Source organism: Schistocerca serialis, unplaced genomic scaffold, assembly GCF_023864345.2.
Source record: "Schistocerca serialis cubense isolate TAMUIC-IGC-003099 unplaced genomic scaffold, iqSchSeri2.2 HiC_scaffold_1393, whole genome shotgun sequence".
Lineage (NCBI taxonomy): Eukaryota > Metazoa > Arthropoda > Insecta > Orthoptera > Acrididae > Schistocerca > Schistocerca serialis.
In genome coordinates, this window is record NW_026047617.1 from 12,607,280 (window position 1) to 12,679,368 (window position 72,089).

The following is a 72,089-nucleotide window of genomic DNA, read 5'->3' on the forward strand; positions in this document are numbered from 1 at the left end:
TGTGCCTATTGTATTTAATTCCGATGCAATTTCTGTGCTTCATCGTCAATAAGAAGGTCCAAGGGATACAGTAAATCTGAAGGGAAGCATCGGAATCTATAACTAGTGTCACAGGAATGGATCAAAACATAGACAGTAAGAAGAGACAGTCTTCTTGTACTTAAGTCGGCATTGTGCCTTTTCTATTTAATTCCGATGCAATTTCTGTGTTTCATCGTCAATAAGAAGGTCCAAGGGATCCAGTAAACCTGGAGTGAAGCATCGGAATCTATAACTAGTGTCACAGGAATGGTTCATAACATAGACAGTAAGAAGAGTCAGTCTCCTTGTACTTAAGTCGACATTGTGCCTTTTCTATTTAATTCCGATGCAATTTCTGTGTTTCTTCGTCAATAAGAAGGTCCAAGGGTACAGTAAACCTCAAGTGAAGCATCGGAATCTATAACTAGTGTCACACGAATGGTTCAAAACATAGTCAGTAGGAAGAGTCGGTCCTCATGTACTTAAGTCGGCATTGTGCCTTTTGTATTTAATTCCGATGCAATTTCTGTGTTTCATCGTCAATACGAAGGTAGAAGGGGTACAGTAAACGTGAAGTGAAGCATCGTAATCTATAACTAGTGACACAGGAATGGTTGAAAACATAGACAGTAGGAAGAGTCAGTCTTCTTGTACTTAAGTCGGCATTGTGCCTATTGTATTTAATTCCGATGCAATTTCTGTGTTTCATCGTCAATAAGAAGGTCCAAGGGATACTGTAAATCTGAAGGGAAGCATCGGAATCTATAACTAGTGTCACAGGAATGGATCAAAACATAGACAGTGAGAAGAGACAGTCTTCTTGTACTTAAGTCGGCATTGTCCCTTTTCTATTTAATTCCGATGCTATTTCTGTGTTTCATGGTCAATAAGAAGGTCCAAGGGATCCAGTAAACCTGGAGTGAAGCATCGGAAACTATAACTAGTGTCACAGGAATGGTTCATAAATAGACAGTAAGAAGAGTCAGTCTCCTTGTACTTAAGTCGACATTGTGCCTTTTCTATTTAATTCCGACGCAATTTCTGTGTTTCTTCATCAATAAGAAGGTCCAAGGGATACAGTAAACCTCAAGTGAAGCATCGGAATCTATAACTAGTGTCACACGAATGGTTCAAAACATAGTCAGTAGGAAGAGTCGGTCTTCATGTACTTAAGTCGGCATTGTGCCTTTTGTATTTAATTCCGATGCAATTTCTGTGTTTCATCGTCAATAAGAAGGTCCAAGGGATACAGTAAACGTGAAGTGAAGCATCGTAATCTATAACTAGTGTCACAGGAATGGTTGAAAACATAGACCGTAGGAAGAGTCAGTCTTCTTGTACTTATGTCGGCATTGTGCCTTTTGTATTTAATTCCGATGCAATTTCTGTGTTTCATCGTCAATAAGAAGGTGCAAGGGATACAGTAAATCTGAAGGGAAGCATCGGAATCTATAACTAGTGTCACAGGAATGGTTCAAAACATAGACAGTAAGAAGAGTCAGTCTTCTTGTACTTAAGTCGGCATAGTGCCTTTTGTATTTAATTCCGATGCAATTTCCGTGTTTCATCGTCAATAAATTGGTCAGAGGGATACAGTAAACCTGAAGTGAAGCATCGCAATCTATTACTAGTGTCACAGGAATGGTTCAAAACATAGTCACTAAGAAGAGTCAGTATTTTTGTACTTAAGTCGGCATTGTGCCTTTTGTGTTTAATTCCGATGCAATTTCTGAGTTTCAGCGTCAATAACAAGGTCCAAGGTATACAGTAAACCTGAAGTGAAGCTTCGGAATCTATAACTAGTGTCACAGGAATGGTTCAAAAAATAGACAGTAAGATGAGTCAGTCTCCTTGTACTTAAGTCGACATTGTGCCTTTTCCATTTAATTCCGATGCAATTTCTGTGTTTCATCGTCAATAAGAAGGTCAGAGGGATACAATAAACCTGAAGTGAAGCATCGGAATCTATAACTAGTGTCATAGGAATGGTTCAAAACATAGTCCGTAAGAACAGTCAGTCTTCTTGTCCTTAAGTCGGCATTGTGCCTTTTGTATTTAATTCCGATGCAATTTCTGTGTTTCATCGTCAATAACAAGGTCCAAGGGATACAGTAAACCTGGAGAGTAGGATCGGAATCTATAACTAGTGTCACAGGAAAGATTCAAAACATAGACAGTATGAAGAGTCAGTCATCATGTACTTAAGTCGGCATTGTGCCTTTTGTATTAAATTCCGATGCAATTTCTGTGTTTCATCGTCAATAAGATGGTCCAAGGGATACAGGTAAACCTCAAGTGAAGCATCGGAATCTATAACTAGTGTCACAGGAATGGTTCAAAACTTAGTCAGTAGGAAGAGTCGGTCTTCATGTACTTAAGTCGGCATTGTGCCTTTTGTATTTAATTCCGCTGCAATTTCTGTGTTTCATCGTCATTAAGAAGGTCCAAGGGATACAGTAAACGTGAAGTGAAGCATCGGAATCTATAACTAGTGTCACAGGAATGGTTCAAAACATAGACAGTAGGAAGAGTCAGTCTTCTTGTACTTAAGTCGGCATTGTGCCTTTTGTATTTAATTCCGATGCAATTTCTGTGTTTCATCGTCAATAAGAAGGTCCAAGGGATACAGTAAACCTGAAGTGAAGCATCGGAATCTATAAGTAGTGTCACAGGAATGGTTGAAAACATAGACAGTAGGAAGAGTCAGTCTTCTTGTACTTAAATCGGCATTGTGCCTATTGTATTTAATTCCGATGCAATTTCTGTGCTTCATCGTCAATAAGGAGGTCCAAGGGATACAGTAAATCTGAAGGGAAGCATCGGAATCTATAACTAGTGTCATAGGAATGGATCAAAACATAGACAGTAAGAAGAGACAGTCTTCTTGTACTTAAGTCGGCATTGTGCCTTTTCTATTTAATTCCGATGCAATTTCTGTGTTTCATCGTCAATAAGAATGTCCAAGGGATCCAGTAAACCTGGAGTGAAGCATCGGAATCTATAACTAGTGTCACAGGAATGGTTCATAACATAGACAGTAAGAAGAGTCAGTCTCCTTGTACTTAAGTCGACATTGTGCCTATTCTATTTAATTCCGATGCAATTTCTGTGTTTCTTCGTCAATAAGAAAGTGCAAGGGATACAGTAAACCTCAAGTGAAGCATCGGGATCTATAACTAATGTCACACGAATGGTTCAAAACATAGTCAGTAGGAAGAGTCGGTCTTCAATTACTTAAGTCGGCATTGTGCTATTTGTATTTAATTCCGATGCAATTTCTGTGTTTCATCGTCAATAAGAAGGTCCAAGGGATACAGTAAACGTGAAGTGAAGCATCGTAATCTATGACTAGTGTCACAGGAATGGTTGAAAACATAGACAGTAGGAAGAGTCAGTTTTCTTGTACTTAAGTCGGCATTGTGCCTTTTGTATTTAATTCCGATGCAATTTCTGTGTTTCATCGTCAATAAGAAGGTCCAAGGGATACAGTACACCTAGAGTGTAGCATCGGAATCTATAACTAGTGTCACAGGAATGGTTCAAAACATAGACAGTAAGAAGAGTCAGTCATCTTGTACTTAAGTCGGCATTGTGCCTTTTGTATTAAATTCCGATGCAATTTCTGTGTTTCATCGTTAATAAGAAGGTCCAAGGGATACAGTAAACCTCAAGTGAAGCATCGGAATGTATAACTAGTATCACAGGAATGGTTCAAAACATAGTCAGTAGGAAGAGTCGGTCTTCATGTACTTAAGTCGGCATTGTGCCTTTTGTATTTAATTCCGATGCAATTTCTGTGTTTCATCGTCAATACGAAGGTCCAAGGGATACATTAAACGTGAATTGAAGCATCGTAATCTATAACTAGTGTCACAGGAATGGTTGAAAACATAGACAGTAGGAAGAGTCAGTCTTCTTGTACTTAAGTCGGCATTGTGCCTTTTGTATTTAATTCCGATGCAATTTCTGTGTTTCATCGTCAATAAGAAGGTCCAGGGGATAAAGTAAATCTGAAGGGAATCATCGGAATCTATAACTAGTGTCACAGGAATGGTTCAAAACATAGACAGTAAGAAGAGTCAGTATTTTTGTACTTAAGTCGGCATTGTGCCTTTTGTGTTTAATTCCGATGCAATTTCTGTGTTTCAGCGTCAATAACAAGGTCCAAGGGATACAGTAAACCTGAAGTGAAGCATCGGAATCAATAACTAGTGTCACAGGAATGGTTCAAATCATAGACAGTAAGATGAGTCAGTCACCCTGTACTTAAGTCGACATTGTGCCTTTTCTATTTAATTCCGATGCAATTTCTGTGTTTCATCGTCAATAACAAGGTCAGATGGATACAATAAACCTGGAGTGAAGCATCGGAATCTATAACTAGTGTCACAGGAATGGTTCAAAACATAGGCAGTAAGTACAGTCGGTCTTCTTGTCCTTAAGTCGGCATTGTGCCTTTTGTATTTAATTCCGATGCAATTTCTGTGTTCCATCGTCAATAAGAAGTTCCAAGGGATACAGTAAACCTGGAGTGTGGCATCGGAATCTATAAATAGTGTCACAGGAATGGTTCAAACATAGACAGTAAGAAGAGTCAGTCATCATGTACTTAAGTCGGCATTGTGCCATTTGTATTAACTTCCGATGCAATTTCTGTGATTTATCGACAATACGAAGGCTCATAGGATACAGTAAACCTTAAGTGAAGCATCGGATTCTGTAACTAGTTTCACAGAAATGGTTCAAAGCATATACAGTAGGAAGAGTCAGTCTTCTTGTACTTAAGTCGGCATTGTGCCTCTTGTATTTCATTCCGATGCTATTTCTGTGTTTCATCGTCAATAAGAAGGTCCAAGGGAAACAGTAATACTGAAGTGAAGCATCGGAATCTATAACTAGTGTCACAGGAATGGTTCAAAACATAGTCAGTAAGAAGAGTCAGTCTTCTTGTCCTTAAGTCGGCATTGTGCCTTTTGTATCTAATTCCGATGCAATTTCTGTGTTTCATGGTCAATAACAAGGTCAGAGGGATACAGTAAACCTGAAGTGAACCATCGGAATCTATAACTAGTGTCACAGGAATGGTTCACAACATAGAGAGTAGGACGAGTCAGTCTTCTTGTAAATAAGGCGGCATTGATCCTTTTGTATTTAATTCCGATGCAATTTCTGTGTTTCATCGTCAATAAGAAGGTCCAAGGTATACAGTAAACCTGAAGTGAAGCATCGGAATCTATACCTAGTGTCACAGGAATGGTTCAAAACATAGTCAGTAAGAAGAGTCAGTCTTCTTGTACTTAAGTCGGCATTGTGCCTTTTCTATTTAATTCCGATGCAATTACTGTGTTTCAGCGTCAATAAGAAGGTCCAAGGGATCCAGTAAACCTGGAGTGAAGCATCGGAATCTATAACTAGTGTCACAGGAATGGTTCATAACATAGACAGTAAGACGAGTCAGTCTCCTTGTACTTAAGTCGGCATTGTGCCTTTTCTATTTAATTCCGATGCAATTTCTGTGTTTCTTCGTCAATAAGAAGGTCAGAGGGATACAGTATGCCTGGAGTGAGGCTTCGGAATCTATAACTAGTGTCACAGGAATGGTTCAAAACATAGACAGTAAGATCAGTCAGTCTGCTTGTCCTTATGTTGGCATTGTGCCTTTTGTATTTAATTCCGATGCAATTTCTGTGTTTCATCGTTAATAAGAAGGTCCAAGGGATACAGTAAACCTGGAGTGCAGCAACGGAATCTATAACTAGTGTCACAGGAATGGTTCAAAGCATAGACGGTAAGAAGAGTCAGTCTTCGTGTACTTAAGTCGGCATTTTGCCTTTTTTATTTACTTCCGATGCAATATCTGTGTTTCATCGTCAATAATAAGGTCCAAGGGATACAGTAAACCTGAAGTGAGCATCGGAATCAATAACTAGTGTCACAGGAATGGTTCAAAACATAGTAAGTAAGAAGAGTCAGACTTCTAGTCCTTAAGTCGGCATTGTGCCTTTTGTATTTAATGCCGATGCAATTTCTGAGTTTCATCGTCAATAAGAAGGTCCAAGGGATACAGTAAACGTGATGTGAAGCATCGTAATCTATAACTAGTGTCACAGGAATGGTTGAAAACATAGACAGTAGGAAGAGTCAGTCTTCTTGTACTTAAGTCGGCATTGTGCCTATTGTATTTAATTCCGATGCAATTTCTGTGTTTCATCGTCAATAAGAAGGTCCAAGGGATACAGTAAATCTGAAGGGAAGCATCGGAATCTATAACTAATGTCACAGGAATGGATCAAAACGTAGACAGTAAGAAGAGTCAGTCTTCTTGTACTTAAGTCGGCATTGTGCCTTTTCTATTTAATTCCGATGCAATATCTGTGTTTCATCGTCAATAAGAAGGTCCAAGGGATCCAGTAAACCTGGAGTGAAGCATCGGAATCTATAACTAGTGTCACAGGAATGGTTCATAGCATAGACAGTAAGAAGATTCAGTCTCCTTGTACTTAAGTCGACATTGTGAATTTTCTACATAATTCCGATGCAATTTCTGTGTTTCTTCGTCAATAAGAAGGTCCAAGGGATACAGTAAACCTCAAGTGAAGCATCGGAATCTATAACTAGTGTCAAACGAATGGTTCAAAACATAGTCAGTAGGAAGAGTCTGTCTTCATGTACTTAAGTCGGCATTGTGCCTTTTGTATTTAATTCCGATGCAATTTCAGTGTTTCATCGTTAATAAGAAGGTCCAAGGGATACAGTAAACGTGAAGTGAAGCATCGTAATCTATAACTAGTGTCACAGGAATGGTTGAAAACATAGACAGTAGGAAGAGTCAGTCTTCTTGTACTTAAGTCGGCATTGTGCCTTTTGTATTTAATTCCGATGCAATTTCCGTGTTTCATCGTCAATAAGATGGTCAGAGGGATACAGTAAACCTCAAGTGAAGCATCGTAATCTATTACTAGTGTCACAGGAATGGTTCCAAACATAGACAGTAGGAAGAGTCAGTCTTCTTGTACTTAAGTCGGCATTGTGCCCCTTGTATTTCATTCCGATGCAATTTCTCTGTTTTATCGTCAATAAAAAGGTCCAAGGGAAACAGTAATACTGAAGTGAAGCCTCGGAATCTATAACTAGTGTCACAGGACTGGTTCCAAACATAGTCAGTAAGAAGAGTCAGTCTTCATGTCCTTAAGTCGGCATTGTGCCTTTTGTATTTAATTCCGATGCAATTTCTGTGTTTCATCGGCAATAAGGTCAGAGGGATACAGTAAACCTGAAGTGAAGTATCGGAATCTATAACTAGTGTCACAGGAATTGTTCAAAACATAGACAGCAGGAAGAGTCAGTCTTCTTGTACTTAAGTCGGCATTGTGCCTTTAGTATCTAATTCCGATGCAATTTCTGTGTTTCTTCGTCAATAAGAATGTCAGAGGGATACAGTAAACCTGAAGTGAACCATCGGAATCCAAAACTAGTGTCACAGGAATGGTTCAAAACATAGAGAGTAGGACGAGTCAGTCTTCTTGTACATAAGGCGGCATTGTTCCTTTTGTATTTAATTCCGATGCAATTTCTGTGTTTCATCGTCAATACGAAGGTCCAAGGTAACAGTAAACCTGAAGTGAAGCATCGGAATCTATAACTAGTGTCACAGGAATGGTTCAAAACATAGTCAGTAAGAAGAGTCAGTCTTCTTGTACTTAAGTCGGCATTGTGCCTTTTCTATTTAATTCCGATGCAATTTCTGTGTTTCATCGTCAATAAGAAGGTCCAAGGGATCCAGTAAACCTGGAGTGAACCATCGGAATCCAAAACTAGTGTCACAGGAATGGTTCAATACATAGAGAGTAGGACGAGTCAGTCTTCTTGTACATAAGGCGGCATTGTTCCTTTTCTATTTAATTCCGATGCAATTTCTGTGTTTCTTCGTCAATAAGAAGGTCAGAGGGATACAGTATACCTGGAGTGTAGCTTCGGAATCTATAACTAGTGTCACAGGAATGGTTCAAAACATAGACAGTAAGATCAGTCAGTCTTCTTGTCCTTAACTCGGAATTTAGCCTTTTGTATTTAATTCCGATGCAATATCTGTGTTTCATCGTCAATAAGAAGGTCCAAGGGATACAGTAAACCTGGAGTGTAGCAACGGAATCAATAACTAGTGTCACAGGAATGGTTCAAAACATAGTAAGTAAGAAGAGTCAGTCTTCTAGTCCTTAAGTCGGCATTGTGCCTTTTGTATTTAATTCCGATGCAATTTCTGTGTGTCATCGTCAATAAGTAGGTCCAAGGGATACAGTAAACCTGAAGTGAAGCTTCGGAATCTATAACTAGTGTCACAGGAATGGTTCAAAACATAGACAGTAAGAAGGGTCAGTCATCTTGTACTTAAGTAGGCATTGTGGCGTTTCTGTTTAATTCCGATGCAATTTTTGTGTTTCCTCGTCAATAAGAAGGTCAGAGGGATACAGTGAACCTGAAGTTAAGCACTGGGATCTATAAATAGTGTCACAGGAATGGTTCAAAACATAGTCAGTAAGAGGAGTCAGTCTTCTTGTACTTAAGTCGGCATTGTGCCTTTTGTATTTAATTCCGATGCAATTTCTGTGTTTCATCGTCAATAAGAAGGTCCAAGGGATACAGTAAATCTGAAGGGAAGCATCGGAATCTATAACTAGTGTCACAGGAATGGTTCAAAACATAGACAGTAAGAAGAGTCAGTCTTCTTGTACTTAAGTCGGCATAGTGCCTTTTGTATTTAATTCCGATGCAATTTCCGTGTTTCATCGTCAATAAGATGGTCAGAGGGATACAGTAAACCTGAAGTGAAGCATCGCAATCTATAACTAGTGTCACAGGAATGGTTCAAAACATAGTCAGTAAGAAGAGCCAGTATATTTGTACTTAAGTCGGCATTGTGCCTTTTGTGTTTAATTCCGATGCAATTTCTGTGTTTCAACGTTAATAACAAGGTCCAAGGGATACAGTAAACCTGAAGTGAAGCATCGGAATCTATAACTAGTGTCACAGGAATGGTTCAAAACATAGACAGTAAGATGAGTCAGTCTCCTTGTACTTAAGTCGACATTGTGCCTAATCTATTTAATTCCGATGCAATTTCAGTGTTTCATCGTCAATAAGATGGTCAGAGGGATACAATAAACCTGAGATGAAGCATCAGAATCTATAACTAGTGTCACAGGAATGGTTCAAAACATAGTCAGTAAGAACAGTCAGTCTTCTTGTCCTTAAGACGGGATTGTGCTTTTTGTATTTAATTCCGATGCAATTTCTGTGTTTCATCATCAATAAGAAGGTCCAAGATATACAGTGAAATTGGAGTGTAGCATCGGCATCTATAACTAGTGTCACAGGAATGGTTCAAAACATAGACAGTAAGAAGAGTCAGTCATCATGTACTTAAGTCGGCATTGTGCCTTTTGTATTAAATTCCGATGTAATTTCTGTGTTTCATCGTCAATAAGAAGGTCCAAGGGATACAGTAAACGTCAAGTGAAGCATCGGAATCTATAACTAGTGTCACAGGAATGGTTCAAAACATAGACAGTAGGAAGAGTCAGTCTTCTTGTACTTAAGTCGGCATAGTGCCTTTTGTATTTAATTCCGATGCAATTTCTGTGCTTCATCGTCAATAAGATGGTCAGAGGGATACAGTAAACCTGATGTGAAGCATCGGAATCTATAACTAGTGTCACAGGAATGGTTCAAAATATAGTCAGTAAGAAGAGTCAGTCTTCTTGTCCTTAAGTCGGCATTGTGCCTTTTGTATTTAATTCCGATGCAATTTCTGTGTTTCATCGGCAATAAGAAGGTCCAACTGATACAGTAAACCTGGAGTGAAGCATCGGAATCTATAACTAGTGTCACAGGAATGGTTCAAAACATAGACAGTAGGAAGAGTCAGTCTTCTTGTACTTAAGTCGGCATTGTGCCTCTTGTATTTCATTCCGATGCAATTTCTGTGTTTTATCGACAATAAGAAGGTCCAAGGGAAACAGTAATACTGAAGTGAAGCCTCGGAAAATATAACTAGTGTCACAGGAATGGTTCCAAACATAGTCAGTAAGAAGAGTCAGTCTTCATGTCCTTAAGTCGGCATTGTGCCTTTTGTATTTAATTCCGATGCAATTTCTGTGTTTCATCGGCAATAAGGTCAGAGGGATACAGTAAACCTGAAGTGAAGTATCGGAATCTATAACTAGTGTCACAGGAATTGTTCAAAACATAGACAGTAGGAAGAGTCAGTCTTCTTGTACTTAAGTCGGCATTGTGCCTTTTGTATCTAATTCCGATGCAATTTCTGTGTTTCTTCGTCAATAAGAATGTCAGAGGGATACAGTAAACCTGAAGTGAAGCATCGCAATCTATAACTAGTGTCACAGGAATGGTTCAAAGCATAATCAGTAAGAAGAGTCAGTATTTTTGTACTTAAGTCGGCATTGTGCCTTTTGTAATTAATTCCGATGCAATTTCTGTGTTTCATCGTCAATAAGAAGGTCAGAGGGATACAATAAACCTGAGATGAAGCATCGGAATCTATAACTAGTGTCACAGGAATGCTTCAAAACATAGTCAGTAAGAAGAGTCAGTCTTCTAGTCCTTAAGTCGGCATTGTGCCTTTTGTATTCAATTCCGATGCAATTTCTGTGTTTCACTGTCAATAAGAAGGTCCAAGGGATACAGTAAACCTGGAGTGTAGCAACGGAATCTATAACTAGTGTCACAGTAATGGTTCAAAACTTAGACGGTAAGAAGAGTCAGTCTTCGTGTACTTAAGTCGGCATTTTGCCTTTTTTATTTACTTCCGATGCAATTTCTGTGGTTCATCGTCAATAATAAGGTCCAAGGGATACAGTAAACCTGAAGTGAAGCATCGGAATCAATAACTAGTGTCACAGGCATGGTTCAAAACATAGTAAGTAAGAAGAGTCAGTCTTCTAGTCCTTAAGTCGGCATTGTGCCTTTTGTATTTAATTCCGATGCAATTTCTGTGTTTCATCGTCAATAAGAAGGTCCAAGGGATACAGTATACGTGAAGTGAAGCATCGTAATCTATAACTAGTGTCACAGGAATACTTGAAAACATAGACAGTAGGAAGAGTCAGTCTTCTTGTACTTAAGTCGGCATTGTGCCTATTGTATTTAATTCCGATGCAATTTCTGTGTTTCATCGTCAATAAGACGGACCAAGCGATACAGTAAATCTGAAGGGAAGCATCGGAATCTATAACTAGTGTCACAGGAATGGATCAAAACATAGACAGTAAGAAGAGTCAGTCTTCTTGTACTTAAGTCGGCATTGTCCCTTTTCTATTTAATTCCGATGCAACTTCTGTGTTTCATCGTCAATAAGAAGGTCCAAGGGATACAGTAAACCTGGAGTGAAGCATCAGAATCTGTAACTAGTGTCACAGGAATGGTTCATAACATAGACAGTAAGGAGAGTCAGTCTCCTTGTACTTAGGTCGACATTGTGCCTTTTCTACATAATTCCGATGCAATTTCTTTGTTTCTTCGTCAATAAGAAGGTCCAAGGGATACAGTAAACCTGGAGTGTAGCATCGGAATCTATAACTAGTGTCACAGGAATGGTTCAAAACATAGACAGTAAGAAGAGTCAGTCATCATGTACTTAAGTCGGCATTGTGCCTTTTGTTTTAAATTCCGATGCAATTTCTGTGTTTCATCGTCAATAAGAAGGTCCAAGGGATACAGTAAACCTCAAGTGAAGCATCGGAATCTATAACTAGTGTCACAGGAATGGTTCAAAACTTAGTCAGTAGGAAGAGTCGGTCTTCATGTACTTAAGTCGGCATTGTGCCTTTTGTATTTAATTCCGATGCTATTTCTGTGTTTCATCGTCATTAAGAAGGTCCAAGGGATACAGTAAACGAGAAGTGAATCATCGGAATCTATAACTAGTGTCACAGGAATGGTTCAAAACATAGACAGTAGGAAGAGTCAGTCTTCTTGTACTTAAGTCGGCATTGTGCCTTTTGTATTTAATTCCGATGCAATTTCTGTGTTTCATCGTCAATAAGAAGGTCAGAGTGATACAGTAAACCTGAAGTGAAGCATCGCAATCTATAACTAGTGTCACAGGAATGGTTCAGAGCATAATCAGTAAGAAGAGTCAGTATTTTTGTACTTAAGTCGGCATTGTGCCTTTTGTAATTAATTCCGATGCAATTTCTGTGTTTCATCGTCAATAAGAAGATCAGAGGGATACAGGAAACCTGAAGTGATGCATCGGAATCTATAACTAGTATCACAGGAAAGGTTCAAATCACTGACTGTAGGAAGAGTCAGTCTTCTTGTACTTAAGTCGGCATGGTGCCTTTTGTACTTAATTTCGATGGAATTTCTGTGTTTCATCGTCAATAAGAAGCTCCAAGGGATACAGTAAACCTGAAGTGAAGCATCGGAATCAATAACTAGTGTCACAGGAATGGTTCAAAACATAGACAGTAAGAAGAGTCAGTCTTCTTGTACTTAATGCGGTATTGTGCCTTTTGTATTTAATTCTGAGGCAATTTCTATGATTCATCGTCAATAAGAAGGTCCAAGGAATACAGTAAACCTGAAGTGATGCATCAGATTCATAACTAGTGTCACAGGAATGGTTCAAAATATAGACAGTAAGAAGAGTCAGTCTTCTTGTACTTAAGTCAGCATTGTGCCTTTTCTATTTAATTCCGATGCAATTTCTGGGTTTCATCGTAATAAGAAGGTCCAAGGGATACAGTAAACCTGAAGTGTAGCATCGGAATCTATAACTAGAGTCACAGGAATGGTTCAAAACTTAGTCAGTGGGAAGAGTCGGTCTCCATGTACTTAAGTCAGCACTGTGCCTTTTGTATTTAATTCCGATGCAATTTCTGTGTTTCATCGTCAATAAGAAGGTGCAAGGGATATAGTAAACGTGACGTGAAGCATCGGAATCTATAACTAGTGTCACAGGAATGGTTCAAAACATAGACAGTAGGAAGAGTCAGACTTCTTGTACTTAAGTCGGCATTGTGCCTTTTGTATTTAATTCCGATGCAATTTCTGTGTTTCATCGTCAATAAGAAGATCAGAGGGATACAGTAAACCTGAAGTGAAGAATCGGAATCTATAACTAGTGTCACAGGAATGGTTCGAAACAGACAGTAAGAAGGGTCAGCCTTCTTGTACTTAGGTCGGCATTGTGCCTTTTGTATTTAATTCCGATGCAATTTCTGTGTTTCGTCGACAATAAGAAGGTCCAAGGGATACAGTAAAACTGAAGTCAAGCATCGGAATCTATAACTAGTGTCGCAGGAATGGTTCAAAACATAGCCAGTAAGAAGAGTCAGTCTTCTTGCACTTAATTCGGCATTGTGCCTTTCGTATTTACTTCCGATGCAATTTCTATGTTTCATAGTCAATAAGAAGATCAGTGGGATACAGTATACCTGAAATGAATTATCGGAATCCATAACTAGTGTCACAGGAATGGTTCAAAACATAGACAGTAAGATGAGTCAGTCTTCTTGTACTTAAGTCAGCATTGTGCCTTTTCTATATAATTCCGATGCAATTTCTGTGTTTCATCGTCAATAAGAGGGTCCCAGGGATACAGTAAACCTGGAGTGAAGCATCGGAATCTATAACTAGTGTCACAAAGATGGTTCAAAACATAGACAGTAAGAAGAGTCAGTATTCTTGTACTTAAGTTGGCATTGTGCCTGTTGTATTTAATTCCGATGCAATATCTGTGTTTCATCGTCAATACGAAGATCAGAGGGACACAGTAAACCAGAAGTGAAGCATCAGAATCTATAACTAGTGTCACAGGAATGGTTCAAATCATTGACAATAGGAAGAGTCAGTCTTCTTGACTTAAGTCGGCATTGTGCCTTTTGTATTTAATTCCGATGCAATTTCTGTGTTTTATCGTCAATAAGAAGGTCCAAGGGATACAGTAAACCTGAAGTGAAGCATCTGAATCAATAACTAGTGTCACAGGAATGGTTCAAAACATAGTCAGTACGAAGAGTCAGTCTTCTAGTCCTTAAGTCGGCATTGTGACTTTTGTATATAATTCCGATGCAATTTCTGTGTTTCATCGTCAATAAGAAGGTCCAAGGGATGCAGTAAACCTGGAGTGTAGCATCGGAATCTATAACTAGTGTCACAGGAATGGTTCAAAACATAGACAGTAAGAATAGTTTTCTTGTACTTAAGTCGGCATTTTGCCATTTGTATTTAATTCCGATGCAATTTCTGTGTTTCGTCGTCAATAAGAAGTTCCAAGGGATACAGTAAAGCTGAAGTCAAGCATCGGAATCTGTAACTAGTGTCACAGGAATGGTTCAAAACATAGTCAGTAAGAAGAGTCAGTCTTCTTGTACTTAAGTCGGCATTGTGCCTTTTGTATTTAATTCCGATGCAATTTCTGTGTTTCATCGTCAATAAGAAGGTCCAAGGGATACAGAAAACCTGTAGTGAAGCATCGGAATCTATAACTAGTGTCACAGGAATAGTTTACAGCATAGTCAGTAAAAAGAGTCAGTCTTCTTGTACTTAAGTCGGCATTGTGCCTTATGTGTTTAATTCTGATGCAATTTCTGTGTTTCATCGTCAATAAGAAGGTCCAAGGGATGCAGTAAACCTGAAGTGAAGCATCGGAATCTATAACTAGTGTCACAGGAATGGTTCAAAACATAGCCAGTAAGAAGTGTCAGTCTTCTTGTACCTAAGTCGGCATTGTGCCTTTTGTATTTAATTCCGATGCAATGTCTATGTTTCATCGTCAATAAGAAGGTCCAAGGGATGCAGTAAACCTGAAGTGAAGCATCGGAATCTATAACTAGTGTCACAGGAATGGTTCAAATCATTGACAATAGGAAGAGTCAGTCTTCTTGTACTTAAGTCGGCATTGTGCCTCTTGTATTTAATTCCGATGCAATTCCTGTGTTTCATCGTCAATAAGAAGGTCCAAGGGATACAATGAACCTGGAGAGTAGCATCGGAATCTATAACTAGTGTCACAGGAATGGTTCAAAGCATAGACAGTAAGAAGAGTCAGTGTTCGTATACTTAAATCGGCATTTTGCCTTTTGCATTTAATTCCGATGCAATTTCTGTGTTTTATCGACAATAAGAAGGTCCAAGAGATACAGTAAACCTGAAGTGAACCATCGGAATCTATAACTAGTGTCACAGGAATGGTTCAAATCACAGTCAGTAAGAAGAGTCAGTCTTCTTGCCCTTAAGTCGGCATTGTGCCCTTTCTGTTTAATTCCGATGCAATTACTGTGTTTCATCGTCAATAACAAGTTCCAAGGGATACAGTAAAGCTGGAGTGAAGCATCGGAATCTATAACTAGTGTCACAGGAATGGTTCAAAACATAGTCAGTAAGAAGAGTCAGTCTTCTTGTCCTTAAGGTGGCATTGTGCATTTTGTATTTAATTCCGATGAAATTTCTGTGTTTCATCGTCAATAAGAAGGTCAGAGGGAAACAGTAACCCTGAAGAGAAGCATCGGAATCCACAACTAGTGTCACAGGAATGTTTCAAAACATAGACTGTAGGAAGAGTCTGTCTTCTTGTCCTTAAGGTGGCATTGTACCTTTTTATTTAATTCCGATGCAATTACTGTGTTTCATCGTCAATAAGAAGGTCTGAGGGAAACAGTAAACCTGAAGAGAAGCATCGGAATCCACAACTAGTGTCACAGGAATGGTTCAAAACATAGACTGTAGGAATAGTGTGTCTTCTTGTCCTTAAGTCGATTTGTGCCTTTTGTATTTAATTCCGATGCAATTTCTGTGTTTCATCGTCAATAAGAGGGTCCAAGGGATACAATAAAACTGGAGTGTAGCATCGGAATCTATAACTAGTGCAACAGGAATGGTTCAAAGCATAGACAGTAAGAAGAGTCAGTCCTCGTGTACTTAATTCGGCATTTTGCCTTTTGTATTTAATTCCGATGCAATTTCTGTGTTTCATCGTCAAAAAGAAGGTCAGAGGGATAGAGTAAACCAGAACAGAAGCATCGGAATCCATAACTAGTGTCACAGGAATGGTTCAAAACATAGTCAGTAAGAAGAGTCAGTCTTCTTGTCCTTAAGGTGGCATTGTACCTTTTTATTTAATTCCGATGCAATTACTGTGTTTCATCGTCAATAAGAAGGTCTGAGGGAAACAGTAAACCTGAAGAGAAGCATCGGAATCCACAACTAGTGTCACAGGAATGGTTCAAAACATAGACTGTAGGAATAGTGTGTCTTCTTGTCCTTAAGTCGATTTGTGCCTTTTGTATTTAATTCCGATGCAATTTCTGTGTTTCATCGTCAATAAGAGGGTCCAAGGGATACAATAAAACTGGAGTGTAGCATCGGAATCTATAACTAGTGCAACAGGAATGGTTCAAAGCATAGACAGTAAGAAGAGTCAGTCCTCGTGTACTTAATTCGGCATTTTGCCTTTTGTATTTAATTCCGATGCAATTTCGGTGTTTCATCGTCAATACGAATGTCCAAGGTATAGAGTAAAGCTGAAGTAAAGCATCGGAATCTATAACTAGTGTCACAGGAATGGTTCAAACTATAATCCGTAAGAAGAGTCAGTCTTCTTGTACTTAAGTCGGCATTGTGCCTTTTCTATTTAATTCCGATGCAATTTCTGTGTTTCATCGTCAATAAGAAGGTCCAAGGGATACAGTAAATCTGAAGTGAAGCATCGGAATCTATAACTAGTGTCACAGGAATGGTTCAAAACATAGTCAGTAAGAAGAGTCAGTCTTCTTGTTCTTAAGTGGGCATTGTGCTTTTCTATTTAATTCCGATGCAATATCTGTGATTCATCGTCAATAACAAGGTCCAAGGGATAAAGTAAAGCTGGAGTGAAGCATCGGAATCTATAACTAGTGTCACAGGAATGGTTCAAAACTTAGTCAGTAAGAAGAGTCAGTCTTCTTGTCCTTATGGTGGCATTGTGCCTTTTGTATTTAATTCCGATGCAATTACTGTGTTTCATGGTCAATAAGAAGGTCAGAGGTATACAGTAAACCTGAAGAGAAGCTTCGGAATCCACAACTAGTGCTACAGGAATTGTTCAAAACATAGACAGTAAGAAGATTCTGTCTTCTTGTCCTTAAGTCGGCTTTGTGCCTTTTGTATTTAATTCCGATGCAATTTTTGTGTTTCATCGTCAATAAGACGGTCCAAGAGATACAATAAAACAGGAGTGTAGCATCGGAATCTATAACTAGTGTAACAGGAATGGTTCAAAGCATAGACAGTAAGAAGAGTCAGTCTTCGTGTACTTAAGTCGGCATTTTGTCTTTTGTATTTAATTCCGATGCAATTTATGTGTTTCATCGTCACTAAGAAGGTCCAAAGGATACAGTAAACCTGAAGTGAAGCATCGGAATCTATAACTTGTGTCACAGGATTGGTTCAAAACATAGTCAGCAAGAAGACTCAGTCTTCTTGTTCTTAAGTCGGCATTGTGCCTTTTCTATTTAATTTCGATGCAATTTCTGTGTTTCATCGTCAATAACAAGGTCCAAGGGATACAGATAAGTCGGCTTTGTGCCTTTTGTATTTATTTGCAATGCAATTTCTGTCTTTCATCGTCAATAAGATGGTCCAAGGGATACAGTAAACCTGAAGTGAAGCATCGGAATCTATAACTAGTGTCACTGGAGTGGTTCAAAATATAGACAGTAAGAAGAGTCAGTCTTCTTGTCCTTAAGGTGGCATTGTGCCTTTTGTATTTAATTCCGATGCAATTTCTGTGTTTCATCGTCAATAAGAAGGTCAGAGGGATATAGTAATCCTGAAGAGAAGCATCGGAATCCACAACTTGTGTCACAGGAATGGTTCAAAGCATAGACAGTAGGAAGAATCTGTCAGCTTGTCCTTAAGTCGGCATTGTGCCTTTTGTATTTAATTCCGATGCAATTTCTGTGTTGCATCGTCAATATGAAGGTCCAAGGGATACAGTAAACTCGAAGTGAAGCATCGGAATCTATAACTAGTGTCACTGGAGTGGTTCAAAATATAGACAGTAAGAAGAGTCAGTCTTCTTGTACTTAAGACGGCATTGTGGCTTTCGTATTTAATTCCGATAAAATTTCTGGGATTCATTGTCAATAAGAAGGTCCAAGGGAAACAGTAAACCTGAAGTGAAGCATCGGAATCTATAACTAGTGTCACAGGAATGGTTCAAACTATAATCCGTAAGGAGAGTCAGTCTTCTTGTACTTAAGTCGGCATTGTGCCTTTTCTATTTAATTCCGATGCAATTTCTGTGTTTCATCGTCAATAAGAAGGTCCAAGGGATACAGTAAATCTGAAGAGAAGCATCGGAATCTATAACTAGTGTCACAGGAATGGTTCAAAACATAGTCAGTAAGAAGAGTCAGTCATCTTGTTCTTAAGTGGGCATTGTGCTTTTCTATTTAATTCCGATGCAATATCTGTGATTCATCGTCAATAACAAGGTCCAAGGGATAAAGTAAAGCTGGAGTGAAGCATCGGAATCTATAACTAGTGTCACAGGAATGGTTCAAAACTTAGTCAGTAAGAAGAGTCAGTCTTCTTGTCCTTATGGTGGCATTGTGCCTTTTGTATTTAATTCCGATGCAATTACTGTGTTTCATGGTCAATAAGAAGGTCAGAGGTATACAGTAAACCTGAAGAGAAGCTTCGGAATCCACAACTAGTGCTACAGGAATGGTTCAAAACATAGACAGTAAGAAGATTCTGTCTTCTTGTCCTTAAGTCGGCTTTGTGCCTTTTGTATTTAATTCCGATGCTATTTTTGTGTTTCATCGTCAATAAGACGGTCCAAGAGATACAATAAAACAGGAGTGTAGCATCGGAATCTATAACTAGTGTAACAGGAATGGTTCAAAGCATAGACAGTAAGAAGAGTCAGTCTTCGTGTACTGAAGTCGGCATTTTGTCTTTTGTATTTAATTCCGATGCAATTTATGTGTTTCATCGTCACTAAGAAGGTCCAAAGGATACAGTAAACCTGAAGTGAAGCATCGGAATCTATAACTTGTGTCACAGGATTGGTTCAAAACATAGTCAGCAAGAAGACTCAGTCTTCTTGTTCCTAAGTCGGCATTGTGCCTTTTCTATTTAATTTCGATGCAATTTCTGTGTTTCATCGTCAATAACAAGGTCCAAGGGATACAGATAAGTCGGCTTTGTGCCTTTTGTATTTATTTGCAATGCAATTTCTGTCTTTCATCGTCAATAAGAAGGTCCAAGGGATACAGTAAACCTGAAGTGAAGCATCGGAATCTATAACTAGTGTCACTGGAGTGGTTCTAAATATAGACAGTAAGAAGAGTCAGTCTTCTTGTCCTTAAGGTGGCATTGTGCTTTTTGTATTTAATTCCGATGCAATTTCTGTGTTTCATCGTCAATAAGAAGGTCAGAGGGATATAGTAATCCTGAAGAGAAGCATCGGAATCCACAACTAGTGTCACAGGAATGGTTCAAAGCATAGACAGTAGGAAGAATCTGTCATCTTGTCCTTAAGTCGGCATTGTGCCTTTTGTATTTAATTCCGATGCAATTTCTGTGTTGCATCGTCAATATGAAGGTCCAAGGGATACAGTAAACTCGAAGTGAAGCATCGGAATCTATAACTAGTGTCACTGGAGTGGTTCAAAATATAGACAGTAAGAAGAGTCAGTCTTCTTGTACTTAAGACGGCATTGTGGCTTTCGTATTTAATTCCGATGCAATTTCTGGGATTCATTGTCAATAAGAAGGTCCAAGGGAAACAGTAAACCTGAAGTGAAGCATCGGAATCTATAACTAGTGTCACAGGAATGGTTCAAAACATAGACAGTACGAAGGGTCAGTCTTTTGTACTTAAGTCGGCATTGTGCCTTATCTATTAAACTGCGATGCAATTTCTGTGTTTCATCGTCAATAACAAGGCCCAAGGGATACAGTAAACCTGGAGTGAAGCATCGGAATCTATAACTAGTGTCACAGGAATGGTTCAAAACATAGACATTAAGAAGGGTCAGTCGTCTTGTACTTAAGTCGGTATTGTGCCTTTTGTATTTAATTCCGATACAATTTCTGTGTTTCATCATCAATAAGAAGGTCCAAGGGATACAATAAACCTGGAGTGTAGCATCGGAATCTATAACTAGTGTCACAGGAATGGTTCAAAGCATAGACAGTAAGAAGAGTCAGTGTTCGTGTACTTAAGTCGGCATTTTGCCTTTTGTATTTAATTCATATGCAATTTCTGTGTTTCATCGTCATTAAGAAGGTCCAAGGGATACAGTAAACCTGAAGTGAAGCCTCGGAATCTATAACTAGTGTCACAGGAATGGTTCAAAACATAGTCAGTAAGAAGAGTCAGTCTTCTTGTCCTTAAGTCGGCATTGTGCCATTTCTATTTAATTCCGATGCAATTTCTGTGTTTCATCGTCATTAACAACGTCCAAGGGATACAGTAAAGCTGGAGTGAAGCATCGGAATCTATAACTAGTGTCACAGGAATGGTTCAAAACATAGTCACTAAGAAGTGTCAGTCTTCTTGTCCTTAAGGTGGCATTGTGCCTTTTGTATTTAATTCCGATGCAATTTCTGTGTTTCATTGTCAATAAGAAGGTCCAAGGGATACAATAAAACTGGAGTGTAGCATCGGAATCTATAACTAGTGTAACAGGAATGGTTCAAAGCATAGACAGTAGGAAGAGTCAGTCTTCTTGTACTTAAGTCGGCATTGTGCCTTTTGTATTTAATTCCGATGCAATTTCGGTGTTTCATCGTCAATAAGAAGGTCCAAGGTATACAGTAAACCTGAAGTAAAGCATCGGAATCTAAAACTAGTGTCACAGGAATGGTTCAAACTATAATCGGTAAGAAGAGTCAGTCTTCTTGTACTTAAGTCGGCATTGTGCCTTTTCTATTTAATTTCGATGCAATTTCTGTGTTTCATCGTCAATAACAAGGTCCAATCGAGACAGTACACCTGAAGTGAAGCATCGGAATCTATAACTAGTGTCACAGGAATGGTTCAAAACATAGTCAGTAAGAAGAGTCACTCTTCTTGTTCTTAAGTCGGCATTGTGCCTTTTCTAATCAATTCCGATGCAATTTCTGTGATTCATCGTCAATAACAAGGTTCAAGGGACACAGTAAAGCTGGAGTAAAGCATCGGAATCTATAACTAGAGTCACAGGAATGGTTCAAAACATAGTCAGTAAGAAGAGTCAGTCTTCTTGTCCTTAAGGTGGCATTGTGCCTTTTGTATTTAATTCCGATGCAATTTCTGTGTTTCATCGTCAATAAGAAGGTCAGAGGGATACAGTAAACCTAAAGAGAAGCATCGGAATCCACAACTAGTGCCACAGAAATGGTTCAAACCATAGACAGTAAGAAGAGTCTGTCTTCCTGTCCTTAAGTCGGCCTTGTGGCTTTTGTATTTAATTCCGATGTAATTTCTGTGTTTCATCGTCAATAAGAAGGTCCAAGGAATACAGTAAACCTGAAGTAAAGCATCTGAATCTATAACTAGTGTCACAGGAATGGTTCAAACGATAATCAGTAAGAAGAGTCAGTCTTCTTGTACATAAGTCGGCATTGTGCCTTTTGTATTTAATTCCGATGCAATTTCTATGTTTCATCGTCAATAAGAAGGTACAAGGGATACAGTAAACATGAAGTGAAGCGTCGGAATCTATATCTAGTGTCACAGGAATGGTTCAAATCATAGACAGTACGAACAGTCAGTGTGCTTGTACTTTAGTCGGCATTGTGCCTTTTGTATTTAATTCCGATGCAATTTCTGTGTTTCATCGTCAATAAGAAGGTCAGAGGGATACAGTAAACCTGAAGAGGAGCATCGGAATCCACAACTAGTGTCACAGGAATGGTTCAAAGCATAGACAGTAGGAAGAGTCAGTCATCTTGTACTTAAGTTGGCATTGTGCCTTTTCTATTTAATTCCGATGTAATTTCTGTGTTTCATCGTCAATAAGAATGTCCAAGGAATAGAGTAAACCTGAAGTAAAGCATCGGAATCTATTACTAGTGTCACAGGAATGGTTCAAACTATAATCAGTAAGAAGAGTCAGTCTTCATGTACTTAAGTCGGCATTGTGCCTTTTGTATTTAATTCCGATGCAATTTCTATGTTTCATCGTCAATAAGAAGGTACAAGGGATACAGTAAACATGAAGTGAAGCGTCGGAATCTATATCTAGTGTCACAGGAATGGTTCAAATCATAGACAGTACGAAGAGTCAGTGTGCTTGTACTTTAGTCGGCATTGTGCCTTTTGTATTTAATTCCGATGCAATTTCTGTGTTTCATCGTCAATAAGAAGGTCAAATGGATACAGTAAACCTGAAGTGAAGCATCGGAATCTACAACTAGTGTCACAGGATTGGTTCAAAACATAGACAGTAAGAAGAGTCAGTCTTCTTGTATTTAAGTCGGCATTGTGCCTTTTGTATTTAATTCGGATGCAATTTCTGTGTTTCATCGTCAATATGAAGGTCCAAGGGATACAGTAAACCTGAAGTGAAGCATCGGAATCTATAACTAGTGTCACAGGAATGGTTCAAAGCATAGACAGTTCGAAGAGTCAGTCTTCTTGTAATTAAGTCGGCATTGTGCCTTTTCTATTTAACTGCTATGCAATTTCTGTGTTTCATCGTCAATAACATGGTCCAAGGGATACAGTAAACCTAGAGTGAAGCATCGGAATCTATAACTAGTGTCACAGGAATGGTTGAAAACATAGTCAGTAAGAAGAGTCAGTCTCCTTGTCCTTAAGTTGGTATGGTGCCTTTTGTATTTAAATCCGATGCAATTCCTGTGTTTCATCGTCAATAAGAAGGTCAGAGGGATACAGTAAACTGAAGTGAAGCATCGGAATCCACAACTAGTGTCACAGGAATGTTTCAAAACAAAGACAGTAGGAAGAGTCATTCTTCTTGTACATAAGTCGTCATTGTGCCTTTTGTATTTAATTCCGATGCAATTTCTGTGTTTCATTGTCAATAAGAAGGTCCAAGGTATACACTAAATGTGAAGTAAAACATCGGAATCCATAACTAGTGTCACAGAAATGGTTCAAACTATAATCAGTAAGAAGAGTCAGTCTTCTTGTACTTAAGTCGGCATTGTGCCATTTCTACGTAATTCCGATGCAATTTCTGTGTTTCATCGTCAATAAGATGGTCCAAGTGATACAGTAAACCTGGAGTGAAGCATCGGAATCTATAACTAGTGTCACAGGAAAGGTTCAAAGCATAGACAGTAAGAAGAGTCAGTCTTCTTGTACTTAAGTCGGCATTGTGCCTTTTCTATTTAATTCCGATGCAATTTCTGTGTTTCATCGTCAATAAGAAGGTCAGAGGGATACAGTAAACCTGAAGTGAAGCATCGGAATCTATAACTAGTGTCACAGGAATGGTTCAAAACATAGTCAGTAAGAAGAGTCAGTCTTCTTGTTCTTAAGTCGGCATTGTGCCTTTTCTATTTAATTCCGATGCAATTTCTGTGTTTCATCGTCAATAAGAAGGTCCAAGGAATACAGTAAACGTGAAGTGAAGCATCGGAATCTGTAACTAGTGTCAATGGAATGGTTCAAAACATAGACAGTAAGAAGAATCAGTCTTCTTGTCCTTAAGTCGGCATTGTGCATTTTGTATTTAATTCCGATGCAATTTCTGTGTTTCATCGTCAATAAGAAGGTCCAAGGGATACAATAAAACTGGAGTGTAGCATCGGAATCTATAACTAGTGTCACAGGAATGGTTCAAAACATAGTCACTAAGAAGAGTCAGTCTTCTTGTCCTTAAGGTGGCATTGTGCCTTTTGTATTTAATTCCGATGCAATTTCTGTGTTTCATCGTCAATAAGAAGGTCCAAGGGATACAATAAAACTGGAGTGTAGCATCGGAATCTATAACTAGTGTAACAGGAATGGTTCAAAGCATAGACAGTAGGAAGAGTCAGTCTTCATGTACTTAAGTCGGCATTGTGCCTTTTGTATTTAATTCCGATGCAATTTCGGTGTTTCTTGGTCAATAAGAAGGTCCAAGGTATACAGTAAACCAGAAGTAAAGCATCGGAATCTAAAACTAGTGTCACAGGAATGGTTCAAACTATAATCGGTAAGAAGAGTCAGTCTTCTTGTACTTAAGTCGGCATTGTGCCTGTTCTATTTAATTCCGATGCAATTTTTGTGTTTCATCGTCAATAACAAGGTCCAATCGAGACAGTACACCTGAAGTGAAGCATCGGAATCTATAACTAGTGTCACAGGAATGGTTCAAAACATAGTCAGTAAGAAGAGTCACTCTTCTTGTTCTTAAGTCGGCATTGTGCCTTTTCTAATTAATTCCGATGCAATTTCTGTGATTCATCGTCAATAACAAGGTTCAAGGGACACAGTAAAGCTGGAGTGAAGCATCGGAATCTATAACTAGTGTCACAGGAATGGTTCAAAACATAGTCAGTAAGAAGAGTCAGTCTTCTTGTCCTTAAGGTGGCATTGTGCCTTTTGTATTTAATTCCGATGCAATTTCTGTGTTTCATCGTCAATAAGAAGGTCAGAGGGATACAGTAAACCTAAAGAGAAGCATCGGAATCCACAACTAGTGCCACAGAAATGGTTCAAACCATAGACAGTAAGATGAGTCTGTCTTCCTGTCCTTAAGTCGGCCTTGTGGCTTTTGTATTTAATTCCGATGTAATTTCTGTGTTTCATCGTCAATAAGAAGGTCCAAGGAATACAGTAAACCTGAAGTAAGGCATCGGAATCTATAACTAGTGTCACAGGAATGGTTCAAACTATAATCAGTAAGAAGAGTCAGTCTTCTTGTACTTAAGTCGGCATTGTGCCTTTTGTATTTAATTCCGATGCAATTTCTATGTTTCATCGTCAATAAGAAGGTAGAAGGGATACAGTAAACATGAAGTGAAGCGTCGGAATCTATATCTAGTGTCACAGGAATGGTTCAAATCATAGACAGTACGAAGAGTCAGTGTGCTTGTACTTTAGTCGGCATTGTGGCTTTTGTATTTAATTCCGATGCAATTTCTGTGTTTCATCGTCAATAAGAAGGTCAGAGGGATACAGTAAACCCGAAGAGGAGCATCGGAATCCACAACTAGTGTCACAGGAATGGTTCAAAGCATAGATAGTAGGAAGAGTCAGTCATCTTGTACTTAAGTTGGCATTGTGCCTTTTGTATTTAATTCCGATGTAATTTCTCTGTTTCATCGTCAATAAGAAGGTCCAAGGAATACAGTACACCTGAAGTAAAGCATCGGAATCTATAACTAGTGTCACAGGAATGGTTCAAACGATAATCAGTATGAAGAGTCAGTCTTCTTGTACTTAAGTCGGCATTGTGCCTTTTGTATTTAATTCCGATGCAATTTCTATGTTTCATCGTCAATAAGAAGGTACAAGGGATACAGTAAACATGAAGTGAAGCGTCGGAATCTATATCTAGTGTCACAGGAATGGTTCAAATCATAGACAGTACGAAGAGTCAGTGTGCTTGTACTTTAGTCGGCATTGTGCCTTTTGTATTTAATTCCGATGCAATTTCTGTGTTTCATCGTCAATAAGAAGGTCCAATGGATACAGTAAACCTGAAGTGAAGCATCGGAATCTACAACTAGTGTCACAGGATTGGTTCAAAATATAGACAGTAAGAAGAGTCAGTCTTCTTGTAATTAAGTCGGCATTGTGCCTTTTCTATTTAACTGCTATGCAATTTCTGTGTTTCATCGTCAATAACATGGTCCAAGGGATACAGTAAACCTGGAGTGAAGCATCGGAATCTATAACTAGTGTCACAGGAATGGTTGAAAACATAGTCAGTAAGAAGAGTCAGTCTCCTTGTCCTTAAGTTGGTATTGTGCCTTTTGTATTTAAATCCGATGCAATTCCTGTGTTTCATCGTCAATAAGAAGGTCAGAGGGATACAGCAAACTGAAGTGAAGCATCGGAATCCACAACTAGTGTCACAGGAATGGTTCAAAACATAGACAGTAGGAAGAGTCATTCTTCTTGTACATAAGTCGTCATTGTGCCCTTTGTATTTAATTCCGATGCAATTTCTGTGTTTCATTGTCAATAAGAAGGTCCAAGGTATACAGTAAACGTGAAGTAAAGCATCGGAATCCATAACTAGTGTCACAGAAATGGTTCAAACTGTAATCAATTAGAAGAGTCAGTCTTCTTGTACTTAAGTCGGCATTGTGCCATTTCTACGTAATTCCGATGCAATTTCTGTGTTTCATCGTCAATAAGAAAGTCCAAGTCATACAGTAAACCTGGAGTGAAGCGTCGGAATCTATAACTAGTGTCACAGGAAAGGTTCAAAGCATAGACAGTAAGAAGAGTCAGTCTTCTTGTACTTAAGTCGGCATTGTGCCTTTTCTATTTAATTCCGATGCAATTTCTGTGTTTCATCGTCAATAAGAAGATCAGAGGGATACAGTAAACCTGAAGTGAAGCATCGGAATCTATAACTAGTGTCACAGGAATGGTTCAAAACATAGTCAGTAAGAAGATTCAGTCTTCTTGTTCTTAAGTCGGCATTGTGCCTTTTCTATTTAATTCCGATGCAATTTCTGTGTTTCATCGTCAATAAGAAGGTCCAAGGAATACAGTAAACGTGAAGTGAAGCATCGGAATCTGTAACTAGTGTCAATGGGATGGTTCAAAACATAGACAGTAAGAAGAATCAGTCTTCTTGTCCTTAAGTCGGCATTGTGCATTTTGTATTTAATTCCGATGCAATTTCTGTCTTTCATCGTCAATAAGAAGGTCCAAGGAATACAGTAAACCTGGAGTGAAGCATCGGCATCTATAACTAGTGTCACAGGAATGGTTCAAAACATAGTCAGTAAGAAGAGTCAGTCTTCTTGTCCTTAAGTTGGCATTGTGCCTATTGTATTTAATTCCGATGCAATTTCTGTGTTTCATCGCCAATAAGAAGGTCAGAGAGATACAGTAATCCTGAAGTGAAGCATCGGAATCCACAACTAGTGTCACAGGAATGGTTAAAAACATAGACAGTAGGAAGAGTCAGTCTTCTTGTACTTAAGTCTTCATTGTGCCTTTTGTATTTAATTCCGATGCAATTTCTGTGTTTCATCGTCAATAAGAAGGTACAAGGGATACAGTTAACGTGAAGTGAAGCGTCGGAATCTATGACTAGTGCCACAGGAATGGTTCAAAACATAGACAGTGGCAAGAGTCAGTGTTCTTGTACTTAAGTCGGAATTGTGCCTTTTGTATTTAATTCCGATGCAATTTCTGTGTTTCATCGCCAATAAGAAGGTCAGAGAGATACAGTAAACGTGAAGTGAAGCATCGGAATCCACAACTAGTGTCACAGGAATGGTTCAAAACATAGACAGTAGGAAGTGTCAGTCTTCTTGTACTTAAGTCGGCATTGTGCATTTTGTATTTAATTCCGATGCAATTTCTGTGTTTCATCGTCCATAAGAAGGTCCAAGTTATACAGTAAACCTGAAGTAAAGCATCGTAATCTATAACTAGTGTCACAGGAATGGTTCAAACTATAATCAGTCAGAAGAGTTAGTCTTCTTGTACTTAAGTCGGCATTGTGCCTTTTCTATTTAATTCCCATGCAGTTTCTGTGTTTCATCGTCAATAAGAAGGTCCAAGGGATACAGTAAACCTGGAGTGAAGAGTCGGAATCTATAACTAGTGTCACAGGAAAGGTTCAAATCATAGACAGTAAGAAGAGTCAGTCTTCTTGTACCTAAGTCGGCATTGTGCCTTTTCTATTTAATTCCGATGCAATTTCAGTGTTTCATCGTCAATAAGAAGGTCAGAGGGATACAGTAAACCTGGAGTGTAGCATCGGAATCTATAACTAGTGTCACAGGAATGGTTCAAACTATAATCAGTAAGAAGTGTCAGTCTTCTTGTACTTAAGTCGGCATTGTGCCTCTTTCTATTTAATTTGAAGCAATTTCTGTGTTTCATCGTCAATAACAAGGTCCAAGGGATACAGTAAACCTGGAGTGAAGCATCGGAATCTATAATTAGTGTCACAGGAATGGTTGAAAACATAGTCAGTAAGAAGAGTCAGTCTCCTTGTCCTTAAGTTGGCATTGTGCCTTTTGTATTTAAATCCGATGCAATTCCTGTGTTTCATCGTCAATAAGAAGGTCAGAGGGATACAGTAAACTGAAGTGAATCATCGGAATCCACAACTAGTGTCACAGGAATGGTTCTAAACATAGACAGTAGGAAGAGTCATTCTACTTGTACATAAGTCGTCATTGTGCCTTTTGTATTTAATTCCGATGCAATTTCTGTGTTTCATTGTCAATAAGAAGGTCCAAGGTATACAGTTAACGTGAAGTAAAGCATCGGAATCCATAACTAGTGTCACAGAAATGGTTCAAACTATAATCAGTAAGAAGAGTCAGTCTTCTTGTACTTAAGTCGGCATTGTGCCATTTCTACGTAATTCTGATGCAATTTCTGTGTTTCATCGTCAATAAGAAGGTCCAAGTGATACAGTAAACCTGGAGTGAAGCATAGGAATCTATAACTAGTGTCACAGGAAAGGTTCAAAGCATAGACAGTAAGAAGAGTCAGTCTTCTTGTACTTAAGTCGGCATTGTGCCTTTTCTATTTAATTCCGATGCAATTTCTGGGTTTCATCGTCAATAAGAGGGTCAGAGGGATACAGTAAACCTGAAGTGAAGCATCGGAATCTATAACTAGTGTCACAGAAATGGTTCAAAACATAGTCAGTAAGAAGAGTCAGTCTTCTTGTTCTTAAGTCGGCATTGTGCCTTTTCTATTTAATTCCGATGCAATTTCTGTGTTTCATCGTCAATAAGAAGGTCCAAGGAATACAGTAAACGTGAAGTGAAGCATCGGAATCTGTAACTAGTGTCAATGGAATGGTTCAAAACATAGACAGTAAGAAGAATCAGTCTTCTTGTCCTTAAGTCGGCATTGTGCATTTTGTATTTAATTCCGATGCAATTTCTGTGTTTCATCGTCAATAAGAAGGTCCAAGGAATACAGTAAACCTGGAGTGAAGCATCGGAATCTATAACTAGTGTCACAGGAATGGTTCAAAACATAGTCAGTAAGAAGAGTCAGTCTTCTTGTCCTTAAGTTGGCATTGTGCCTATTGTATTTAATTCCGATGCAATTTCTGTGTTTCATCGCCAATAGAAGGTCAGAGAGATACAGTAAACCTGAAGTGAAGCATCGGAATCTGTAACTAGTGTCACTGGAATGGTTCTAAATATAGACAGTAAGAAGAGTCAGACTTCCTGTACTTAAGCCGGCATTGTGGCTTTTGGTTTTAATTCCGATGCAATTTCAGTGATTCATCGTCAATAAAAAGGTCCGAGGGAAACAGTAAATCTGAAGTGAAGCATCGGAATCTATAACTAATGACACAGGAATGGTTCAATACATAGACAGTACGAAGAGTCAGTCTTCTTGTACTTAAGTCGGCATTGTTCCTGTTCTATTTAATTCAGATGCAATTTCTGTGTTTCATCGTCAATAACAAGGTCCAAGGGATACAGTAAACCTGGAGTGAAGCATCGGAATCTATAACTAGTGTCACAGGAATGGTTCAAATCATAGTCAGTAGGAAGAGTCAGTCTTCTTGTCCTTAAGTTGGCATTGTGCCTTTTGTATTTAATTCCGATGCAATTTCTGGGTTTCATCGTCAATAAGAAGGTCAGAGGTATACAGTAAACCTGAAGTGAAGCATCGGAATCCACAACTAGTGTCACAGGAATGGTTCAAAACATAGACAGTAGGAAGAGTCAGTCTTCTTGTACTTAAGTCGGCATTGTGCCCTTTGTATTTAATTCCGATGCAATTTCTGTGTTTCATCGTCAATAAGAAGGTACAAGGGATACAGTTAACGTGAAGTGAAGCGTCGGAATCTATAACTAGTGCCACAGGAATGGTTCAAAACATAGACAGTAGCAAGAGTCAGTGTTCTTGTACTTAAGTCGGAATTGTGCCTTTTGTATTTAATTCCGATGCAATTTCTGTGTTTCATCGTCAATAAGAAGGTCAGAGGTACACAGTAAACTGAAGTGAAGCATCGGAATCCACAACTAGTGTCACAGGAATGGTTCAAATCATAGACAGTAGGAAGAGTCATTCTTCTTGTACATAAGTCGTCATTGTGTCTTTTGTATTTAATTCCGATGCAATTTCTGTGTTTCATTGTCAATAAGAAGGTCCAAGGTATACAGTAAACGTGAAGTAAAGCATCGGAATCCATAACTAGTGTCACAGAAATGGTTCAAACTATAATCAGTAAGAAGAGTCAGTCTTCTTGTACTTAAGTCGGCATTGTGCCATTTCTACGTAATTCCGATGCAATTTCTGTGTTTCATCGTCAATAAGAAGGTCCAAGTGATACAGTAAACCTGGAGTGAAGCATCGGAATCTATAACTAGTGTCACAGGAAAGGTTCAAAGCATAGACAGTAAGAAGAGTCAGTCTTCTTGTACTTAAGTCGGCATTGTGCCTTTTCTATTTAATTCCGATGCAATTTCTGTGTTTCATCGTCAATAAGAAGGTCAGAGGGATACAGTAAACCTGAAGTGAAGCATCGGAATCTATAACTAGTGTCACAGGAATGGTTCAAAACAAAGTCAGTAAGAAGAGTCAGTCTTCTTGTTCTTATGTCTTCATTGTGCCTTTTCTATTTAATTCCGATGCAATTTCTGTGTTTCATCGTCAATAAGAAGGTCCAAGAAATACAGTAAACGTGAAGTGAAGCATCGGAATCTGTAACTAGTGTCAATGGAATGGTTCAAAACATAGAGAGTAAGAAGAATCAGTCTTCTTGTCCTTAAGTCGGCATTGTGCATTTTGTATTTAATTCCGATGCAATTTCTGTGTTTCATCGTCAATAAGAAGGTCCAAGGAATACAGTAAACGTGAAGTGAAGCATCGGAATCTGTAACTAGTGTCAATGGAATGGTTCAAAACATAGACAGTAAGAAGAATCAGTCTTCTTGTCCTTAAGTCGGCATTGTGCATTTTGTATTTAATTCCGATGCAATTTCTGTCTTTCATCGTCAATAAGAAGGTCCAAGGAATACAGTAAACCTGGAGTGAAGCATCGGCATCTATAACTAGTGTCACAGGAATGGTTCAAAACATAGTCAGTAAGAAGAGTCAGTCTTCTTGTCCTTAAGTTGGCATTGTGCCTATTGTATTTAATTCCGATGCAATTTCTGTGTTTCATCGCCAATAAGAAGGTCAGAGAGATACAGTAATCCTGAAGTGAAGCATCGGAATCCACAACTAGTGTCACAGGAATGGTTAAAAACATAGACAGTAGGAAGAGTCAGTCTTCTTGTACTTAAGTCTTCATTGTGCCTTTTGTATTTAATTCCGATGCAATTTCTGTGTTTCATCGTCAATAAGAAGGTACAAGGGATACAGTTAACGTGAAGTGAAGCGTCGGAATCTATGACTAGTGCCACAGGAATGGTTCAAAACATAGACAGTGGCAAGAGTCAGTGTTCTTGTACTTAAGTCGGAATTGTGCCTTTTGTATTTAATTCCGATGCAATTTCTGTGTTTCATCGCCAATAAGAAGGTCAGAGAGATACAGTAAACGTGAAGTGAAGCATCGGAATCCACAACTAGTGTCACAGGAATGGTTCAAAACATAGACAGTAGGAAGTGTCAGTCTTCTTGTACTTAAGTCGGCATTGTGCATTTTGTATTTAATTCCGATGCAATTTCTGTGTTTCATCGTCCATAAGAAGGTCCAAGTTATACAGTAAACCTGAAGTAAAGCATCGTAATCTATAACTAGTGTCACAGGAATGGTTCAAACTATAATCAGTCAGAAGAGTTAGTCTTCTTGAACTTAAGTCGGCATTGTGCCTTTTCTATTTAATTCCCATGCAGTTTCTGTGTTTCATCGTCAATAAGAAGGTCCAAGGGATACAGTAAACCTGGAGTGAAGAGTCGGAATCTATAACTAGTGTCACAGGAAAGGTTCAAATCATAGACAGTAAGAAGAGTCAGTCTTCTTGTACCTAAGTCGGCATTGTGCCTTTTCTATTTAATTCCGATGCAATTTCAGTGTTTCATCGTCAATAAGAAGGTCAGAGGGATACAGTAAACCTGGAGTGTAGCATCGGAATCTATAACTAGTGTCACAGGAATGGTTCAAACTATAATCAGTAAGAAGTGTCAGTCTTCTTGTACTTAAGTCGGCATTGTGCCTCTTTCTATTTAATTTGAAGCAATTTCTGTGTTTCATCGTCAATAACAAGGTCCAAGGGATACAGTAAACCTGGAGTGAAGCATCGGAATCTATAATTAGTGTCACAGGAATGGTTGAAAACATAGTCAGTAAGAAGAGTCAGTCTCCTTGTCCTTAAGTTGGCATTGTGCCTTTTGTATTTAAATCCGATGCAATTCCTGTGTTTCATCGTCAATAAGAAGGTCAGAGGGATACAGTAAACTGAAGTGAATCATCGGAATCCACAACTAGTGTCACAGGAATGGTTCTAAACATAGACAGTAGGAAGAGTCATTCTACTTGTACATAAGTCGTCATTGTGCCTTTTGTATTTAATTCCGATGCAATTTCTGTGTTTCATTGTCAATAAGAAGGTCCAAGGTATACAGTTAACGTGAAGTAAAGCATCGGAATCCATAACTAGTGTCACAGAAATGGTTCAAACTATAATCAGTAAGAAGAGTCAGTCTTCTTGTACTTAAGTCGGCATTGTGCCATTTCTACGTAATTCCGCTGCAATTTCTGTGTTTCATCGTCAATAAGAAGGTCCAAGTGATACAGTAAACCTGGAGTGAAGCATAGGAATCTATAACTAGTGTCACAGGAAAGGTTCAAAGCATAGACAGTAAGAAGAGTCAGTCTTCTTGTACTTAAGTCGGCATTGTGCCTTTTCTATTTAATTCCGATGCAATTTCTGGGTTTCATCGTCAATAAGAGGGTCAGAGGGATACAGTAAACCTGAAGTGAAGCATCGGAATCTATAACTAGTGTCACAGAAATGGTTCAAAACATAGTCAGTAAGAAGAGTCAGTCTTCTTGTTCTTAAGTCGGCATTGTGCCTTTTCTATTTAATTCCGATGCAATTTCTGTGTTTCATCGTCAATAAGAAGGTCCAAGGAATACAGTAAACGTGAAGTGAAGCATCGGAATCTGTAACTAGTGTCAATGGAATGGTTCAAAACATAGACAGTAAGAAGAATCAGTCTTCTTGTCCTTAAGTCGGCATTGTGCATTTTGTATTTAATTCCGATGCAATTTCTGTGTTTCATCGTCAATAAGAAGGTCCAAGGAATACAGTAAACCTGGAGTGAAGCATCGGAATCTATAACTAGTGTCACAGGAATGGTTCAAAACATAGTCAGTAAGAAGAGTCAGTCTTCTTGTCCTTAAGTTGGCATTGTGCCTATTGTATTTAATTCCGATGCAATTTCTGTGTTTCATCGCCAATAAGAAGGTCAGAGAGATACAGTAAACCTGAAGTGAAGCATCGGAATCTGTAACTAGTGTCACTGGAATGGTTCTAAATATAGACAGTAAGAAGAGTCAGACTTCCTGTACTTAAGCCGGCATTGTGGCTTTTGGTTTTAATTCCGATGCAATTTCAGTGATTCATCGTCAATAAAAAGGTCCGAGGGAAACAGTAAATCTGAAGTGAAGCATCGGAATCTATAACTAATGACACAGGAATGGTTCAATACATAGACAGTACGAAGAGTCAGTCTTCTTGTACTTAAGTCGGCATTGTTCCTGTTCTATTTAATTCAGATGCAATTTCTGTGTTTCATCGTCAATAACAAGGTCCAAGGGATACAGTAAACCTGGAGTGAAGCATCGGAATCTATAACTAGTGTCACAGGAATGGTTCAAATCATAGTCAGTAGGAAGAGTCAGTCTTCTTGTCCTTAAGTTGGCATTGTGCCTTTTGTATTTAATTCCGATGCAATTTCTGGGTTTCATCGTCAATAAGAAGGTCAGAGGTATACAGTAAACCTGAAGTGAAGCATCGGAATCCACAACTAGTGTCACAGGAATGGTTCAAAACATAGACAGTAGGAAGAGTCAGTCTTCTTGTACTTAAGTCGGCATTGTGCCCTTTGTATTTAATTCCGATGCAATTTCTGTGTTTCATCGTCAATAAGAAGGTACAAGGGATACAGTTAACGTGAAGTGAAGCGTCGGAATCTATAACTAGTGCCACAGGAATGGTTCAAAACATAGACAGTAGCAAGAGTCAGTGTTCTTGTACTTAAGTCGGAATTGTGCCTTTTGTATTTAATTCCGATGCAATTTCTGTGTTTCATCGTCAATAAGAAGGTCAGAGGTACACAGTAAACTGAAGTGAAGCATCGGAATCCACAACTAGTGTCACAGGAATGGTTCAAATCATAGACAGTAGGAAGAGTCATTCTTCTTGTACATAAGTCGTCATTGTGTCTTTTGTATTTAATTCCGATGCAATTTCTGTGTTTCATTGTCAATAAGAAGGTCCAAGGTATACAGTAAACGTGAAGTAAAGCATCGGAATCCATAACTAGTGTCACAGAAATGGTTCAAACTATAATCAGTAAGAAGAGTCAGTCTTCTTGTACTTAAGTCGGCATTGTGCCATTTCTACGTAATTCCGATGCAATTTCTGTGTTTCATCGTCAATAAGAAGGTCCAAGTGATACAGTAAACCTGGAGTGAAGCATCGGAATCTATAACTAGTGTCACAGGAAAGGTTCAAAGCATAGACAGTAAGAAGAGTCAGTCTTCTTGTACTTAAGTCGGCATTGTGCCTTTTCTATTTAATTCCGATGCAATTTCTGTGTTTCATCGTCAATAAGAAGGTCAGAGGGATACAGTAAACCTGAAGTGAAGCATCGGAATCTATAACTAGTGTCACAGGAATGGTTCAAAACAAAGTCAGTAAGAAGAGTCAGTCTTCTTGTTCTTATGTCTTCATTGTGCCTTTTCTATTTAATTCCGATGCAATTTCTGTGTTTCATCGTCAATAAGAAGGTCCAAGAAATACAGTAAACGTGAAGTGAAGCATCGGAATCTGTAACTAGTGTCAATGGAATGGTTCAAAACATAGAGAGTAAGAAGAATCAGTCTTCTTGTCCTTAAGTCGGCATTGTGCATTTTGTATTTAATTCCGATGCAATTTCTGTGTTTCATCGTCAATACGAAGGTCCAAGGAATACAGTAAACCTGGAGTGAAGCATCGGAATCTATAACTAGTGTCACAGGAATGGTTCGAAACATAGTCAGTAAGAAGAGTCAGTCTTCTTGTCCTTAAGTTGGCATTGTGCCTATTGTATTTAATTCCGATGCAATTTCTGTGTTTCATCGCCAATAAGAAGGTCAGAGAGATACAGTAAACCTAAAGTGAAGCATCGGAATCCACAACTAGTGTCACAGGAATGGTTAAAAACATAGACAGTAGGAAGAGTCAGTCTTCTTGTACTTAAGTCTTCATTGTGCCTTTTGTATTTAATTCCGATGCAATTTCTGTGTTTCATCGTGAATAAGAAGGTCCAAGGAATACAGTAAACCTGAAGTGAAGCATCGGAACCAATAACTAGTGTCACAGGAATGGTTCAAAATATAGACAGTACGAAGAGTCAGTCTTCTTGTACTTAAGTCGGCATTGTGCCTTTTTCTATTTAATTTCATGCAATTTCTGTGTTTCATCGTCAATAACAAGGTCCAAGGGATACAGTAAACCTGGAGTGAAGCATCGGAATCTATAACTAGTGTCACAGGAATGGTTCAAAACATAGTCAGTAAGAAGAGTCAGTCTTCTTGTCGTTAAGTTGACTTTGTGCCATTCGTATTTTATTCCGATGCAATTTCTGTGTTTCATCGTCAATACGAAGGTCAGAGGTATTCAGTAAACCTGAAGTGAAGCATCGGAATCCACAACTAGAGTCACAGGAATGGTTCAAAACATAGACAGTAGGAAGAGTCAGTCTTCTTGTACTTAAGTCTTCATTGTGCCTTTTGTATTTAATTCCGATGCAATTTCTGTGTTTCATCGTGAATAAGAAGGTCCAAGGAATACAGTAGACCTGAAGTGAAGCATCGGAACCAATAACTAGTGTCACAGGAATGGTTCAAAATATAGACAGTACGAAGAGTCAGTCTTCTTGTACTTAAGTCGGCATTGTGCCTTTTTCTATTTAATTTGATGCAATTTCTGTGTTTCATCGTCAATAACACGGTCCAAGGGATACAGTAAACCTGGAGTGAAGCATCGGAATCTATAACTAGTGTCACAGGAATGGTTCAAAACATAGTCAGTAAGAAGAGTCAGTCTTCTTGTCGTTAAGTTGACTTTGTGCCATTCGTATTTTATTCCGATGCAATTTCTGTGTTTCATCGTCAATACGAAGGTCAGAGGTATTCAGTAAACCTGAAGTGAAGCATCGGAATCCACAACTAGAGTCACAGGAATGGTTCAAAACATAGACAGTAGGAAGAGTCAGTCTTCTTGTACTTAAGTCGGCATTGTGCCTTTTGTATTTAATTCCGATGCAATTTCTGTGTTTTATTGTCCATAAGAAGGTCCAAGTTATACAGTAAACCTGAAGTAAAGCATCGGAATCTATAACTAGTGTCACAGGAATGGTTCAAATCATAGACAGTAAGAAGAATCAGTCTTCTTGTCCTTAAGTCGGCATTGTGCATTTTGTATTTAATTCCGATGCAATTTCTGTGTTTCATCGTCAATAAGAAGGTCCAAGGAATACAGTAAACCTGGAGTGAAGCATCGGAATCTATAACTAGTGTCACAGGAATGGTTCAAACATAGTCAGTAAGAAGATTCAGTCATCTTGCACTTAAGTCCGCATTGTCACTTTTCTATTTAATTCCGATGCAATTTCTGTGTTTCATCGTCAATAAGAAGGTCCAAGGGATACAGTAAACCTGAAGAGAAGCATCGGAATCTGTAACTAGTGTCACTGGAATGGTTCTAAATATAGACAGTAAGAAGAGTCAGACTTCCTGTACTTAAGTCGGCATTGTGGCTTTTGGTTTTAATTCCGATGCAATTTCAGTGATTCATCGTCAATAAAAAGGTCCGAGGGAAACAGTAAACCTGAAGTGAAGCATCGGAATCTATAACTAATGTCACAGGAATGGTTCAATACATAGACAGTACGAAGAGTCAGTCTTCTTGTACTTAAGTCGGCATTGTTCCTTTTCTATTTAATTAAGATGCAATTTCTGTGTTTCATCGTCAATAACAAGGTCCAAGGGATACAGTAAACCTGGAGTGAAGCATCGGAATCTATAACTAGTGTCACAGGAATGGTTCAAATCATAGTCAGTAAGAAGAGTCAGTCTTCTTGTCCTTAAGTTGGCATTGTGCCTTTTGTATTTAATTCCGATGCAATTTCTGGGTTTCATCGTCAATAAGAAGGTCAGAGGTATACAGTAAACCTGAAGTGAAGCATCGGAATCCACAACTAGTGTCACAGGAATGGTTCAAAACATAGACAGTAGGAAGAGTCAGTCTTCTTGTACTTAAGTCGGCATTGTGCCTTTTGTATTTAATTCCGATGCAATTTCTGTGTTTCATCGTCAATAAGAAGGTACAAGGGATTCAGTTAACGTGAAGTGAAGCGTCGTAATCTATAACTAGTGCCACAGGAATGGTTCAAAACATAGACAGTAGCAAGAGTCAGTGTTCTTGTACTTAAGTCGGAATTGTGCCTTTTGTATTTAATTCCGATGCAATTTCTGTGTTTCATCGTCAATAAGACGGTCAGAGGTACACAGTAAACGTGAAGTGAAGCATCGGAATCCACAACTAGTGTCACAGGAATGGTTCAAAACATAGACAGTAGGAAGAGTCAGTCTTCTTGTACTTATGTCGGCATTGTGCATTTTGTATTTAATTCCGAAGCAATTTCTGTGTTTCATCGTCCATAAGAAGGTCCAAGTTATACAGCAAACCTGAAGTAAAGCATCGGAATCTATAACTGGTGTCACAGGAATGGTTCAAACTATAATCAGTCAGAAGAGTTAGTCTTCTTGTACTTAAGTCGGCATTGTGCCTTTTCTATTTAATTCCCATGCAGTTACTATGTTTCATCGTCAATAAGAAGGTCCAAGGGATACAGTAAACCTGGAGTGAAGAGTCGTAATCTATAACTAGTGTCACAGGAAAGGTTCAAATCATAGACAGTAAGAAGAGTCAGTCTTCTTGTACCTAAGTCGGCATTGTGCCTTTTCTATTTAATTCCGATGCAATTTCAGTGTTTCATCGTCAATAAGAAGGTCAGAGGGATACAGTAAACCTGGAGTGTAGCATCGGAATCTATAACTAGTGTCACAGGAATGGTTCAAACTATAATCAGTAAGAAGTGTCAATCTTCTTGTACTTAAGTCGGCATTGTGCCTCTTTCTATTTAATTTGATGCAATTTCTGTGTTTCATCGTCAATAACAAGGTCCAAGGGATACAGTAAACCTGAAGTGAAGCCTCGGAATCTATAACTAGTGTCACAGGAATGGTTCAAAGCATAGTCAGTAAGAAGAGTCAGTCTTCTTGCACTTAAGTCGGCATTGTGCCTTTTCTATTTAATTCCGATGCAATTTCTGTGTTTCATCGTCAATAAGAAGGTCCAAGGTATACAGTAAACCTGAAGTAAAGCATCGGAATCTATAACTAGTGTCACAGGAATGGTTCAAAATATAATCAGTAAGAAGAGTCAGTCTTCTTGTACTTAAGTCGGCATTGTGCCTTTTCTATTTAATTCCGATGCAGTCTCTGTGTTTCATCGTCAATAAGAATGTCCAAGGGATATAGTAAACCTGAAGTGAAGCATCGGAATCTATAACTAGTGTCACTGGAATGGTTCTGAGTATAGACAGTAAGAAGAGTCAGTGTTCCTGTACTAATGTCGGCATTGTTCCTTTTCTATTCAAGTCAGATGCAATTTCTGTGTTTCATCGTCAATAACAAGGTCCAAGGGATACAATAAACCTGGAGTGAAGCATCGGAATCTATAACTAGTGTCACAGGATTGGTTCAAAAAATAGTCAGTAAGAGGAGTCAGTCTTCTTGTCCTTAAGTTGGCATTGTGACTTTTGTATTTAATTCCGATGCAATTTCTGTGTTTCATCGTCAATAAGAAGGTCAGAGGTATACAGTACACCTGAAGTGAAGCACCGGAATGCACAACTAGTGTCACAGGAATGGTTCAAAATATAGACAGTAGGAAGAGTCAGTCTTCTTGTACTTAGGTCGGCATTGTGCCTTTTGTATTTAGTTCCATTGCAATTTCTGTGTTTCATCGTCAATAAGAAAGTCCAAGGTATACAGTAAACCTGAAGTAAAGCATCGGAATCTATAACTAGTGTCACAGGAATGGTTCAAACTATAATCAGTAAGAAGAGTCAGACTTCCTGTACTTGAGTCGGCATTGTGCCTTTTCTATTTAATTCCGATGCAGTTTCTGTGTTTCATCGTCAATAAGATGGTCCAAGGGATACAGGAAGCCTGGAGTGAAGCATCGGAATCAATAACTAGTGTCACAGGAAAGGTTCAAATCATAGACAGTAAGAGGAGTCAGTCTTTTTGTACTTAAGTCGGCATTGTGCCTTTTCTATTTAATTCCGATGCAGTTTCTGTGTTTCATCGTCAATAAGAAGGTCCAAGGGATACAGTAAACCTGAAGTGAAGCATCGGAATCTATAACTAGTGTCACTGGAATGGTTCTGAGTATAGACAGTAAGAAGAGTCAGTCTTCCTGTACTTATGTCGGCATTGTTCCTTTTCTATTTAAGTCAGATGCAATTTCTGTGTTTCATCGTCAATAACAAGGTCCAAGGGATACAGTAAACCTGGAGTGAAGCATCGGAATCTATAACTAGTGTCACAGGATTGGTTCAAAAAATAGTCAGTAAGAGTAGTCAGTCTTCTTGTCCTTAAGTTGGCATTGTGACTTTTGTATTTAATTCCGATGCAATTTCTGTGTTTCATCGTCAATAAGAAGGTCAGAGGTATACAGTAAACCTGAAGTGAAGCACCGGAATGCACAACTAGTGTCACAGGAATGGTTCAAAACATAGACAGTAGGAAGAGTCAGTCTTCTTGTACTTAAGTCGGCATTGTGCCTTTTGTATTTAATTCCATTGCAATTTCTGTGTTTCATCGTCAATAAGAAAGTCCAAGGTATACAGTAAACCTGAAGTAAAGCATCGGAATCTATAACTAGTGTTACAGGAATGGTTCAAACTATAATCAGTAAGAAGAGTCAGACTTCTTGTACTTGAGTCGGCATTGTGCCTTTTCTATTTAATTCCGATGCAGTTTCTGTGTTTCATCGTCAATAAGATGGTCCAAGGGATACAGGAAGCCTGGAGCGAAGCATCGGAATCTATAACTAGTGTCACAGGAATGGTTGAAATCATAGACAGTAAGAAGAGTCAGTCTTCTTGTACTAAAGTCGGCATTGTGTCTTTTCTATTTAATTCCGATGCAATTTCAGTGTTTCATCGTCAATAAGAAGGTCAGAGGGATACAGTAAACCTGAAGTGAAGCACCGGAATGCACAACTAGTGTCACAGGAATGGTTCTAAATATAGACAGTAAGAAGAGTCATACTTCCTGTACTTAAGTCGGCATTGTGGCTTTTGGTTTTAATTCCGATGCAATTTCAGTGATTCATCGTCAATAAGAAGGTCCGAGGGAAACAGTAAACCTGAGGTGAAGCATCGGAATCTATAACTAATGTCACAGGAATGGTTCAAGACATAGACAGTACGAAGAGTCAGTCTTCTTGTACTTAAGTCGGCATTGTTCCTTTTCTATTTAATTCAGATGCAATTTCTGTGTTTCATCGTCAATTACAAGGTCCAAGGGATACAGTAAACCTGGAGTGAAGCATCGGAATCTATAACTAGTGTCACAGGAATGGTTCAAATCATAGTCAGTAAGAAGAGTCAGTCTTCTTGTCCTTAAGTTGGCATTGTGCCTTTTGTATTTAATTCCGATGCAATTTCTGTGTTTCATCGTCAATAAGAAGGTCAGAGGTATACAGTAAACCTGAAGTGAAGTATCGGAATCCACAACTAGTGTCACAGGAATGGTTCAAAACATAGACAGTAGGAAGAGTCAGTCTTCTTGTACTTAAGTCGGCATTGTGCCTTTTGTATTTAATTCCGACGCAATGTCTGTGTTTCATCGTCAATAAGAAGGTCCAAGGTATACAGTAGACCTGAATTAAAGCATCGGAATCTATAACTAGTGTCACAGGAATGGTTCAAACTATAATCAGTCAGAAGAGTCAGTCTTCTTGTACTTAAGTCGGCATTGTGCTTTTTCTATTTAATTCCCATGCAGTTTCTGTGTTTCATCGTCAATAAGAAGGTCCAAGGGATACAGTAAACCTGAAGTGAAGCATCGGAATCTATAACTAGTGTCACAGGAATGGTTCAAACATAGTCAGTAAGAAGAGTCAGTCTTCTTGTACTTAAGTCGGCATTGGGCCTTTTCTCTTTAATTCCGATGCAATTTCTGTGTTTCATCGTCAATAAGAAGGTCCAAGGGACACAGTAAACCTGGAGTGAAGCATCGGAATCTGTAACTAGTGGCAATGGAATGGTTCAGAACATAGACATTAAGAAGAGTCAGTCTTCTTGTACTTAAGTCGGCATTGAGCCTTGTGTATTTAATTCCGATGCTATTTCTGAGTTTCATCGTCGATAAGAAGGACAGAGGGATTCAGTAAACCTGAAGTGAAGCATCGGAATCTATAACTAGTGTCACAGGAATGGTTCAAAACATAGTCAGTAAGAAGAATCAGTCGTCTTGTCCTTAAGTCGGCAATGTGCCTTTTGTATTTAATTCCTATGCAATTTCGTCAATAAGATGGTCCAAGGGATATAGTAAACCTGGAGTGAAGGATCGGAATCCATAACTAGTGTCACATTAATGGTTCAAATCATAAACAGTAAGAACAATCAGTCTTCTTGTACTTAAGTCGGCATTGTGCCTTTTGTATTTAATTCCGATGCAATTTCTGTGTTTCATCGTCAATAAGAAGGTCCAAATGATACAGTAAACCTGAAGTGAAGCTTCGGAATCTATAACTAGTATCACAGGAATGGTTCAAATCATTGTCAATAACAAGAGTCGGTCTTCATGTACTTAAGTCGGCATTGTGCCTTTTGTATTTAATTCCGATGCAATTTCTGTGTTTCATCGTCAATAAGAAGGTACAAGGGATACAGTTAACGTGAAGTGAAGCGTCGGAATCTATAACTAGTGCCACAGGAATGGTTCAAAACATAGACAGTAGCAAGAGTCAGTGTTCTTGTACTTAAGTCGGCATTGTGCCTTTTGTATTTAATTCCGATGCAATTTCTGTGTTTCATCGTCAATAAGAAGGTCCAAGGGATACAGTAAACCTGAAGTGAAGCATCGGAATCTGCAACTAGTGTCACAGGAATGGTTCAAAAAATAGACAGTAAGAAGAGTCAGTCTTCTTGTACTTAAGTCGGCATTGTGCCTTTGATATTTAATTCCGATGCAATTTCTGTGTTTCATCGTCAATAAGAGGGTCAGAGGGATACAGTAAACCTCAAGTGAAGCGTCGGAATCTATAACTAGTGTCACAGGATTGGTTCAAAACATAGTCAGTAAGAAGAGTCAGTCTTCTTGTACTTAAGTCGGCATTGTGCCTTTCGTATTAAATTCCGATGCAATTTCTGTGTTTCATCGTCAATAAGAAGGTCAGAGGTACACAGTAAACCTGAAGTGAAGCATCGGAATCCACAACTAGTGTCACAGGAATGGTTCAAAACATAGACAGTAGGAAGAGTCAGTCTTCTTGTACTTAAGTCGGCATTGTGCATTTTGTATTTAATTCCGATGCAATTTCTGTGTTTCATCGTCCATAAGAACGTCCAAGTTATACAGTAAACCTGAAGTAAAGCATCGGAATCTATAACTAGTGTCACAGGAATGGTTCAAACTATAATCAGTAAGAAGAGTCAGTCATCTTGTACTTAAGTCGGCATTGTGCCTTTTCTACTTAATTCCAATGCAATTTCTGTGTTTCATCGTCAATAAGAAGGTCCAAGGGATACAGTTAAACTGAAGTGAAGCATCGGAATCTATAACTAGAGTCACAGGAAAGGTTCAAAACATAGACAGTGAGAAGAGTCAGTCTTCTTGTACTCAAGTCGGCATTGTGCCTTTTCTATTTAATTCCGATGCAATTTCTGTGTTTCATCGTCAATAAGAAGGTCCAAGGGATACAGTAAACCTGAAGTGAAGCATCGGAACCTATAACTAGTGTCCCGGAATGGTTCAAACATAGTCAGTAAGAAGATTCAGTCATCTTGCACTTAAGTCGGCATTGTGCCTTTTCTATTTAATTCCGATGCAATTTCTGTGTTTCATCGTCAATAAGAAGGTCCAAGGTATACAGTAAACCTGAAGTAAAGCATCGGAATCTATAACTAGCGTCACAGGAATGGTTCAAACTATAATCAGTAAGAAGAGTCAGTCTTCTTGTACTTAAGTCGGCATTGTGCCTTTTCTATTTAATTCCGATGCAGTTTCTGTGTTTCATCGTCTATAAGAAGGTCCAAGGGATACAGTAAACCTGAAGTGAAGCATCGGAATCTATAACTAGTGTCACTGGAATGGTTCTAAATATAGACAGTAAGAAGAGTCAGACTTCCTGTACATAAGTCGGCATTGTGCCTTTTGGTTTTAATTCCGATGCAATTTCAGTGATTCATCGTCAATAAGAAGGTCCGAGGGAAACAGTAAACCTGAAGTGAAGCATCGGAATCTATAACTAATGTCACAGGAATGGTTCAATACATAGACAGTACGAAGAGTCAGTCTTCTTGTACTTAAGTCGGCATTGTTCCTTTTCTATTTAATTCAGATGCAATTTCTGTGTTTCATCGTCAATTAAAAGGTCCAAGGGATACAGTAAACCTGGAGTGAAGCATCGGAATCTATAACTAGTGTCACAGGAATGGTTCAAATCATAGTCAGTTAGAAGAGTCAGTCTTCTTGTCCTTAAGTTGGCATTGTGCCTTTTGTATTAAATTCCGATGCAATTTCTGTGTTTCATCGTCAATAAGAAGGTCAGAGGTATACAGTAAACCTGAAGTGAAGCATCGGAATCCACAACTAGTGTCACAGGAATGATTCAAAACATAGACAGTAGGAAGAGTCAGTCTTCTTGTACTTAAGTCGGCATTGTAACTTTTGTATTTAATTCCGATGCAATTTCTGTGTTTCATCGTCAATAAGAAGGTCCAAGGTATACAGTAAACCTGAATTAAAGCATCGGAATCTATAACTAGTGTCACAGGAATGGTTCAAACTATAATCAGTCAGAAGAGTCAGTCTTCTTGTACTTAAGTCGGCATTGTGCCTTCTCTATTTAATTCCCATGCAGTTTCTGTGTTTCATCGTCAATAAGAAGGTCCAAGGGATACAGTAAACCTGGAGTGAAGAATCGGAATCTGTAACTAGTGTCACAGGAAAGGTTCAAATCATAGACAGTAAGAAGAGTCAGTCTTCTTGTACTTAAGTCGGCGTTGTGCCTTTTCTTTTTAATTCCGATGCAATTTCAGTGTTTCATCGTCAATAAGAAGGTCAGAGGGATACAGTAAACCTGGAGTGTAGCATCGGAATCTATAACTAGTGTCACAGGAATGGTTCAAACTATAATCAGTAAGAAGTGTCAGTCTTCTTGCACTTAAGTCGGCATTGTGCCTCTTTCTATTTAATTTGATGCAATTTCTGTGTTTCATCGTCAATAACAAGGTCCAAGGGATACAGTAAACCTGAAGTGAAGCATCGGAATCTATAATTAGTGTCACAGGAATGGTAAAAAACATAGTCAGTAAGAAGAGTCAATCTTCTTGTCCTTAAGTTGGCTTTGTGACTTTTGTATTTAATTCCGATGCAATTTCTGTGTTTCATCGTCAATAAGAAGGTCAGAGGTATACAGTAAACCTGAAGTGAAGCATCGGAATCCACAACTAGTGTCACAGGAATGGTTCAAATCATAGACAGTAGGAAGAGTCAGTCTTCTTGTACTTAAGTCGGCATTGTGCCTTTTGTATTTAATTCCGATGCAATTTCTGTGTTTAATCGTCCATAAGACGGTCCAAGTTATACAGTAAACCTGAAGTAAAGCATCGGAATCCATAACTAGTGTCACAGCAATGGCTCAAACTGTAATCAGAAAGAAGAGTCAGTCTTCTTGTACTTAAGTCGGCATTGTGCCTTTTCTACTTAATTCCAAGGCAATTTCTCTGCTTCATCGTCAATAAGAAGGTCCAAGGGATACAGTAAACCTGGAGTGAAGCATCGGAATCTATAACTAGAGTCACAGGATAGGTTCAAACATAGACAGTGAGAAGAGTCAGTCTTCTTGTACTTAAGTCGGGATTGTGCCTTTATTATTTAATTCCGAAGCAATTTCTGTGTTTCATCGCCAATAAGAAGGTCCAAGGGATACAGTAAACCTGAAGTGAAGCATCGGAATCTATAACTAGTGTCATAGGAATGGTTCAAAACATAGTCAGTAAAAAGAGTCAGTCTTCTTACACCTAAGTCGGCATTGTGCCTTTTCTATTTAATTACGATGCAATTTCTGTGTTTCATCGTCAATAAGAAGGTCCAAGGTATACAGTAAACCTGAAGTAAAGCATCGGAGTCTATAACTAGTGTCACAGGAATGGTTCAAAATATAATCAGTAAGAAGAGTCAGTCTTCTTGTACTTATGTCGGCATTGTGCCTTTTCTATTTAATTCCGATGCAGTTTCTGTGTTTCATCGTCAATAAGAAGGTCCAAGGGATACAGTAAACCTGAAGTGAAGCATCGGAATCTATAACTAGTGTCACTGGAATGGTTCTAAATATAGACAGTAAGAAGAGTCAGTCTTTCTGTACTTAAGTCGGCATTGTGGCTTTTGTAATTAATTCCGATGCATTTTCAGTGATTCATCGTCAATAAGAAGGTCCAAGGGAAACAGTAAACCTGAAGTGAAGCATCGGAATCTATAACTAGTATCACAGGAATGGTTCAAAACATAGACAGTACGAAGAGTCAGTCTTCTTGTACTTAAGTCGGCATTGTTCCTTTTCTATTTAAGTCAGATGCAATTTCTGTGTTTCATCGTCAATAACAAGGTCTAAGGGACACAGTAAACCTGGAAAGAAGCATCGGAATCTATAACTAGTGTCACAGGATTGGTTCAAAAAATAGTCAGTAAGAGGAGTCAGTCTTCTTGTCCTTAAGTTGGCATTGTGCCTTTTGTATTTAATTCCGATGCAATTTCTGTGTTTCATCGTCAATAAGAAGGTCAGAGGTATACAGTAAACCTGAAGTGAAGCACCAGAATCCACAACTAGTGTCACAGGAATGGTTCAAAACATAGACAGTAGAAAGAGTCAGTCTTCTTGTACTTAAGTCGGCATTGTGCCTTTTGTATTTAATTCCGATGCAATTTCTGTGTTTCATCGTCAATAAGAAAGTCCAAGGTATACAGTAAACACGAAGTAAACATCGGAATCTATAACTAGTGTTACAGGAATGGTTCAAACTATAATCAGTAAGAAGAGTCAGACTACTTGTACTTAAGTCGGCATTGTGCCTTTTCTATTTAACTCCGATGCAGTTTCTGTGTTTCATCGTCAACAAGAAGGTCCAAGGGATACAGGAAGCCTGGAGTGAAGCATCGGAATCTATAACTAGTGTCACAGGAAAGGTTCAAATCATAGACAGTAAGAAGAGTCAGTCTTCTTGTACTAAAGTCGGCATTACGCCTTTTCTATTTAATTCCGATGTAATTTCAGTGTTTCATCGTCAATAAGAAGGTCAGAGGGATACAGTAAACCTGGAGTGTAGCATCGGAATCTATAACTAGTGTCACAGGAATGGTTCAAAACATAGACAGTAAGAAGAGTCAGTCTTCGTGTACTTAAGTCGGCATTTTGCCTTTTGTATTTAATTCCGATGCAATTTCTGTGTTTCATCGTCAACAAGAAGGTCCAAGGGATACAGTAAACCTGAAGTGAAGCATCGGAATCTATAACTAGTGTCACAGGAATGATTCAAAACATAGTCAGTAAGAAGAGTCAGTCTTCTTGTACTTAAGTCGGCATTGGGTCTTTTCTCTTTAATTCCGATGCAATTTCTGTGTTTCATCGTCAATAAGAAGGTCCAAGGGACACAGTAAACCTGGAGTGAAGCATCGGAATCTATAACTAGTGTCATAGGAATGGTTCAAAACATAGTCAGTAAGAAGAATCAGTCGTCTTGTCCTTAAGTCGGCAATGTGCCTTTTGTATTTAATTCCGATGCAATTTCTATGCTTCATCGTCAATAAGATGGTCCAAGGGATATAGTAAACCTGGAGTGAAGGATCGGAATCCATAACTAGTGTCACATTAATGGTTCAAATCATAAACAGTAAGAACAATCAGTCTTCTTGTACTTAAGTCGGCATTGTGCCTTTTGTATTTAATTCCGATGCAATTTCTGTGTTTCATCGTCAATAAGAAGGTCCAAGGGATACAGCAAACCTGAAGTGAAGCATCGGAATCTATAACTAGTATCACAGGAATGGTTCAAATCATTGTCAATAAGAAGATTCGGTCTTCATGTACTTAAGTCGGCATTGTGCCTTTTGTATTTAATTCCGATGCAATTTCTGTGTTTCATCGTCAATAAGAAGGTACAAGGGATACAGTTAACGTGAAGTGAAGCGTCGGAATCTATAACTAGTTCCACAGGAATGGTTCAAAACATAGACAGTAGCAAGAGTCAGTGTTCTTGTACTTAAGTCGGCATGGTGCCTATTCTATTTAATTCCGTTGCAATTTCTGTGTATCATCGTCAATAAGAAGGTCCAAGGGATACAGTAAACCTGAAGTGAAGCATCGGAATCTACAACTAGTGTCACAGATGTGGTTCAAAAAATAGACATTAAGAAGAGTCAGTCTTCTCGTACTTAAGTCGGCATTGTGCCTTTGATATTTAATTCCGATGCAATTTCTGTGTTTCATCGTCAATAAGAGGGTCAGAGGGATACAGTAAACCTCAAGTGAAGCGTCGGAATCTATAACTAGTATCACAGGATTGGTTCAAAACATAGTCAGTAAGAAGAGTCAGTCTTCTTGTACTTAAGTCGGCATTGTGCCTTTCGTATTTAATTCCGATGCAATTTCTGTGTTTCACCGTCAATAAGGAGGTCCAAGGGATACAGTAAACCTGAAGTGAAGCATCGGAATCTACAACTAGTGACACAGAAATGGTTCAAAAAATAGACAGTAAGAAGAGTCAGTCTTCTTGTACTTAAGTCGGCATTGTGCCTTTGATATTTAATTCCGATGCAATTTCTGTGTTTCATCGTCAATAAGAGGGTCAGAGGGATACAGTTAACATGAAGTGAAGCATCGGAATCTATAACTAGGGTCACAGGAATGGTTCAAAACATAGTCAGTGAGAAGAGTCAGTCTTCTGGTCGGAAAGTCGGCTTTGTGCCATATGTATTTACTTCCGATGCAATATCTGTGTTTCATCGTCAATAAGTAGGTCTAAGGGATACAGTAAACCTGGAGTGAAGCATCGGAATCTATAACTAGAGTCACAATAATGGTTCAAAAGATCGACAGTAAGAAGGGTCGGTCTTCTTGTACTTAAGTCGGCATTGTGCCCTTTGTATTTAATTCCGATGCAATTTCTGTGTTTCATCGTCAATAAGAAGGTACATGGGATACAGTTAACCTGAAGTGAAGCGTGGAATCTATAACTAGTGCCACAGGAATGGTTCAAAACGTAGACAGTAGGAAGAGTCAGTGTTCTTGTACTTAAGTCGGCATTGTGCCTTTTGTATTTAATTCCGATGCAATTTCTGTGTTTCATCGTCAATAAGTAGGTCCAAGGGATACAGTAAACCTGAAGTGAAGCATCGGAATCTACAACTAGTGTCACAGGATTGGTTCAAAACATAGACAGTAAGAAGAGTCAATCTTCTTGTACTTATGTCGGCATTGTGCCTTTTCTATTTAACTCCGATGCAATTTCTGTGTTTCATCGTCAATAAGAAGGTCAGAGGGGTACAGTAAACCTGAAGTGAAGCATCGGAATCTATAACTAGTGACTCAGGAATGGTTCAAAACATAGTCAGTAAGAAGAGACCGTCTTCTTGTACTTAAGTCGGCATTGTGCCTTTCGTATTTAATTCCGACGCAATTTATGTGCTTCACCGTCAATAAGAAGGTCAGAGGGATACAGTAAACCTGAAGTGAAGCATCGGAATCTATAACTAGTGTCACAGGAATGGTTCAAACATATACAGTAAGAAGAGTCAGTCTTCTTGTACTTTAGTCGGCATTGTGCCTTTTGTATTTAATTCCGATGCAATTTCTGTGTTTCATCGTCAATAAGAGGGTCAGAGGGATACAGTAAACATGAAGTGAAGCATCGGAATCCATAATTAGTGTCACAGGAATGGTTCAAAACGTAGTCAGTAAGAAGAGTCAGTCCTCTTGTACTTAAGTCGGCAATGTGCCTTTCGTTTTTAATTCCGATGCAATTTCTCTAATTCACCGTCAATAAGAAGATCAGAGGTATACAGTAAACCTGAAGTGAAGCATCGGAATCTATAACTAGTGTCACAGGTATGGTTCAAACATATACAGTAAGAAGATTCAGTCTTCTTGTCCTTAAGACGCCATTGTGCCTTTCGTATTAAATTCCGATGCAATTTCTGTGTTTCATCGTCAATAAGTAGGTCCAAGAAATACAGTAAACCTGGAGTGAAGCACGGGAATCTATAACTAGAGTCACAGGAATGGACCAAAACATAGACAGTAAGAAGAGTAGGTCTTCTTGTACATAAGTTGGCATTGTGCCTTTTGTATTTAATTCCGATGCAATTTCTGTGTTTCATCGTCAATAAGAAGGTCCAAGGTATACAGTAAACCTGAAGTAAAGCATCGGCATCTATAACTAGTGTCACAGGAATGGTTCAAACTATAATCAGTAAGAAGAGTCAGTCTTCTTGTACTTAAGTCGGCATTATGCCTTTTCTATTTAATTCCGATGCAGTTTCTGTGTTTCATCGTCAATAAGAAGGTCCAAGGGATACAGTAAACCTGAAGTGAAGCATCAAAATCTATAACTAGTGTCACTGGGATGGTTCTAAATATAGACAGTAAGAAGAGTCAGTCTCCCTGTTCTGAAGTCGGCATTGTGACTTTTGTATTTAATTCCGATGCAATTTCAGTGTTTCATCGTCAATAAGAAGGTCCAAGGGAAACAGTAAACCTGAAGTGAAGCATCGGAATCTATAACTAGTGTCACAGAAATGGTTCAAAACATAGACAGTACGAAGAGTCAGTCTTCTTGTATTTAAGTCGGCATTGTTCCTTTTCTATTTAATTCAGATGCAATTTCTGTGTTTCATCGTCAATAACAAGGTCCAAGGGATACAGTAAACCTGGAGTGAAGCATCGGAATCTATAACTAGTGTCACAGGAATGGTTCAAAACATAGTCAGTTAGAAGAATCAGTCTTCTTGTACTTAAGTCGGCATTGTGCATTTTGTATTTAATTCCGATGCAATTTCTGTGTTTCATCGTCAATAAGAAGGTCCAAGATATACAGTAAACCTGAAGTGAAGCATCGGAATCTATAACTAGTGTCACAGGAATGGTTCAAAACATAGTCAGTAAGAAGAGTCAGTCTTCTTGTACTTAAGTCGCCATTCGGCCTTTTCTATTTAATTCCGATGCAATTTCTGTGTTTCATCGTCAATAAGAAGGTCCAAGGGATACAGTAAACCTGGAGTGAAGCATCGGAATCTGTAACTAGTGTCAATGGAATGGTTCAAAACATAGTCATTAAGAAGAGTCAGTCTTCTTGTACTTAAGTCGGCATTGAGCCTTTTGTATATTATTCCGATGCTATTTCTGAGTTTCATCGTCAATAAGAAGGTCAGAGGGATACAGTAAACCTGAAGTGAAGCATCGGAATCTATAACTAGTGTCACAGGAATGGTTCAAAACATAGTCAGTAAGAAGAGTCAGTCGTCTTGTCCTTAAGTCGGCATCTTGCCTTTTGTATTTAATTCCGTTGCAATTTCTATGTTTCATCGTCAATAAGAAGGTCCAAGGGATATAGTAAACCTGGAGTGAAGGATCGGAATCTATAACTAGTGTCACAGGAATGGTTCAAATCATAGACAGTAAGAAGAGTCAGTCCTCTTGTACTTAAGTCGGCATTGTGCCTTTTGTATTAAATTCCGATGCAATTTCTGTGTTTCATCGTCAATAAGAAGGTCAGAGGGATACAGTAAACCTGAAGTGAAGCATCGGAATCTATAACTAGTATCACAGGAATGGTTCAAATCATTGTCAATAAGAAGAGTCGGCCTTCATGTACTTAAGTCGGCATTGTGCCTTTTGTATTTAATTCCGATGCAATTTCTGTGTTTCATCGTCAATAAGTAAGTCTAAGGGATACAGTAAACCTGGAGTGAGCATCGGAATCTATAACTAGAGTCACAGTAATGGTTCAAAACATAGACAGTAAGAAGGGTCGGTGTTCTTGTACTTAAGTCGGCATTGTGCCTTTTGTATTTAATTCCGATGCAATGTCTGTGTTTCATCGTCAATAAGAAGGTACAAGGGATACAGTTAACGTCAAGTGAAGCGTCGGAATCTATAACTAGTGCCACAGGAATGGTTCAAAACATAGACAGTAACATGAGTCAGTGTTCTTGTACTTAAGTCGGCATTGTGCCTTTTGTATTTAATTCCGATGCAATTTCTGTGTTTCATCGTCAATAAGAAGGCCAAGGGATACAGTAAACCTGAAGTGAAGCATCGGAATCTACAACTAGTGTCACAGGATTGGTTCAAAACATAGACAGTAAGAAGAGTCAGTCTTCTTGTACTTAAGTCGGCATTGTGCCTTTGCTATTTAATTCCGATGCAATTTCTGTGTTTCATCGTCAATAAGAGGGTCAGAGGGATACAGTAAACCTCAAGTGAAACATCGGAATCTATAACTAGTGTCACAGGAATAGTTCAAAACATAGTCAGTAAGAAGAGTCAGTCTTCTTGTACTTAAGTTGGCATTGTGCCCTTCGTATTTAATTCCGATGCAATTTCTGTGTTTCACCGTCGATAAGAAGGTCAGAGGGGTACAGTAAACCTGAAGTGAAGCATCGGAATCTATAACTAGTGTCACAGGAATGGTTCAAACATATACAGTAAGAAGAGTCAGTCTTCTTGTACTTAAGTCGGCATTGTGCCTTTCGTATTTAATTCCGATGCAATTTCTGTGTTTCACCGTCGATAAGAAGGTCAGAGGTGTACAGTAAACCTGAAGTGAAGCATCGGAATCTATAACTAGTGTCACAGGAATGGTTCAAACGTATACAGTAAGAAGAGTAAGTCTTCTTGTACTTAAGTCGGCATGTACCTTTTGTATTTAATTCCGATGCAATTTCTGTGTTTCATCGTCAATAAGAGGGTCGGAGGGATACAGTAAACATGAAGTGATGCATCGGAATCTATAACTAGTGTCACAGGAATGGTTCAAAATATAGTCAGTAAGAAGAGTCAGTCTTCTGGTCGTAAAGTCGGCTTTGTGCCTTTTGTATTTAATTCCGATGCAATTTCTGTGTTTCATCGTCCATAAGACGGTCCAAGTTATACAGTAAACCTGAAGTAAAGCATCGGAATCTATAACTAGTGTCACAGCAATGGTTCAAACTATAATCAGTAAGAAGAGTCAGTCTTCTTGTACTTAAGTCGGCATTGTGCCTTTTCTACTTAAATCCAAGGCCATTTCTCTGTTTCATCGTCAATAAGAAGGCCCAAGCGATACAGTAAACCTGGAGTGAAGCATCGGAATCTATAACTAGAGTCACAGGAAAGGTTCAAAACATAGACAGTGAGAAGAGTCAGTCTTCTTGTACTTAAGTCGGCATTGTGCCTTTATTATTTAATTCCGAAGCAATTTCTGTGTTTCATCGCCAATAAGAAGGTCCAAGGGATACAGTAAAACTGAAGTGAAGCATCGGAATCTATAACTAGTGTCATAGGAATGGTTCAAAACATAGTCAGTAAGAAGAGTCAGTCTTCTTGCACTTAAGTCGGCATTGTGCCTTTTCTATTTCATTCCGATGCAATTTCTGTGTTTCATCGTCAATAAGAAGGTCCAAGGTATACAGTAAACCTGAAGTAAAGGATCGGAATCTATAACTAGGGTCACAGGAATGGTTCAAAATATAATCAGTAAGAAGAGTCAGTCTTCTGGTACTTAAGTCGGGATCGTGCCTTTTCTATTTAATTCCGATGCAGTTTCTGTGTTTCATCGTCAATAAGAAGATCCAAGGGATACAGTAAACCTGAAGTGAAGCATCGGAATCTATAACTAGTGTCTCTGGAATGGTTCTAAATATAGACAGTAAGAAGAGTCAGTCTTCCTGTACTTAAGTCGGCATTGTGGCTTTTGTAATTAATTCCGATGCATTTTCAGTGATTCATCGTCAATAAGAAGTCCAAGGGAAACAGTAAACCTGAAGTGAAGCATCGGAATCTATAACTAGTGTCACAGGAATGTTTCAAAACATAGACAGTACGAAGAGTCAGTCTTCTTGTACTTAAGTCGGCATTGTTCCTTTTCTATTTTAGTCAGATGCAATTTCCGTGTTTCATCGTCAATAACAATGTCTAAGGGATACAGTAAAAATGGAGTGAAGCATCGGAATCTATAACTAGTGTCACAGGATTGGTTCAAAAAATAGTCAGTAAGAGGAGTCAGTCTTCTTGTCCTTAAGTTGGCATTGTGCCTTTTGTATTTAATTCCGATGCAATTTCTGTGTTTCATCGTCAATAAGAATGTCAGAGGGATACAGGAAACCTACAGTGAAGCATCGGAATCTATAACTAGTGTCACAGGTATGGTTCAAAACATAGACAGTAAGAAGAGTCAGTCTTCTTGTACTTAAGTCGGCATTGTGCCTTTGCTATTTAATTCCGATGCAATTTCTGTGTTTCTACGTCAATAAGAGGGTCAGAGGGATACAGTAAACCTCAAGTGAAACATCGGAATCTATAACTAGTGTCACAGGAATAGTTCAAAACATAGTCAGTAAGAAGAGTCAGTCTTCTTGTACTTAAGTCGGCATTGTGCCTTTCGTATTTAATTCCGATGCTATTTCTGTGTTTCATCGTCAATAAGTAAGTCTAAGGGATACAGTAAACCTGGAGTGAGCATCGGAATCTATAACTAGAGTCACAGTAATGGTTCAAAACATAGACAGTAAGAAGGGTCGGTGTTCTTGTACTTAAGTCGGCATTGTGCCTTTTGTATTTAATTCCGATGCAATGTCTGTGTTTCATCGTCAATAAGAAGGTACAAGGGATACAGTTAACGTCAAGTGAAGCGTCGGAATCTATAACTATTGCCACAGGAATGGTTCAAAACATAGACAGTAGCATGAGTCAGTGTTCTTGTACTTAAGTCGGCATTGTGCCTTTTGTATTTAATTCCGATGCAATTTCTGTGTTTCACCGTCAATAAGAAGGTCCAAGGGATACAGTAAACCTGAAGTGAAGCATCGGAATCTACAACTAGTGTCACAGGATTGGTTCAAAACATAGACAGTAAGAAGAGTCAGTCTTCTTGTACTTAAGTCGGCATTGTGCCTTTGCTTTTTAATTCCGATGCAATTTCTGTGTTTCATCGTCAATAAGAGGGTCAGAGGGATACAGTAAACCTCAAGTAAAACATCCCAATCTATAACTAGTGTCACAGGAATAGTTCAAAACATAGTCAGTAAGAAGAGTCAGTCTTCTTGTACTTAAGTCGGCATTGTGCCTTTTGTATTTAATTCCGATGCAATTTCTGTGTTTCACCGTCGATAAGAAGGTCAGAGGGGTACAGTAAACCTGAAGTGAAGCATCGGAATCTATAACTAGTGTCACAGGAATGGTTCAAACATATACAGTAAGAAGAGTCAGTCTTCTTGTACTTAAGTCGGCATTGTGCCTTTCGTATTTAATTCCGATGCTATTTCTGTGTTTCACCGTCGATAAGAAGGTCAGACGTGTACAGTAAGCCTGAAGTGAAGCATCGGAATCTATAACTAGTGTCACAGGAATGGTTCAAACATATAGAGTAAGAAGAGACAGTCTTCTTGTACTTAAGTCGGCATTGTACCTTTTGTATTTAATTCCGATGCAATTTCTGTGTTTCATCGTCAATAAGAGGGGCAGAGGGATACAGTAAACATGAAGTGATGCATCGGAATCTATAACTAGTGTCACAGGAATGGTTCAAAACAAGTCAGTAAGAAGAGTCAGTCTTCTGGTCGTAAAGTCGGCTTTGTGCCTTTTGTATTTAATTCCGATGCAATTTCTGTGTTTCATCGTCCATAAGACGGTCCAAGTTATACAGTAAACCTGAAGTAAAGCATCGGAATCTAAAACTAGTGTCACAGCAATGGTTCAAACTATAATCAGTAAGAAGAGTCAGTCTTCTTGTACTTAAGTCGGCATTGTGCCTTTTCTACTTAATTCCAAGGCAATTTCTCTGTTTCATCGTCACTAAGAAGGTCCAAGCGATACAGTAAACCTGGAGTGAAGCATCGGAATCTATAACTAGAGTCACAGGAAAGGTTCAAAACATAGACAGTGAGAAGAGTCAGTCTTCTTGTACTTAAGTCGGCATTGTGCCTTTATTATTTACTTCCGAAGCAATTTCTGTGTTTCATCGCCAATAAGAAGGTCCAAGGGATACAGTAAACCTGAAGTGAAGCATCGGAATCTATAACTAGTGTCATAGGAATGGTTCAAAACATAGTCAGTAAGAAGAGTCAGTCTTCTTGCACTTAAGTCGGCATTGTGCCTTTATTATTTAATTCCGAAGCAATTTCTGTGTTTCATCGCCAAAAAGAAGGTCCAAGGGATACAGTAAACCTCAAGTGAAACATCGGAATCTATAAGTAGTGTCACAGGAATAGTTCAAAACATAGTCAGTAAGAAGAGTCAGTCTTCTTGTACTTAAGTCGGCATTGTGCCTTTCGTATTTAATTCCGATGCAATTTCTGTGTTTCATCGTCAATAAGTAAGTCTAAGGGATACAGTAAACCTGGAGTGAGCATCGGAATCTATAACTAGAGTCACAGTAATGGTTCAAAACATAGACAGTAAGAAGGGTCGGTGTTCTTGTACTTAAGTCGGCATTGTGCCTTTTGTATTTAATTCCGATGCAATTTCTGTGTTTCATCGTCAATAAGAAGGTACAAGGGATACAGTTAACGTCAAGTGAACCGTCGGAATCTATAACTAGTGCCACAGGAATGGTTCAAAACATAGACAGTAGCATGAGTCAGTGTTCTTGTACTTAAGTCGGCATTGTGCCTTTTGTATTTAATTCCGATGCAATTTCTGTGTTTCATCGTCAATAAGAAGGTCCAAGGGATACAGTAAACCTGAAGTGAAGCATCGGAATCTAAAACTAGTGTCACAGCAATGGTTCAAACTATAATCAGTAAGAAGAGTCAGTCTTCTTGTACTTAAGTCGGCATTGTGCCTTTTCTACTTAATTCCAAGGCAATTTCTCTGTTTCATCGTCACTAAGAAGGTCCAAGCGATACAGTAAACCTGGAGTGAAACATCGGAATCTATAACTAGAGTCACAGGAAAGGTTCAAAACATAGACAGTGAGAAGAGTCAGTCTTCTTGTACTTAAGTCGGCATTGTGCCTTTATTATTTAATTCCGAAGCAATTTCTGTGTTTCATCGTCCATAAGACGGTCCAAGTTATACAGTAAACCTGAAGTAAAGCATCGGAATCTAAAACTAGTGTCACAGCAATGGTTCAAACTATAATCAGTAAGAAGAGTCAGTCTTCTTGTACTTAAGTCGGCATTGTGCCTTTTCTACTTAATTCCAAGGCAATTTCTCTGTTTCATCGTCACTAAGAAGGTCCAAGCGATACAGTAAACCTGGAGTGAAGCATCGGAATCTATAACTAGAGTCACAGGAAAGGTTCAAAACATAGACAGTGAGAAGAGTCAGTCTTCTTGTACTTAAGTCGGCATTGTGCCTTTCGTATTTAATTCCGATGCAATTTCTGTGTTTCATCGTCAATAAGTAAGTCTAAGGGATACAGTAAACCTGGAGTGAGCATCGGAATCTATAACTAGAGTCACAGTAATGGTTCAAAACATAGACAGTAAGAAGGGTCGGTGTTCTAGTACTTAAGTCGGCATTGTGCCTTTTGTATTTAATTCCGATGCAATTTCTGTGTTTCATCGTCAATAAGAAGGTACAAGGGATACAGTTAACGTCAAGTGAACCGTCGGAATCTATAACTAGTGCCACAGGAATGGTTCAAAACTTAGACAGTAGCATGAGTCAGTGTTCTTGTACTTAAGTCGGCATTGTGCCTTTTGTATTTAATTCCGATGCAATTTCTGTGTTTCATCGTCAATAAGAAGGTCCAAGGGATACAGTAAACCTTAAGTGAAGCATCGGAATCTAAAACTAGTGTCACAGCAATGGTTCAAACTATAATCAGTAAGAAGAGTCAGTCTTCTTGTACTTAAGTCGGCATTGTGCCTTTTCTACTTAATTCCAAGGCAATTTCTCTGTTTCATCGTCACTAAGAAGGTCCAAGCGATACAGTAAACCTGGAGTGAAGCATCGGAATCTATAACTAGAGTCACAGGAAAGGTTCAAAACATAGACAGTGAGAAGAGTAAGTCTTCTTGTACTTAAGTCGGCATTGTGCCTTTATTATTTAATTCCGAAGCAATTTCTGTGTTTCATCGTCCATAAGACGGTCCAAGTTATACAGTAAACCTGAAGTAAAGCATCGGAATCTAAAACTAGTGTCACAGCAATGGTTCAAACTATAATCAGTAAGAAGAGTCAGTCTTCTTGTACTTAAGAAGGCATTGTGCCTTTTCTACTTAATTCCAAGGCAATTTCTCTGTTTCATCGTCACTAAGAAGGTCCAAGCGATACAGTAAACCTGGAGTGAAGCATCGGAATCTATAACTAGAGTCACAGGAAAGGTTCAAAACATAGACAGTGAGAAGAGTCAGTCTTCTTGTACTTAAGTCGGCATTGTGCCTTTATTATTTAATTCCGAAGCAATTTCTGTGTTTCATCGCCAATAGGAAGGTCCAAGGGATACAGTAAACCTGAAGTGAAGCATCGGAATCTATAACTAGTGTCACAGGATTGGTTCAAAACATAGACAGTAAGAAGAGTCAGTCTTCTTGTACTTAAGTCGGCATTGTGCCTTTGCTATTTAATTCCGATGCAATTTCTGTGTTTCATCGTCAATAAGAGGGTCAGAGGGATACAGTAAACCTCAAGTGAAACATCGGAATCTATAACTAGTGTCACAGGAATAGTTCAAAACATAGTCAGTAAGAAGAGTCAGTCTTCTTGTACTTAAGTCGGCATTGTGCCTTTTGTATTTAATTCCGATGCAATTTCTGTGTTTCATCGTCAATAAGAAGGTCCAAGGGATACAGTAAACCTTAAGTGAAGCATCGGAATCTAAAACTAGTGTCACAGCAATGGTTCAAACTATAATCAGTAAGAAGAGTCAGTCTTCTTGTACTTAAGTCGGCATTGTTCCTTTTCTACTTAATTCCAAGGCAATTTCTCTGTTTCATCGTCACTAAGAAGGTCCAAGCGATACAGTAAACCTGGAGTGAAGCATCGGAATCTATAACTAGAGTCACAGGAAAGGTTCAAAACATAGACAGTGAGAAGAGTCAGTCTTCTTGTACTTAAGTCGGCATTGTGCCTTTATTATTTAATTCCGAAGCAATTTCTGTGTTTCATCGTCCATAAGACGGTCCAAGTTATACAGTAAACCTGAAGTAAAGCATCGGAATCTAAAACTAGTGTCACAGCAATGGTTCAAACTATAATCAGTAAGAAGAGTCAGTCTTCTTGTACTTAAGAAGGCATTGTGCCTTTTCTACTTAATTCCAAGGCAATTTCTCTGTTTCATCGTCACTAAGAAGGTCCAAGCGATACAGTAAACCTGGAGTGAAGCATCGGAATCTATAACTAGAGTCACAGGAAAGGTTCAAAACATAGACAGTGAGAAGAGTCAGTCTTCTTGTACTTAAGTCGGCATTGTGCCTTTATTATTTAATTCCGAAGCAATTTCTGTGTTTCATCGCCAATAAGAAGGTCCAAGGGATACAGTAAACCTGAAGTGAAGCATCGGAATCTATAACTAGTGTCACAGGATTGGTTCAAAACATAGACAGTAAGAAGAGTCAGTCTTCTTGTACTTAAGTCGGCATTGTGCCTTTGCTATTTAATTCCGATGCAATTTCTGTGTTTCATCGTCAATAAGAGGGTCAGAGGGATACAGTAAACATGAAGTGATGCATCGGAATCTATAACTAGTGTCACAGGAATGGTTCAAAATATAGTCAGTAAGAAGAGTCAGTCTTCTGGTCGTAAAGTCGGCTTTGTGCCTTTTGTATTTAATTCCGATGCAATTTCTGTGTTTCATCGTCCATAAGACGGTCCAAGTTATACAGTAAACCTGAAGTAAAGCATCGGAATCTGTAACTAGTGTCACAGCAATGGTTCAAACTATAATCAGTAAGAAGAGTCAGTCTTCTTGTACTTTAGTCGGCATTGTGCCTTTTCTACTTAATTCCAAAGCAATTTCTCTGTTTCATCGTCAATAAGAAGGTCCAAGCGATACAGTAAACCTGGAGTGAAGCATCGGAATCTATAACTAGAGTCACAGGAAAGGTTCAAAACATAGACAGTGAGAAGAGTCAGTCTTCTTGTACTTAAGTCGGCATTGTGCCTTTATTATTTAATTCCGAAGCAATTTCTGAGTTTCATCGCCAATAAGAAGGTCCAAGGGATACAGTAAACCTGAAGTGAAGCATCGGAATCTATAACTAGTATCACAGGAATGGTTCAAATCATTGTCAATAAGAAGAGTCGGTCTTCATGTACTTAAGTCGGCATTGTGCCTTTTGTATTTAATTCCGATGCAATTTCTGTGTTTTATCGTCAATAAGTAAGTCTAAGGGATACAGTAAACCTGGAGTGAGCATCGGAATCTATAACTAGAGTCACAGTAATGGTTCAAAACATAGACAGTAAGAAGGATCGGTGTTCTTGTACTTAAGTCGGCATTGTGCCTTTTGTATTTAATTCCGATGCAATGTCTGTGTTTCATCGTCAATAAGAAGGTACAAGGGATACAGTTAACGTCAAGTGAAGCGTCGGAATCTATAACTAGTGCCACAGGAATGGTTCAAAACATAGACAGTAACATGAGTCAGTGTTCTTGTACTTAAGTCGGCATTGTGCCTTTTGTATTTAATTCCGATGCAATTTCTGTGTTTCATCGTCAATAAGAAGGTCCAAGGGATACAGTAAACCTGAAGTGAAGCATCGGAATCTACAACTAGTGTCACAGGATTGGTTCAAAACATAGACAGTAAGAAGAGTCAGTCTTCTTGTACTTAAGTCGGCATTGTGCCTTTGCTATTTAATTCCGATGCAATTTCTGTGTTTCATCGTCAATAAGAGGGTCAGAGGGATACAGTAAACCTCAAGTGAAACATCCCAATCTATAACTAGTGTCACAGGAATAGTTCAAAACATAGTCAGTAAGAAGAGTCAGTCTTCTTGTACTTAAGTCGGCATTGTGCCTTTCGTATTTAATTCCGATGCAATTTCTGTGTTTCTATGTCGATAAGAAGGTCAGAGGTGTACAGTAAACCTGAAGTGAAGCATCGGAATCTATAACTAGTGTCACAGGAATGGTTCAAACATATACAGTAAGAAGAGTCACTCTTCTTGTACTTAAGTCGGCATGTACCTTTTGTATTTAATTCCGATGCAATTTCTGTGTTTCATCGTCAATAAGAGGGTCGGAGGGAAACAGTAAACATGAAGTGATGCATCGGAATCTATAACTAGTGTCACAGGAATGGTTCAAAATATAGTCAGTAAGAAGAGTCAGTCTTCTGGTCGTAAAGTCGGCTTTGTGCCTTTTGTATTTAATTCCGATGCAATTTCTGTGTTTCGTTGTCCATAAGACGGTCCAAGTTATACAGTAAACCTGAAGTAAAGCATCGGAATCTATAACTAGTGTCACAGCAATGGTTCAAACTATAATCAGTAAGAAGAGTCAGTCTTCTTGTACTTAAGTCGGCATTGTGCCTTTTCTACTTAATTCCAAGGCAATTTCTCTGTTTCATCGTCAATAAGAAGGCCCAAGCGAAAGAGTAAACCTGGAGTGAAGCATCGGAATCTATAACTAGGGTCACAGGAAAGGTTCAAAACATAGACAGTGAGAAGAGTCAGTCTTCTTGTACTTAAGTCGGCATTGTGCCTTTATTATTTAATTCCGAAGCAATTTCTGTGTTTCATCGCCAATAAGAAGGTCCAAGGGATACAGTAAAACTGAAGTGAAGCATCGGAATCTATAACTAGTGTCATAGGAATGGTTCAAAACATAGTCAGTAAGAAGAGTCAGTCTTCTTGCACTTAAGTCGGCATTGTGCCTTTTCTATTTCATTCCGATGCAATTTCTGTGTTTCATCGTCAATAAGAAGGTCCAAGGTATACAGTAAACCTGAAGTAAAGGATCGGAATCAATAACTAGGGTCACAGGAATGGTTCAAAATATAATCAGTAAGAAGAGTCAGTCTTCTTGTACTTAAGTCGGCATTGTGCCTTTTCTATTTAATTCCGATGCAGTTTCTGTGTTTCATCGTCAATAAGAAGATCCAAGGGATACAGTAAACCTGAAGTGAAGCATCGGAATCTATAACTAGTGTCTCTGGAATGGTTCAAAATATAATCAGTAAGAAGAGTCAGTCTTCTTGTACTTAAGTCGGCATTGTGCCTTTTCTATTTAATTCCGATGCAGTTTCTGTGTTTCATCGTCAATAAGAAGTCCAAGGGAAACAGTAAACCTGAAGTGAAGTATCGGAATCTATAACTAGTGTCACAGGAATGTTTCAAAACATAGACATTACGAAGAGTCAGTCTTCTTGTACTTAAGTCGCCATTGTTCCTTTTCTATTTAAGTCAGATGCAATTTCTGTGTTTCATCGTCAATAACAAGGTCTAAGGGATACAGTAAACCTGGAGTGAAGCATCGGAATCTATAACTAGTGTCACAGGATTGGTTCAAAAAATAGTCAGTAAGAGGAGTCAGTCTTCTTGTCCTTAAGTTGGCATTGTGCCTTTTGTATTTAATTCCGATGCAATTTCTGTGTTTCATCGTCAATAAGAAGGTCAGAGGTATACAGTAAACCTGAAGTGAAGCACCGGAATCCACAACTAGTGTCACAGGAATGGTTCAAAACATAGACAGTAGGAAGAGTCAGTCTTCTTGTACTTAAGTCGGCATTGTGCCTTTTGTACTTAATTCCGATGCAATTTCTGTGTTTCTTCGTCAATAAGAAAGTCCAAGGTATACAGTAAACCTGAAGTAAAGCATCGGAATCTATAACTAGTGTTACAGGAATGGTTCAAACTGTAATCAGTAAGAAGAGTCAGACTTCTTGTACTTAAGTCGGCATTGTGCCTTTTCTATTTAATTCTGATGCAGTTTCTGTGTTTCATCGTCAATAAGAAGGTCCAAGGGATACAGGAAGCCTGGAATGAAGCATCGGAATCTACAACTAGTGTCACAGGAAAGGTTCAAATCATAGACAGTAAGAAGAGTCAGTCTTCTTGTACTAAAGTCGGCATTGTGAATTTTCTATTTAATTCCGATGCAATTTCAGTGTTTCATCGTCAATAAGAAGGTCAGAGGGATACAGTAAACCTGGAGTGTAGCATCGGAATCTAAAACTAGTGTCACAGGAATGGTTCAAAACATAGACAGTAAGAAGAGTCAGTCTTCGTGTACTTAAGTCGGCATTTTGCCTTTTCTATTTAATTCCGATGCAATTTCTGTGTTTCATCGTCAACAAGAAGGTCCAAGGGATACAGTAAACCTGAAGTGAAGCATCGGAATCTATAACTAGTGTCACACAAATGGTTCAAAACATAGTCAGTAAGAAGAGTCAGTCTTCTTGTACTTAAGTCGGCATTGGGCCTTTTCTCTTTAATTCCGATGCAATTTCTGTGTTTCATCGTCAATAAGAAGGTCCAAGGGACACAGTAAACCTGGAGTGAAGCATCGGAATCTGTAACTAGTGTCAATGGAATGGTTCAGAACATAGACATTAAGAAGAGTCAGTCTTCTTGTACTTATGTCGGCATTGTGCCTTTGCTATTTAATTCCGATGCAATTTCTGTGTTTCATCGTCAATAAGAGGGTCAGAGGGATACAGTAAACCTCAAGTGAAACATCGGAATCTATAACTAGTGTCACAGGAATAGTTCAAATCATAGTCAGTAAGAAGAGTCAGTCTTCTTGTACTTAAGTCGGCATTGTTCCTTTCGTATTTAATTCCGATGCAAATTCTGTGTTTCATCGTCAATAAGAAGGTCCAAGGGATACAGTAAACCTGAAGTGAAGCATCGGAATCTACAACTAGTGTCACAGGATTGGTTCAAAACATAGACAGTAAGAAGAGTCAGTCTTCTTGTACTTAAGTCGGCATTGTGCCTTTGCTATTTAATTCCGATGCAATTTCGGTGTTTCATCATCAATAAGAGGGTCAGAGGGATACAGTAAATCTCAAGTGAAACATCGCAATCTATAACTAGTGTCACAGGAATAGTTCAAAACATAGTCAGTAAGAAGAGTCAGTCTTCTTGTACTTAAGTCGGCATTGTGCCTTTTGTATTTAATTCCGATGCAATTTCTGTGTTTCACCGTCGATAAGAAGGTCAGAGGGGTACAGTAAACCTGAAGTGAAGCATCGGAATCTATAACTAGTGTCACAGGAATGGTTCAAACATATACAGTAAGAAGAGTCAGTCTTCTTGTACTTAAGTCGGCATGTACCTTTTGTATTTAATTCCGATGCAATTTCTGTGTTTCATCGTCAATAAGAGGGTCGGAGGGAAACAGTAAACATGAAGTGATGCATCGGAATCTATAACTAGTGTCACAGGAATGGTTCAAAATATAGTCAGTAAGAAGAGTCAGTCTTCTGGTCGTAAAGTCGGCTTTGTGCCTTTTGTATTTAATTCCGATGCAATTTCTGTGTTTCGTTGTCCATAAGACGGTCCAAGTTATACAGTAAACCTGAAGTAAAGCATCGGAATCTATAACTAGTGTCACAGCAATGGTTCAAACTATAATCAGTAAGAAGAGTCAGTCTTCTTGTACTTAAGTCGGCATTGTGCCTTTTCTACTTAATTCCAAGGCAATTTCTCTGTTTCATCGTCAATAAGAAGGCCCAAGCGAAAGAGTAAACCTGGAGTGAAGCATCGGAATCTATAACTAGGGTCACAGGAAAGGTTCAAAACATAGACAGTGAGAAGAGTCAGTCTTCTTGTACTTAAGTCGGCATTGTGCCTTTATTATTTAATTCCGAAGCAATTTCTGTGTTTCATCGCCAATAAGAAGGTCCAAGGGATACAGTAAAACTGAAGTGAAGCATCGGAATCTATAACTAGTGTCATAGGAATGGTTCAAAACATAGTCAGTAAGAAGAGTCAGTCTTCTTGCACTTAAGTCGGCATTGTGCCTTTTCTATTTCATTCCGATGCAATTTCTGTGTTTCATCGTCAATAAGAAGGTCCAAGGTATACAGTAAACCTGAAGTAAAGGATCGGAATCAATAACTAGGGTCACAGGAATGGTTCAAAATATAATCAGTAAGAAGAGTCAGTCTTCTTGTACTTAAGTCGGCATTGTGCCTTTTCTATTTAATTCCGATGCAGTTTCTGTGTTTCATCGTCAATAAGAAGATCCAAGGGATACAGTAAACCTGAAGTGAAGCATCGGAATCTATAACTAGTGTCTCTGGAATGGTTCAAAATATAATCAGTAAGAAGAGTCAGTCTTCTTGTACTTAAGTCGGCATTGTGCCTTTTCTATTTAATTCCGATGCAGTTTCTGTGTTTCATCGTCAATAAGAAGTCCAAGGGAAACAGTAAACCTGAAGTGAAGTATCGGAATCCATAACTAGTGTCACAGGAATGTTTCAAAACATAGACATTACGAAGAGTCAGTCTTCTTGTACTTAAGTCGCCATTGTTCCTTTTCTATTTAAGTCAGATGCAATTTCTGTGTTTCATCGTCAATAACAAGGTCTAAGGGATACAGTAAACCTGGAGTGAAGCATCGGAATCTATAACTAGTGTCACAGGATTGGTTCAAAAAATAGTCAGTAAGAGGAGTCAGTCTTCTTGTCCTTAAGTTGGCATTGTGCCTTTTGTATTTAATTCCGATGCAATTTCTGTGTTTCATCGTCAATAAGAAGGTCAGAGGTATACAGTAAACCTGAAGTGAAGCACCGGAATCCACAACTAGTGTCACAGGAATGGTTCAAAACATAGACAGTAGGAAGAGTCAGTCTTCTTGTACTTAAGTCGGCATTGTGCCTTTTGTACTTAATTCCGATGCAATTTCTGTGTTTCTTCGTCAATAAGAAAGTCCAAGGTATACAGTAAACCTGAAGTAAAGCATCGGAATCTATAACTAGTGTTACAGGAATGGTTCAAACTGTAATCAGTAAGAAGAGTCAGACTTCTTGTACTTAAGTCGGCATTGTGCCTTTTCTATTTAATTCTGATGCAGTTTCTGTGTTTCATCGTCAATAAGAAGGTCCAAGGGATACAGGAAGCCTGGAATGAAGCATCGGAATCTACAACTAGTGTCACAGGAAAGGTTCAAATCATAGACAGTAAGAAGAGTCAGTCTTCTTGTACTAAAGTCGGCATTGTGAATTTTCTATTTAATTCCGATGCAATTTCAGTGTTTCATCGTCAATAAGAAGGTCAGAGGGATACAGTAAACCTGGAGTGTAGCATCGGAATCTAAAACTAGTGTCACAGGAATGGTTCAAAACATAGACAGTAAGAAGAGTCAGTCTTCGTGTACTTAAGTCGGCATTTTGCCTTTTCTATTTAATTCCGATGCAATTTCTGTGTTTCATCGTCAACAAGAAGGTCCAAGGGATACAGTAAACCTGAAGTGAAGCATCGGAATCTATAACTAGTGTTACACAAATGGTTCAAAACATAGTCAGTAAGAAGAGTCAGTCTTCTTGTACTTAAGTCGGCATTGGGCCTTTTCTCTTTAATTCCGATGCAATTTCTGTGTTTCATCGTCAATAAGAAGGTCCAAGGGACACAGTAAACCTGGAGTGAAGCATCGGAATCTGTAACTAGTGTCAATGGAATGGTTCAGAACATAGACATTAAGAAGAGTCAGTCTTCTTGTACTTATGTCGGCATTGTGCCTTTGCTATTTAATTCCGATGCAATTTCTGTGTTTCATCGTCAATAAGAGGGTCAGAGGGATACAGTAAACCTCAAGTGAAACATCGGAATCTATAACTAGTGTCACAGGAATAGTTCAAATCATAGTCAGTAAGAAGAGTCAGTCTTCTTGTACTTAAGTCGGCATTGTGCATTTCGTATTTAATTCCGATGCAATTTCTGTGTTTCATCGTCAATAAGTAAGTCTAAGGGATACAGTAAACCTGGAGTGAGCATCGGAATCTATAACTAGAGTCACAGTAATGGTTCAAAACATAGACAGTAAGAAGGGTCGGTGTTCTTGTACTTAAGTCGGCATTGTGCCTTTTGTATTTAATTCCGATGCAAATTCTGTGTTTCATCGTCAATAAGAAGGTCCAAGGGATACAGTAAACCTGAAGTGAAGCATCGGAATCTACAACTAGTGTCACAGGATTGGTTCAAAACATAGACAGTAAGAAGAGTCAGTCTTCTTGTACTTAAGTCGGCATTGTGCCTTTGCTATTTAATTCCGATGCAATTTCTGTGTTTCATCATCAATAAGAGGGTCAGAGGGATACAGTAAATCTCAAGTGAAACATCGCAATCTATAACTAGTGTCACAGGAATAGTTCAAAACATAGTCAGTAAGAAGAGTCAGTCTTCTTGTACTTAAGTCGGCATTGTGCCTTTTGTATTTAATTCCGATGCAATTTCTGTGTTTCACCGTCGATAAGAAGGTCAGAGGGGTACAGTAAACCTGAAGTGAAGCATCGGAATCTATAACTAGTGTCACAGGAATGGTTCAAACATATACAGTAAGAAGAGTCAGTCTTCTTGTACTTAAGTCGGCATTGTGCCTTTCGTATTTAATTCCGATGCAATTTCTGTGTTTCACCGTCGATAAGAAGGTCAGAGGTGTACAGTAAACCAGAAGTGAAGCATCGGAATCTATAACTAGTGTCACAGGAATGGTTCAAACATATAGAGTAAGAAGAGTCAGTCTTCTTGTACTTAAGTCGGCATTGTACCTTTTGTATTTAATTCCGATGCAATTTCTGTGTTTCATCGTCAATAAGAGGGTCAGAGGGATACAGTAAACATGAAGTGATGCATCGGAATCTATAACTAGTGTCACAGGAATGGTTCAAAATATAGTCAGTAAGAAGAGTCAGTCTTCTGGTCGTAAAGTCGGCTTTGTGCCTTTTGTATTTAATTCCGATGCAATTTCTGTGTTTCATCGTCCATAAGACGGTCCAAGTTATACAGTAAACCTGAAGTAAAGCATCGGAATCTATAACTAGTGTTACAGCAATGGTTCAAACTATAATCAGTAAGAAGAGTCAGTCTTCTTGTACTTAAGTCGGCATTGTGCTTTTTCTACTTAATTCCAAGGCAATTTCTCTGTTTCATCGTCAATAAGAAGGTAGAAGCGATACAGTAAACCTGGAGTGAAGCATCGGAATCTATAACTAGAGTCACAGGAAAGGTTCAAAACATAGACAGTGAGAAGAGTCAGTCTTCTTGTACTTAAGTCGGCATTCTGCCTTTATTATTTAATTCCGAAGCAATTTCTGTGTTTTATCGCCAATAAGAAGGTCCAAGGGATACAGTAAACCTGAAGTGAAGCATCGGAATCTATAACTAGTGTCATAGGAATGGTTCAAAACATAGTCAGTAAGAAGAGTCAGTCTTCTTGCACTTAAGTCGGCATTGTGCCTTTATTATTTAATTCCGAAGCAATTTCTGTGTTTCATCGCCAATAAGAAGGTCCAAGGGATACAGTAAACCTCAAGTGAAACATCGGAATCTATAACTAGTGTCACAGGAATAGTTCAAAACATAGTCAGTAAGAAGAGTCAGTCTTCTTGTACTTAAGTCGGCATTGTGCCTTTCGTATTTAATTCCGATGCAATTTCTGTGTTTCATCGTCAATAAGTAAGTCTAAGGGATACAGTAAACCTGGAGTGAGCATCAGAATCTATAACTAGAGTCACAGTAATGGTTCAAAACATAGACAGTAAGAAGGGTCGGTGTTCTTGTACTTCAGTCGGCATTGTGCCTTTTGTATTTAATTCCGATGCAATTTCTGTGTTTCATCGTCAATAAGAAGGTACAAGTGATACAGTTAACGTCAAGTGAAGCGTCAGAATCTATAACTAGTGCCACAGGAATGGTTCAAAACATAGACAGTAGCATGAGTCAGTGTTCTTGTACTTAAGTCGGCATTGTGCCTTTTGTATTTAATTCCGATGCAATTTCTGTGTTTCATCGTCAATAAGAAGGTCCAAGGGATACAGTAAACCTGAAGTGAAGCATCGGAATCTACAACTAGTGTCACAGGATTGGTTCAAAACATAGACAGTAAGAAGAGTCAGTCTTCTTGTACTTAAGTCGGCATTGTGCCTTTGCTATTTAATTCCGATGCAATTTCTGTGTTTCATCGTCAATAAGAGGGTCAGAGGTATACAGTAAACCTCAAGTGAAACATCGGAATCTATAACTAGTGTCACAGGAATAGTTCAAAACATAGTCAGTAAGAAGAGTCAGTCTTCTTGTACTTAAGTCGGCATTGTGCCTTTTGTATTTAATTCCGATGCAATTTCTGTGTTTCACCGTCGATAAGAAGGTCAGAGGGGTACAATAAACCTGAAGTGAAGCATCGGAATCTATAACTAGTGTCACAGGAATGGTTCAAACATATACAGTAAGAAGAGTCAGTCTTCTTGTACTTAAGTCGGCATTGTGCCTTTCGTATTTAATTCCGATGCAATTTCTGTGTTTCACCGTCGATAAGAAGGTCAGAGGTGTACAGTAAACCTGAAGTGAAGCATCGGAATCTATAACTAGTGTCACAGGAATGGTTCAAACATATAGAGTAAGAAGAGTCAGTCTTCTTGTACTTAAGTCGGCATTGTACCTTTTGTATTTAATTCCGATGCAATTTCTGTGTTTCATCGTCAATAAGAGGGTCAGAGGGATACAGTATACATGAAGTGATGCATCGGAATCTATAACTAGTGTCACAGGAATGGTTCAAAATATAGTCAGTAAGAAGAGTCAGTCTTCTGGTCGTAAAGTCGGCTTTGTGCCTTTTGTATTTAATTCCGATGCAATTTCTGTGTTTCATCGTCCATAAGACGGTCCAAGTTATACAGTAAACCTGAAGTAAAGCATCGGAATCTATAACTAGTGTCACAGCAATGGTTCAAACTATAATCAGTAAGAAGAGTCAGTCTTCTTGTACTTAAGTCGGCATTGTGCCTTTTCTACTTAATTCCAAAGCAATTTCTCTGTTTCATCGTCAATAAGAAGGTCCAAGCGATACAGTAAACCTGGAGTGAAGCATCGGATTCTATAACTACAGTCACAGGAAAGGTTCAAAACATAGACAGTGAGAAGAGTCAGTCTTCTTGTACTTAAGTCGGCAATGTGCCTTTATTATTTAATTCCGAAGCAATTTCTGTGTTTCATCGCCAATTAGAAGGTCCAAGGGATACAGTAAACCTGAAGTGAAGCATCGGAATCTATAACTAGTGTCATAGGAATGGTTCAAAACATGGTCAGTAAGAAGAGTCAGTGTTCTTGCACTTAAGTCGGCATTGTGCCTTTTCTATTTCATTCCGATGCAATTTCTGTGTTTCATCGTCAATAAGAAGGTCCAAGGTATACAGTAAACCTGAAGTAAAGCATCGGAATCTATAACTAGTGTCACAGGAATGGTTCAAAATATAATCAGTAAGAAGAGTCAGTCTTCTTGTACTTAAGTCTTCATTGTGCCTTTTCTATTTAATTCCGATGCAGTTTCTGTGTTTCATCGTCAATAAGAAGGTCCAAGGGAAACAGTAAACCTGAAGTGAAGCATCGGAATCTATAACTAGTGTCACAGGAATTGTTCAAAACATAGACAGTACGAAGTGTCAGTCTTCTTGTACTTATGTCGGCATTGTTCCTTTTCTATTTAAGTCAGATGCAATTTCTGTGTTTCATCGTCAATAACAAGGTCTACGGGATACAGTAAACCTGGAGTGAAGCATCGGAATCTATAACTAGTGTCACAGGATTGGTTCAAAAAATAGTCAGTAAGAGGAGTCAGTCTTCTTGTCCTTAAGTTGGCATTGTGCCTTTTGTATTTAATTCCGATGCAATTTCTGGGTTTCATCGTCAATAAGAAGTTCCAAGGTATACAGTAAACCTGAAGTAAAGCATCGGAATCTATAACTAGTGTTACAGGAATGGTTAAAAACATAGTCAGTAAGAAGAGTTAGTCTTCTTGTACTTAAGTCGGCATTTGGCCTTTTCTCTTTAATTCCGATGCAATTTCTGTGTTTCATCGTCAATAAGAAGGTCCAAGGGACACAGTGAACCTGGAGTGAAGCATCGGAATCTGTAACTAGTGTCAATGGAATGGTTCAGAACATAGACATTAAGAAGAGTCAGTCTTCTTGTACATAAGTCGGCATTCAGCCTTGTGTATTTAATTCCGATGCTATTTCTGAGTTTCATCGTCAATAAGAAGGTCAGAGGGATACAGTAAACCTGAAGTGAAGCATCGGAATCTATAACTAGTGTCATAGGAATGGTTCAAAACATAGTCAGTAAGAAGAGTCAGTCTTCTTGCACTTAAGTCGGCATTGTGCCTTTATTATTTAATTCCGAAGCAATTTCTGTGTTTCATCGCCAATAAGAAGGTCCAAGGGATACAGTAAACCTCAAGTGAAACATCGGAATCTATAACTAGTGTCACAGGAATAGTTCAAAACATAGTCAGTAAGAAGAGTCAGTCTTCTTGTACTTAAGTCGGCATTGTGCCTTTCGTATTTAATTCCGATGCAATTTCTGTGTTTCATCGTCAATAAGTAAGTCTAAGGGATACAGTAAACCTGGAGTGAGCATCAGAATCTATAACTAGAGTCACAGTAATGGTTCAAAACATAGACAGTAAGAAGGGTCGGTGTTCTTGTACTTAAGTCGGCATTGTGCCTTTTGTATTTAATTCCGATGCAATTTCTGTGTTTCATCGTCAATAAGAAGGTACAAGTGATACAGTTAACGTCAAGTGAAGCGTCGGAATCTATAACTAGTGCCACAGGAATGGTTCAAAACATAGACAGTAGCATGAGTCAGTGTTCTTGTACTTAAGTCGGCATTGTGCCTTTTGTATTTAATTCCGATGCAATTTCTGTGTTTCATCGTCAATAAGAAGGTCCAAGGGATACAGTAAACCTGAAGTGAAGCATCGGAATCTACAACTAGTGTCACAGGATTGGTTCAAAACATAGACAGTAAGAAGAGTCAGTCTTCTTGTACTTAAGTCGGCATTGTGCCTTTGCTATTTAATTCCGATGCAATTTCTGTGTTTCATCGTCAATAAGAGGGTCAGAGGTATACAGTAAACCTCAAGTGAAACATCGGAATCTATAACTAGTGTCACAGGAATAGTTCAAAACATAGTCAGTAAGAAGAGTCAGTCTTCTTGTACTTAAGTCGGCATTGTGCCTTTTGTATTTAATTCCGATGCAATTTCTGTGTTTCACCGTCGATAAGAAGGTCAGAGGGGTACAATAAACCTGAAGTGAAGCATCGGAATCTATAACTAG